Source organism: Motacilla alba, chromosome 1 (genome assembly GCF_015832195.1).
Source record: "Motacilla alba alba isolate MOTALB_02 chromosome 1, Motacilla_alba_V1.0_pri, whole genome shotgun sequence".
NCBI classification, from domain to species: Eukaryota; Metazoa; Chordata; class Aves; order Passeriformes; family Motacillidae; genus Motacilla; species Motacilla alba.
This window is the reverse complement of record NC_052016.1, coordinates 44,568,493-44,640,581: the sequence shown is the minus strand read 5'-3', so window position 1 is coordinate 44,640,581 and position 72,089 is coordinate 44,568,493. Positions and strand designations below refer to the sequence as shown.

The 72,089-nt window shown below is 38.3% G+C and overlaps 2 protein-coding genes across 3 annotated transcripts; one reads left to right on the top strand and one right to left on the bottom strand.

Annotated features, from left to right (window-relative positions):
- Positions 1-14,914: 14,914 nt before the first annotated feature.
- On the top strand, positions 14,915-31,234 carry CHORDC1 (cysteine and histidine rich domain containing 1). The gene is made up of 11 exons (XM_038137447.1): positions 14,915-15,119; positions 18,477-18,526; positions 20,564-20,620; positions 21,101-21,261; positions 21,835-21,935; positions 22,892-22,950; positions 23,939-24,009; positions 24,285-24,390; positions 25,457-25,576; positions 26,201-26,263; positions 26,763-31,234. The coding sequence occupies exons 1-11, from the start codon at positions 15,056-15,058 to the stop codon at positions 26,904-26,906; spliced, it is 996 nt and encodes a 331-aa protein (XP_037993375.1). The 5' UTR covers positions 14,915-15,055; the 3' UTR covers positions 26,907-31,234.
- On the bottom strand, positions 28,728-67,879 carry LOC119701182 (N-acetylated-alpha-linked acidic dipeptidase 2-like). Of its 2 annotated transcripts, XR_005257035.1 has the most exons (20): positions 67,736-67,879; positions 66,108-66,219; positions 62,916-63,102; positions 61,244-61,345; positions 60,319-60,444; positions 59,461-59,647; positions 58,340-58,433; positions 57,886-57,981; positions 56,123-56,208; positions 55,383-55,502; positions 54,891-54,973; positions 52,034-52,097; positions 50,067-50,134; positions 46,975-47,066; positions 45,486-45,576; positions 44,562-44,826; positions 41,252-41,333; positions 40,156-40,248; positions 38,270-38,595; positions 28,728-37,577 (listed from the first exon to the last, which is right to left on the bottom strand). XR_005257035.1 is itself a non-coding variant. In XM_038137429.1 (19 exons), exons 1-19 carry the CDS (start codon positions 67,821-67,823, stop codon positions 38,406-38,408), a joined length of 2,226 nt encoding a protein of 741 aa, XP_037993357.1. In that variant the 5' UTR covers positions 67,824-67,879; the 3' UTR covers positions 28,728-38,405. The 2 variants fall into 2 exon arrangements, 1 of the variants encoding a protein (XP_037993357.1); XM_038137429.1 differs by having other exon boundaries at positions 28,728-38,595.
- Between the last annotated feature and the right edge of the window lie 4,210 nt (positions 67,880-72,089).

The following is a 72,089-nucleotide window of genomic DNA, read 5'->3' as shown; positions in this document are numbered from 1 at the left end:
TTATTCCTTAGAAATAAAAACCCCTGCATTATTCTGAGTCCTGTGCTCCCATGTGAAACAGACCAGGTTTTTCCTTGATCTGCCAATGATTTTATGGTTCATTCCCTTTCCTTCTGTATTATTATAGTAGTAACATACTGGATGTTTAGGAAAATGTCTATAGGCTGTTAGTCTCCAGATGTGTGAGACATGGGGAAAGGAAGAGGAACAGAGAGAAAAAAGCAGGATTGAAGTAAAAGAAAATTGAGGGGCAGAAACAGGCAAGGGAGGGAGGGAGGGAGGAAGGGAGGAAAATGGGCTGCTACCCCATGGCTACAGGAATCAACACATTTGACTGCTTTGGGAAATGCTGAGTGAATTCTTGAGGTCAAAGCACAAGTCATGAGATGTTTTCTTCAGTCAGACCTCTGTGGAAGCACTTGTACAAAACAAGCATGTTTACATCCATTTTTTTTTTCTCTGATAAATCTGCCTTATTTGTATTTATTTAACATGGGGTTTTTTCAGTGGCTTCATACTAAATACACCAATGTCCTTCATCTCTTCCAGCCATGGTGTAATACCCAATGTGGGTAAATACTTGACCTCTCCCTAATTTAAGGCACATTTAGAGTTATGTCACAAACCTGCCCTGTGCTGTCTAGTGCCACGATCTCCTCTGACTTCATATGCCAAGCAACCTTGGACTAAATTTATACTTAGATGTAAAACCTTCTGAAGAATATATCTACAAAAATAATAATAAAACCCCCCATTCTGGTAGTTCAGAACACAAGGTTCTGTGAGCAGCCATTCTGAACCTTTACAGAAAGATGCTATAGAATTTGCTATAAGAATATAAAAGGTTATAAGACTCTAAAGCAGATTGGAAGATTCTTTAATAGAGAGTCTATATACTGTTAAATTTTTAGGTCCTAACCCTTTCACAGTGATAAACCATGATTGATTAAAATGGTCACATAAAAAGGTATTTGCTTCAGGAAACTGCTTATAAAATATACTGTGGTTCCAAAATCAGGCTCTATTGTCAAACACAAACATCTACACATGTTTGTAAACTTGATTCTTCCATCTTGAAGATATGACCAGAAATATTCTATAGTGTGTATTTTGGGAGAAATTGGCTGATCCCAGCTGTTAAAGAAATGAAAATATGTTCTTTCTTGATGTTGTTCAAATCTAATAGAATAAAAACTACGGAAGGAAGATCAGTAAACACTGATTTACTCCGGTGGGTTGTTAACATTTTTTCAAACATCATCCTTTTTCATAGGATCACAGGGAAAGTCAGGTTGGAAGGAACTTTGGGAGGTCTCTATTCCAATCTTCTGCCCAAAGAAGGGCCACATCTGAGATCACCCCCCCATCGTGTCCAGTCTGCTCTTGGAAATCTCCAGACACAGAAGCTGCACAATGCCTCTGTGCAGGTTGTGAATTTGCTGTATTCACGTATTCCCACTGTCCATCATCCTCCAACCATGCATCCCTTCCTTAGCTAAGGCTTTTCTTTTGGTTTGTGTGTTGTCATAGCTATGTTTAAATCCCTAAACTGGATTTATATTGGTGTACCTTACTGCCTGTAGAAAGTCCTGATGATACGAATAAGGTAATGTCAAAGTGCAAAGGCATCCATTCTTGGGGCAGGACTGCAAACTCTGCAGACCTTCTATGGAAGCAAAAGAGAAAAAATATCATGTTAAAAAATATTTCATAGAATTTCAGGTTTTCTTTTAAATAAATACATTTTCTGTAGATCTAATTTGCTAAGCAAAACTAAACCCAAACACCAAAATCAACAACAAAAACAACAAAACAAACAAAAAAGAACACAATAAAAAAACCCACAACAACAACAACAAAGTCAACACAACCCCCTAAAATCCCTTCCATTAGATATAATGTAACATCTCTAATTTATCAAAGCTGGTATATAAAGGAAGCTGGACCAGTAGATATATTTAAAAGTCTAAGTCAAATCCTGAGAAGCTTTATATAATGCAGTAATGATCTAACTAAAATTATAAGAATTTTTCTATTCAGTATGCTAGCTTATTCCACATATTTAAGGACAGAAACAGGCAAATAAATGAAGACAAGATTTAAGACTGTGATGTAAAAATTAGAGAAAACAGGAGTCTAATATATACTGTCAGATAAAAGGAGCCTGAGGGGAGATGATAACACAGTTTAAATATCCTGAAGGAAGCAATATCAAGGAATGAAGAGAGTTATTCACACTGTGTAGTAGAGCTAAACCAATTTGTGTTTAACAGAACTTGCAAATTAAAAAAAAAAAAAAATTAACTACTTCGGCAAGACAATATGAACATTTTAGGGGAACAGTACTGCATAACTAGGACTACAGCAGGGAGACTGCCACATTCTTCAAGCTTCTTAAAACCTTTGCTCCCTTGCTGGTCAGCCAGGTAGGCCCTCTGGCCCAGCCAGCTGTCCCCCCTCAGTGGGGTGCCCATCCTCCATCCACAATAATCACCTTGACCAGCTGGAGCTCCGTGCTCACTGTCACCGACAAGGACAGGGCTACAGGTGAGAGCCAGCCTGTTTCTGAGAAGGCTGCTTGGAAAGCATGAAGTCTGTGAAGCATCTCCATGTGAAGACTGGCTCACAGCCTCCCCACAGTCACTGGTGGAGCCCCACTGCACACCACCCACCCACACTTGCTAAGAGCAGCTTAGCAGTGACCAACATCAGCAGACCAAAAGCCCTGTCATCAAGGGCTTTCATCTGACCATTATCATATGATGCCTGCACTACACAATTTCAGGAGGTTTCTTTCAGAATATTGGACTAGACTACAACCAGTCTATTCCTGCCTCCTGCATACTCATTGCCAACAACTAAAATGGAATAGGTGTGCTCCTGGAGTCCCTCTTCCATCCTGATTTCACCTTGGATGTTTCTAGTTTAGGTGCTCTGAGACCACTCTGAATGAAAGCAGAGAAAAAATGTGGACGGTGGGAGTTCAATTCAAAAGTCCACTCTTGATCCAAATTTAAATGCTAATGGAAATTAATCCAATTACTCAGAGTTTCCAGGCAATTGCCTTCTCAGTCCTCTTCACCTGGGTGTAGAAAAATCTGGGTTTTATTCCCAGCACAAATCTCTTTTGTTTCTGCATTTTTACTTTCGCATTCCCCACCCTCATGTGCCCAGTTTCTGCAGGGACCATCATTTACATTGATGACTTTAAAGTCTCCTACTTTGTCTTTTTCCTACTTTGTCCCTGATATATTTATTTTTCTCATTGGAAATGGCAGTCCCTGTAGATCACATTTAAGAAATATGCTTGTGTTTTTCTGACACCTTCTCCAAGACCAAGGACCTAAATGAAGTGGCCCAAAGATTTCCAGAGATTCAAAGGTCACAAGAGGGAAACCACTGTTTTATAGAGGAAAGGACAGAGACAATAATCAGCCTAAAACAGTAACACAGAACTTATGGAGGATGACCTACTTCTGGAGAGGCAACAATGCCTCTTCAAATGCTCTACTGCATCTGTTCCACTGCATCTCTCCCTTACAGTTCATTATTAAATCAGAGTAATCATACAAGGGAAAGAAAATTCCACATATGTTACAATTAGATTTAAAAAAAATGCCCTCTCAAAGCTCATCGTCACAGATCATCTTTGATTTTAAAGACATTTTATTAGTCATGATGACTCCATATAGGCCTGAATCCATTGCAATAATATTGAAGATGACAGCATAACCAAAAAATAAGAGAAAATGAAGGCAGGCATTGTATTCATTATTCCTTTATATTGCAATATCTTCTGCAGGATAAATCAAGTGGATTTTACAAGCTGGGTGGTAAAGCACAGATTCATTTTTCATAGCTTTCATACACATTTTTCTGCATTAAGCAAACAACTGCCAAATAAAGGCTAAACTGTGCTTCTGGAGTCAAACCATCCCTCAAGCAGTTCTGCATGAATCACACTGTGTTTATTGGTAGCCTCAGACAAACAAGCAGCAGCCCTGACTAATGACAACAAACGTAATAAAATAGCTACGCCTCATTGCTTCTAGAAAAGAGGAGAGAAGTAGCATAACCACATTCCTGCTTGTTCTGATGTTACAGTGACTTTTCTGTCAGTGCCAGACGCGACAGACATCCTTTCTCAAATTATTTCTTAAGGAAGGAGCGGCTGACCAACAGCAAGTAAATTAGGTATGACACAAGTTACCTGGATTTTATTCCTTGTCATGATAAAGACTTCCCACATGACTTAGACAAGTCATTCTTAATCTCTCTCTCTGTTCCCAAGCATTATGTATGAAAATAATTATTTCAGTGTGCATTAAGAAAACATTCGTTGCATATTATTTGACACTATGGTAAGCAGAGCCAGACAGCCCAAGATCTTTCACATGTGGGATGAGTCTAATTGCTTTGAGAGATGTTATATACAAGCACAATAACATGGTTATTACAATACAATAAAAGAGCTTGATTCATTACTGTAATTATCTTCCCAAGAATACACAGAAAAGATTATACCTGAGTAATATTTCATAGTATTTTTCTTCAGAGCCTGAGAAATCACTGGAATGTTGAAATACAAGTGCCAGCATTCCTTTCTCAAAACTGAACAGAGAAGATTTAGAGCGGCAGCACCACCTATCGGTAAATTTGTCACCAAATTACCTAAAAAGCAAACACAAAATCACCAAACAGACCATGAAATGAAATGCAAGATACAACCTACAAACTCTGTCTTCAATTGTATCATCCTACTGCCAAGATCCATGTGAAACTAGGACCCACATCAAGGGGTACCCATAGAACTCTTTTTCCACATGAACTTGTTCTTTTATTATAGGCACTGTTTCCTTGAGCCACAACTTCACATTTTTTTTACCCTGGATAATTTTGCAGGAGCAAAGGCTGCCCAATTTGTGCAGAGGCTTCAAATAAAAATCAGGGTGGTTCTTCAAAGTGAGTATACACAGGAAAGAATGTTCCTGGAAGAGGCAAAGCCATCATAAGTGGCAAACAGTTTATCAAGTTGTTGGCAGTGTCAGCTCTGGCTGTGAAATCTGAAAGAGCAACAAATGCAAGGTTAGTGAGTGATTATTGCTTGAGGAAGGGTGGCATTCACGTAACTGTGAAAACAGGGAAATTTCACAGTTCTTACTGATGAGATTGTTTTTTCCAATATGGAATAGCAATGCAAATACCTAGAAGATCATAAAGAAAATACCCATCTCATCACCTTAAGCTCTGAAACACACTCTAGTGTGCAGATAAATATTTTGCTTCCTAATACAGTTTTCAATGGAGATGTTAAGCAAGGATTATGGCACCCTATAACAAAGGCAAAATGACACAGAAAGGAAACTGCCATCAACTGTAGAGACCTGAGCAACAATCTAGGGGAAAAAAAAAAAAAAACAAACAAAAAAATCAAAACAGACAGTTTCACCAAATAAGCTCAAAATTAGTAAAATTTGTGGTCTGTCTAGTAACACATAATGTCACACTTTTTACATTGAGAGTTTCAGCCTTTTGAGACCAAGAACCCATCCTCTGGCAGGTGCTGTTGTGCTCAAACCACACCATGTAGTTTACACATCCCCATTGCCCAAATGCTTATCTGCCACTAGGTATTACTGCAAGGCACAGTCCCTGTGGAGGCTTTGATCTAAGGCAGACCTGGCCATCACATCACTTGCTCTGCAGCTGAGCATTCTCTCAGAAGAGCTGTTCCAAAGCCTCTGTGTTCTTCCACTGCCAGCACAAGTTCAGCATGCAAAGCACTTGCATCCACTGGGATCTAGTCTACAATCACAGAAGTCTGGATACAAGGACCTCCACTTTCCCTTGCACAACAAATGCGGATTTTTTTTTGTTAAGACCTCTAGTAACTAAGTGCCTGCTCACATATATTTAGAAATAGTTCATTAGTTTTATCATGGATTTAGGCTAAAATAGCTGGTCAAATGACTATTTACATACTACTTTGGAGAGTTCTGACAACAGCCCAGCAGCTGAAATGACAAATACATTTCCTGGTTTTGCTGGTCCTACATCTAATTACTCATTCCTGAGAACATGATCAGTGTCAGAAGTTTCAGCACTTCAGTTTCTCCTAGTGGTTATATATGATTAAATGCATGGTTTTCCTATTTTTAAAATTTCTCACTGACTGACAGGTCCATTTATTTACAGCTTAATAGACACTGCAGGCTGCAGACTTCACTTACATCATTGCATTAGGATAAAGGGAAATACGAGCCGTGTGAAGGACAAGTGGCAGTTGGGTGTCCTCATTCCTCACTTGTCTCAACGGAAAATTTCAAAGGGGTCAACACAGGACACCCTACAGAATATGATCTTTTCCACTTTTTACTGCTATACGGTCTTCATTTCAGTTCTAGGAAAGCAACTCTCCAGTAGAATTCAGGTTCTTTGAAAGAACTGTGGAGGCGATTGCTCTCCAGATGGAAGCACTACCCGCAAATAACTGCACTGACATTTTCTCCTTTGCTCTTTTCCTCCCCTGTCATAGATGCATTAATAAGTCACTAAGAGCAGGAAATGGAGACCAAGTTGTTTCAGATGACTAATAGAGTTCAGATAACCTAATTAATTTAGTGTCCAACCTAAGGCACCTTAAAAGAACCTCATTTTCTCAGCAAATAGTCATTCAGCATTTTATGAAGATAAAATAACATTCAATAATCTCAAAGGAGACGCCAAATACCAATTTAAAGTAAATGGGAACATCTTTGGGTTTCACTAAGACTTCTCAGACTTTGAGATTAAAAAATCATATACTATTTCTAAAAGATTCACTTCTGCCTATCTAGAAATTACACTTTTTCACCCTGCACATTTGAAATTGCAGTCACTGTGCACTTCAGAACTGTGCTGAACTGAACTCCATATCTGCAAATAATTTCTGAATAATGAGGTCCTTTTTCACTCATTTTGCAACAAAACAGGAGGATAATGTATTTTTTAAACAGTACTGACAAAATATCAAAGCTCTCCACTAAAAGCATCTTCTTCTTCATCAGCTCCCTTTGATTTCATGTCATTGTTCTGGTTCCACAAAATAAACATTTTGTCTACTTTTTTTGAGATTAAACAGTCAAATACAGACAAAGAACTGGTAAGCATTATAGCAATAATCTCAATAAATTTTAGGAATTTATTACATAAACAGTTGAATTTTCATTATAAATAAGTTCATTAACCCTCTCCTAGCTTCTGCTAAAGAGAAAACAGGGCTCTTGGCAAAACTTGGGTTTTTTCAAATGCCCAGCTGTTGCAATGTATTCTACGATCTTACCTCTGGCATCTTTACAACACTTACATGTTTGCCTAAAAGATACCTTTCCTATGAATATGCTTTCCCAGCATACATGCAAAATGGATGTTTGAATTTTTTGATTATCTCAATATCTTGGCATGTTTTTCACACAGTATATACCCCCTGTTTTTTTACCATGTTTTCTATATCTGTATTCTAATATTTATATATCTCTATCCATATCTACTTATAATTTGTATTTCCTGCTATCTTTTGCTGTGTTCTAAACCAGGTCATTCATATCTTCATCACTGTCATTGTTGTGGCTCCTCTAGAAATTCTGCACACAGTGCCCCAAACAACTTCATATTTATACTGTAAATAACAGTGAAAGGGGAAAGAAGCACATATGATAAAATAGTCTGTTGTTGTAATCTACTGAGTGAATGTTTTTCTAAGTCAGAACTTCACTAAGAGGAGACTGCTGCAGTCACTGTAAAAAGCCAATTTTAAAAAGACCATCAGGTGCGAAATTGTAAGAGTGACAGAGCTTGCTCTGGGCTTCCTCCTTTTTTTTTTTTTCTTTCCTGCACAGCTCCAGCAGCTCCAGCCTGCTTGCTTATAAGGCAGGCAGCTTATAAGTAAGAGACTGATGCTCTTTTGAACTTCTGTTTCAGTTTACTGGTAGCTAGATCAAGCACAGAATATTTTATTTTTCTAGCTTATTTTATTGCACTGACTCTTCCCAATGTCACAGTAAAGCCTTGCTCCCTCTATTTTCAAACTATCCAGTAAGTTAGAAAAAAAAAAAAAAAAAAGAAAAACCAACCAAAAACCCCAAGAAACCACAAAAATCGTAGTTACCATAGAAACTATCTCTTAGGTACAGAACAATTTCTTAAAGAAGTCTGCAGAGGGGTACTGTGTATCATCAGAGCTGTGACATAATGGTTAAGAAAAAATGAGGGACAGGCTGTGCTCCAGAACCTGAATTTCTCACAAGTTTCTTGCAGTGATAAAGAGTGTCTCTGTTGAAATAGGAATGGCAATGTGCACACAGCCATTGTGATGGACACAAGTCCATCACAAAACAATAAAACAGAGTAATAAAACCTATCCCTTTGCATCTTCAAGTTGTTACACTTGATAAGAGTATGACTGGGGTGTTGCATCAGTCCCAGCCTATGAATATCACTCTTTGCATTCATGTTTACATCTGTGAAAAAATGACAGAGTTCCTCTGGATGGAAATAATGTGTTATCTGGGCTTCTCATGGTACTGACATCTTCCAGTCTTGTGATACTATGAGGAAAATAAATCTCTTGTCATTTCAGCCCATAAATGGCACCCTTTGGCATTAAAAAGTCTGTAAAAACCATAATTACAATTGCAAAAAAAACAGAGACAAAACCCAAGTAACAGATCCTACATGCATTCCCAATGCATGACATCTCAGGCATAAGTGCAGACACTTTTCTACTCAAAGATGCTGCCAAATGAAAAAAATGTCAGTGCTATTTGTTCCTGCTACTAAAAAAAATATGTTTTCTGAACTGCATTTCAAAATCACTTTGTATTGAAAATGCCTTCTGGAACACAATCCAGAGCTGTTACAGGAGAATTCTGCTACCACCTTCTGGCTGACAGAAATTCTTAGCACTTATTTAACCAGCACACACTGAGTTCATAATGCATTTGCTGTTTTTCAGTCTGCACTCTTCACATGTTACTGCCCCATCTTCTTTAATACACAAATAGGGGTTACACACAAAAATTCAAACTGTCATTTTGCAAACCCTTCTGTTTTGGATTTTTCATAACCAAAATTAAACTTCTTGGCATAAAACTAAGTGGGCTTTTTCCATGTCTTATCCCTCTCAAAAAAGTGTTGCGATTCAATCCAATTTATTTCATTTTCAATGAACAGAGAAATTCATTGTTAACACCACTATGAAAAATACTTCACACAAGTCTTGTAAATACTTTTGCCCAGTTCTCCCACTGCATGTGCACTTAGTCCTACTAACTTCACAGCACCAGAAACAAATGCAATCAGTATTACAGATAGCTGTTTTTACTTGAATATACGTGTTTGCTGTAAATTGAATGAAAAAAAAAGAGCATAACCAGATCATAGCCTCCTTAGCTGTTATGACCTTTTCTACTGTTGCCACAATTTATACTTCTGTAGCTGTCAAACAAAATCAGCACTTTTTTACTTTGCTCTTCAGTAAGTAGCCAGACATTAGCTCCAGAAAAGCCTGAAGCTGTTAGATTCAAGTTTCAGAATCCTTATGACAAACAAATTTACACCGTGTATTTAGGCACTTAAAATACCCTCTTTTTGAAAACAACATCAGATGTGGGGAACTGTCCAAGAGAACACCTTGAATGAGTTTGGACCAAGTAATCATGAGGAAAAGTGTGAGAGTAATCATGAGAGTAATCATGAGAGTAATCATGAGGAAAGTGTGAAGGAGCAAAATAAAGATCATTATTTACCAGAACAAATGAATGCCAGGTCACTTCTAATGTAAGCCCTTTCTGCTCCTGAAACTGGTGCTCAGAACTTCAATCAGATTTCAACCACCTCCAAGGGAAAAGAAGAAAAAAGGACAAAAAGCTGGAGATGGAAGCTCAAACACTCCATGAAAATATAATATCCACCAAGTTTAAGTGAACATGCTACTATACTGTAACTTTAAAATATATAATCTAGAGATTCATAGAACCATTAAGTTGGATGAGGGACCCTAAACATCACCCAGTTCCAAGTCCCCTGACACGGGAAGTGATGTTACCCACTAGATAAAGCTGCTCAAAGCCCCATCCAACCTGGCCTCTAACACTTCCATTCTCCAAGCAACCTGTTCCAGCGCCCCACCACCCTCACAGAAAAAAACTCCCTAATATCTAATCTAAACCTAACCTCTTTCCCTTTAAAGCCATTATCCCTTGTCCCATCACTACAGGTCTGTGTAGAAAGTCCCTCTCCAGCTCTCTTGCAGCCATGCTTGTGTACTGGAAGGACACTCTAAGGTCTCCCTGCAGCCTTCTCTTCTGCAAGCTGAACAACCATAGCTCTTTCAGCCTTTCTTCAAAAAAGAAGCATTCCACACCTCTGGCATCTTCATGGCTCTCCTCTGGACTTGCTACAGAAGGCCAACATCGTTCTTGTGCTGGAGGCCCCAGAGTTGAACACAGCAGGTGAGATCTCATCACAGTGGAAGAGAGGGACAGAATCCCCTCCCTCGCCCTGCTGGCCACGCTGCTTTTGATGCAGCCCAGGACATGGCTGGCTTTCTGGGCTGAGTGCTCATTGCCAGGTTGTGTTGAGCTTCTTAACCACCAACACACCCCAGTCCTCAGGTCTGCTCTTATTCCATTCTCTGCCCAGCCTGGACCTGTGCTTGGGATTGCACTGATCCACGTGCAGGACCTTGCACTTGGCCTTGCTGAGTTTCATACGGTTTATGCAGGCCCACGTCTCAAGTCTGCTAAAGTCCCCCTGGATGGCACATTTAGTTTCAGTTTTCCCACCAGTATTCCTGTAATCCATTAACTTTGTGTTCAAATTGCTTTGGGTCATTAGTGTGCTCTATGTAGCTACACAAATTATCTTACTATTTTCTGTCATCTAGGGAGTTGAATTCTTTAAATTTCAACATAGTATATATGTTTAATAATTCACAGATTGTGTAGCATTTCTATATTGTTTCCACTGCAGGAAGGATGAAAAACATCATTATACTACATGCATCTCTACAAGTCATGACAAAGCAGCACTCTGGAGAATGGCTGTACATATTGCATCAAACAGGTTTTACTTTCTGCAGCGAGGTCAAAGGCATAGAAAAATTGAAATGGGGAAGCATCAACATATTATCCCATACCCTACTGAACTCAGTAACGAAATTTTCAGTCTCCCTAGCAGCACCTGAAAGCAGACTTCTGAAAACTGCCTAAAATATTATAGTGTTTTCTAGATATTGCAGGCACCAAGGTTACTTAGAAAATTACCTTTGAAAATTCTGCCTTAAATGAATTCCAACAATCACACAGCAAGCCTGTGCTAAAGTCTGATATCAAAGGAGGTGGTGAGCCTTAATGAAGCATCTACTTAAATTCAGGTCGTGCTTTAGCAGCAAGCACTCTGGCGGATTATTAGAAGCGGATGCTGCTTAATCTCTCTTACCTCCTGGAAAACCTGGCATTTAAAAAATCACAGAAGGGGGAGAAAAATGTTCTCTCCCAAAAAGTCAGTTGTTCTGCTTCTCCATGAGATGTGACATTTTAAGATGTCCTGCCCATCAAATCTGAACATATTTGGATGAACAGGACAGTTTCTTGCAAGCTCTGCAGGCTTTTGGATTTTAGCTTTACAAGGATTTACATTGGTATTTTAAACGTCAGCTAAGCTTCCTAAAGAAAGGATTTGTTTAATTATTTCACATTTTGATATTTTCAGATCTGAAACAGAGCTACCTGCCTTGATTTTAAATGAGTCCTCAGAATCCATTTAAATTTCAAGGACTCCCTCTCTGTTCCAAGGAAGCTGAAGGAGCCCAAAATGCCCTCTTCCTCTGATTAGAAGCAAAAATATTCTGGCGTGATGCAACAGCTTTCACCCGAAGTCTTGAGTATTGAAAACCTTCTCCTCTCCCTCCTTCAGATTTACTGAAAACTGGTTTAGTTTGGGGCTTTTTTGCAATCCCATATTCAGCAGTTCTTCAGAAACAATGTCCTGATTTGAAGACTCCAGGATGAAAGACTCCTCACTCAACAAACTGGGAAGGAAATCTGATTTGCAAAGATTCAGCATTTTGAGAAGTGAACTGAAACATCCTGTGTCTTTACAGATTCCAGTTCTATAGGGAAGCTACACCATTTCCAATGCTTGGAAATACACCTAAGCCCCATTAACCATGGATGAGATGGAATGACTTTTAACTGGTAGAAATTCAAGGTGGCTTTTTTTCAGGGGAACCTTCGCACAGAATCTAGCTCCGTGAAAAAAAAAAAAAAAAGGAAAAAGAAAAGGGGGTGGGGGGATATAAATCCCTCTGCTATCATACATATAGAAAATTCAGAGCATCTATTTTCCTGTGTTATGTCTGTTCACCGCTTCCAAAATTTTTTAACTGTAACATTTCTGACATGAGAAAAATAGAGCAGATGTATTTAAAATAAAAAAGCATGCACACACAAATCTTTCACTATTTCTCAGATAAGATGTCTTGTAACACCTAATACAAGATCCAATCACTAAAGGCACCATAAAAGCTTGTGCAACACTCTGGAATCCAGCACTTTGGGAAACTCTGAAACTGAAAATCAAGGACAAAACACATAAAAATTATCTACATACTTTTCATATTTTAAGTTCTAGGGAACCAAAATCCAGTTATCATCCATTAGACCATTATTCCTTATCACTCTGAATCTCAAATGAAAAGCTTCTACACAAAATATATAGAAATAAATTAAAGTCTGTCATGCCCACAAGATGATTATTTACATCTTATTTGAACAAATTACTTTCTACCTTTCTACCTTTCCAAAACTGGGTTGAAATTCTCTCATGCCTTCCTATCAAGAACAAAAAATGCCTTTTTGAAACTTTGCAGACTTCTGTGAGACAAGGATTATGTACTGTCAATTAGTAGTGTTTTGTGCCAAATACACACAATTTCAAGAGCTGATTACAAACCATTATTTGTTTCTATAGTGCTCTGTGAAACAAAACACCTCATTCTATTTAGCATCACATACAAAGACAACGGATACAGCTCGGTAACTTTCAGAGATCTGACTGCTTGTGTTAAAATTAACAACAAAAAGAGTTTTCAGGTGAAATTTCTTTAATGCCATATGCTGTAGAATTTTGAATTATGAAGCAAATGCATTCTTTTTTGATTTCTGTCTGGAAGATATAAAGGCAGGTCTTCATATCAGTGAGATAGCAATTAGGTTGGTAATATACATATGATACTTTTTGGGAACACATTGATTGTATTTTTCTTTCCACAAGTCTCCTCTGAGTGTTAGAAACAAACTCCATTACTAATATCATAGGAATGCTACTGTTTAATCCAGTAAATATCACACTGCTAAAATAACTCCTCTTGATTTTTTTAAAAAATATTCCTTGAACAGAAATTTTTGCTGCCTCTGCAGAAGCATAACTTTTTTACATTTTTGCAAAATGTTGGCTCCTTCTAAAATGGATGTATGCTTGCATGCTATAGCTGAAATGCAACCACGGTCACAGAAATACCACAAAACTTATTTTACGGATATAAATCACATTTTATTTTCATGTGGCACTTTCACTGATAGAGAAACATGAATTTTATGTTTTAAGAACTATTCTTCACCTTATGAAGAATTGATAACATAATGATGTAATGATGCACGTACACCTATATGCAACATTTCTTATACATCTTATACTTATTTCATAAGACATCTAACAAAAAACCAAATAATTAAATGCTTTTTTATAGAAAGAGAAGCATTCCTATGCATTCCCTTTCTTTTCAAACTCTTATTATCACTTGTATTTATACAATGAAATGCTTCTGGTAAATAGCAAGAGAATAGGTTTTTTTCTTCTTTAAACTGCAAGAAGCCTCAATAGGAACTGCAGATCAGAGGGAAGCACTCAGTATTCGATGGCTCAAACAAATGTGTATCTTTATGTGACACACACATAAAAAGATGCCAGGAGACATCAGGCATCAACTCACTAGTTTTCACAAGATCAGGGCTACATCAGAAGCAGTCTCCTGATGATCCTTTTGCATCCTGAAACTCCCTTTAGGAAGCACTTTTTTTGTTCAATCTGTGTATGCATGCTTCAGAATTTCTCATAGGCTGTACGAACACCTGGGCAATTCTATTTTAAAAGCTGTGCTGTAGGTGTTTAACTAGGAGGAATCGGTTTGTAATTGTGTGCAGTAATGCAGATGTCTGTAGTTATGTATTTAAAACAGCATGTAGTGACAAGAGAAGGAATGGCTTCAAACTGAAAATTTTAGACTCAGTATTAGGAAAACATTTATTTTGAGGGTGGTGAGGCACTGGGACACTGGATGCCCCCTCCCTGGAGGTGTTCCAGGCCAGGTTGGATGGGGCTTGGAGCACCGTGGTATAGTGAAGTGTCCTTCCCTATCGTGCTGGGGTTGGAATTAGATGATCTTGAAGGTCCCTTCCACTGCAAACTATTCCATGATTTTAAATACAACCTCTATAAGGCACACCATAGAGCATATGTGAGTTGCCCACCTGTCAGGAGCAGCCGGGCAAACTTTCAGGCAACTAAGAGAACATAAATTACTGTCTTCCATAGTAAGCTTCTGATACTGGCATCTGTGCTTCAGCGCAGATGAGACAGCCTTTTAATACGTACACACAAGCATTAATTTCAAATCAAACTCACATGCAAGGAAAGGGAAGAAAACAAAAAAAAAAAGCGCTAGAAATTCTCCGGAGGCCGAGCATTAACCCGCAGCCGCGGCCCCACTCCCTACCGGGCCCAGCCGCCCGGCGCTTCCACGGCCCCGCAGCAGCGCCTGCGCGGCCGCCCGCCCGCTGCCGCCGGCCCCCGAAGCTTCGTGAAGATTCCGGAAGGCTCCGGCCGGCTCTTTCCGCCGCGGGAACTGCCCCGCCCCCGGTGCCGCTGCCCGGCTTCCTTCCTTCCTTGCCTCTTCCTTCCGCCGTGTTCCAGCGGGCTCGCTCTCCCGGGCGGCGGGGCAGGAGGTGCCGTGGCCATGTCGCTGCTCTGCTACAACCGGGGCTGCGGGCAGCGCTTCGACCCCGAGAACAACACGGAGGGTGAGAGCGGCGGAGGGACCGCGGCGCCGTGCCTCCCTGGCTGCCGGCTCAGGGAGCGGGGGTGGCCTCCGGGGTTCTGCAGGGCGGTGTGAGCCCGTCCCGCCCGGGGCCGGGCCCCGCGGCGCTGCGGGGCTGTCACCCGGCCCGCGGGGTGCGGCTGGCCCGGGGACACGCGCGTGGGGCCGGGGCAGGCCTGGCGCTGCACAGCGCTGGCATGTGTGCCAAAGGCGCTCAAGGCCAGCGTAGGCTTCTCTGCTGAGGCCCTCTGTGGGTGTTGCATTCATCGCAGTTACCAGCGACTTTTTGGTTTTTAGTTTGGTTGGCCGGTTTGGGTTTTGTTACTGTTTTTTAGTTCAAGTGTGTGGACTTGCAGCAGGTAATTAAATGTGTCTGAATTGCACACGTGTGCCTGCTCTTCCAAGTGCCTTGAGCGCTTGCAGTGCTTCTGTGTTTCCTGGGAATGTTGGTGAAGTGTATTTAAAGCTCTGTCACTTGGGGTTTCATAATTCCGCAGAGGTGCAGAAGGGTGAGTTGAGTTTTCAGACGGCTCGCCCTCACCTGGTTTATAAAGTAACTGTGTTGGTTGAATTTCTAGAGTGCTCTCTTTGTGTTAATTTAATTTTTAGTGACCCTCAGGGCTAGAAGTAGGCTGACATGTTCTAGCTTGCACATTTTTCGTGGTTTAGAACCGTGGCAATAAAGAGTGTTTATTTTTCTGAGCTACATGTTTTTGCGTAGAGAGGGGCAACATATTGAGTAGGACTTGCTAATATTAGTAACAGCAGAAGCGGTCATAGTTGCGGAATGCTTAAATTTAGTGATCTCTTCCACCACTCACCACTGTTCCCTACACCCTTTTGCCCCAAAAGGCAAAGCAGATAACGGTATTTATTGTTTAAAAAAAAAAAAAGGAATCCTATTAGGACTTTGTGACCTGTGCTCCTTATAAAAGTAACACTTCTTTACAGTTTGTGATCAAGCTGTAGTAAACTAGGTCAGGTTGGTTGGCATGGCCATATGCTAGCTCTGAGGTGCTTGGGTTGGGGAAAACAACTTCATGACACGAAATTTGTTTCAGTAAGTTGGCTGTAACATGTAGTGGAATCTCTGTGTCCTAGACTAAGCATTTCAGAAGGTAAATGTAATTATTCACAGATTGCTACAGAGAAACAAGTTTTGCGTATGGGTGGCCCCTACAAATTTCTACTTTGACATTTAATGAAAGGACTGAAGTGCTTTAAGAATGCAGCAGTAAGGTGATAGTAGTGTGTGCACGGTAGGATCAGTTTGAGTATGAAATTGACATCAAAAAGATCCAAACAAACAAAAACCTGAAAAATTATGTTACTTGTGTCTCCAAAAATTATCTGAAGGTTGGAGAAAATGGCTTTGAAATACTTTGGTCTTCCTGGTAAAGGAAAGGTATTGACAGCAGTGGAGAGGTAACTTGTTTTGTTTGTTTTTTGGGTTTTTTTTCAGTGAAAATGTAGAATAGCAACCAAAAGCTGCAGCAATCTGATCTCATATGAATCAGAACTAGAATATGCTTTTATCTGCTTGTATCCTAATTTTCTGTTGCGCTCAGTGTGAGCACAGATGGGCTGGTGTTTTACTGTCCTCTAGCAGCCACAATGGTCAGACTGCTCAGTGGTGAGATGCCGCTGGCTCTGCTGAGGCACTGCAGAGCTCCTTGTCCTGGCATCTTCTCTCCTGGAGCACGCAGGGCCCTCAGGAGGCAGCAGCCAAGTGGGCTGTCATTTGCTCCACCTGGTACCTACTGCAGAGGGGGCTGCAGGGAGTGAGGAAAAAGGATTGCACTTGGCCAGATGGACAACCAGGCGCTTGTCCGTGTCTGCCTTGAGCTGGAGCTCAGCCACCCCTGACTTAGTTGATTTTGTGATGGTTCTGGTCTCTAAAACGGTAGCTGTTATTAACAGCATCTCTCTAGTGAAGAATTAGAAATACTCATTTAAGTCTTCTTACTCAGGAATAATTTTTGCTACAGAACAGCTTATTTTTACTCTAGTGATGCTTCTAATGACATACTTTCATACTTTTGGAAAAAATTAACCTCTTCTTTTATTTGATTAAACAGTGAAGTCCTGGTCACTATGCAAAATAGCTACATTTTTCCTTTTTAATTTTCCTGTGAGGTTTTCCAGCATTAGCTTTTCATCCTGAAACTGAAGGAATTGGTAGAGGTTTATGGATATATTTGTAAGTCTTGCTGAAAGGCTAATGTCCCAAAATATGTGCATTTTGAGTTGATGTCCCTCGGACTGTATTAGTGCGTTAGACATAGGCACTGAATATAAAATCAACAAAAATTATACAAAATGAGGTTTCTTTAAAAATCTACATATTTATAAAAAAAGATAGAAACAACCAAGTTTGGGTTGGGTTTTTTGCCTATTAAATATCTGTAGGCAGATTGCTAATGAAGTTATTTATCACTTTTTTCTTTTGCTTCCTATTATGTGCATTGTTACTATTTGTGTCATTTTAAGTGTTTCTAATTTTGCTTTAATGGCTAAAAGATAGTGCTTAGAGTCAAGTCAGTAAAATACCGTCCATGCAGTAAATGCCAGTGAGAAGTTATATAATCAGAGCAGTTTTATTACATGTTAAAGGAATACAAGTAAAAGAGAACAGCTGTGTAATGTTGATAAACGTTTGTATTCACAAACACTTTCATTAATGGAGGCTGTGTTCTAGTGTAGTGTTTGTACAGAATCTATTAGTAATAAATAGTATTGATACATCAAAATTGCATGCATGTGGAAGAGTAACCTTTGGGTTTATATGCTTAAGTGGCTTAGGATACTACAAACATTGAAAAAAAAACCAGGGTAATTATGGTTCAAATAATGAACTCATGATTTTCATGAAGAGACTTTTTTAACAGAATACCTCTCGACAGAAAGCTCTGATCAGGTTCAGACAGATGTATTTATAGCGATAAATCAGTATTTTCTGTCTGTTAGGTAGCAATAGGGTCACCTTTTTACTTCTGCAAAATTACCAGTAAGGCCTGATTACTGATGGAGGCCAGGGATGGTCCATAGAAGGTTTACTTGCTTCACGTGGAAGTAGTAGTTTGTCTTAAATACCTGCTTTCTAGTTTGTGTTGTATAATACTTAAGAAGAAAGAAGACCTGATTATTTATGTTTAATATATGCACTCATGTAGCTTTTTTGGTGAAATCTGGATTTTTCTGAGTAATGATGTGGACTCGGGGAAGCGGGGCAGCTCATGAGATACATGAATTCTAAATGTGGCTATTTTGCTAGGTTTGTAATCATATGAATAAAGATTCTTGGTATGCCTCAATATTAATAATAATCATTGTCTTCTAGGTTCATGCACATACCATCCAGGAGTGCCTGTTTTTCATGATGCTCTCAAAGTACGTATGCAACTGTCCTTTTAAGTATTATCTATTTGGTTTTTCATCTTTTTAATTCCAGATCTTTCAGTGTTGAGAAACTGTTGTTCAGTCTATCATGAGCAACCCCATGAAATTAGAAAAGCACATTCCTGAAAAAGAAAAATTCCACTCATATGGTCTAAGTTCCATACAAGTCTAGATGACTTGTTTCCTGTTGATTAACTGACTTTAGGTCTCTCAGCAGTTTAATTAGGTCCTCTAAATAGGACTGTGAAGCCATTGAGCAGTTTCATACTCTTTAAGTTAATTAATCTGCTTGGAATTCAGAGCAGCTGCTTGTGGTCTAATGTGGCCAGGGCACTAATGTGTATGTGACATTTGTCTGCTGTAAAAAACAGTCACGTTTATTTAATCAGCCAGATGAGGATGTTGGTTAAATTGGGACTGGTCACCCACACCTCTTACGCAGCTGTCCAGAATTCTTGGGCTCCATCTTCAGTGAAAAATTAAGCATACCTGTGATGGGTCTCTAGTGCTTAGGCCAACTGCATAGCCCATCCTTGGTTTTATGCTAAACTGTTTTCCCTCTTCAGGATCTACTGGATGCATACAAAGTGCTTACAGGGGATCATTTCAGACACAACTGCTGAAACAGTACTGGAAATCATTCTAATAATTTAATTGTGTGTAGTCAAAAATCTGCGGTCCAGAAATGGAGCCTGGCACTTTATTAATGCTGATGTAGCCTGAGTGACTTTTCTTAGAACACTAAACTGCTATTTAGCTGAGCTTTGAATGGAGTGAGTGGAGTGGAGTGAGCTTTGAGTGGAGTGAGTGGTTTGTTGTTTTTTTCTTGGTACTTTAGTACTACTTCTACTGGAAGTACATCTCATCCTAACAATGTGGTGTCTTTTGGCCTTGTGAAAGCTTCTGCATTTGTGCTGGGCAGTGTGTTTGCTGTGAGCTGTTGCTTATATTGCAGTACCTGACTTTGGAATTAGCCATCTTGTACCACTGGCAAATAGGGACAAACACTCTTAGATCAAACACCTTTCCAGTTGCTTAGACAATGGTAAATTCTTTTGTACAAAATTATAGCTGTACTCAGAATACAGTACAAAAATCTTCCACATAATTATGAAGAGAGAAATTATACAGATAGCTCAAAAACTTATATTTACTCCGTCTTTCTCTTACATACTCACTGTTTATAAACAAGTACGAAGTTTCCTCCTTCTCCTTATCCTGCCTCTTGACCTACTTAAAAATTTACCATAATTGCAAATGAGCAGTTTTCTTTGTGCTATGAGTTCTAGGTAATCTAGGTGAGCTGGATGAACCTTTTGTCTCCTCAACTGTGGAAACAGTTTGTATTTTGAGGATATTTTAGAACCACCTACCTAAAACCCATTGTGTTGCACCACTTAAGCTTTCAAAGCGGTGGTGCGTTAGTCCAAACTGTTGCCTCTAATAAGGTTCTTTGTGTTCTAAGATACATTATTCACAGTGGCAAGGCAATTTGCTCTAAAATTGAATTTCTGGTTTATATAATAAAAGTGCTCTTGATTGATGTCGTTGGATAGCTGTGCAATGCACATATCCAACTCTGTTGGTAGGAAATAAGAAATTGAAAGATATGAGTGGTGCTCAGGAAAAGAAAAAATAAATCCCTATCATTTTTGGAAGAGAGCCTGTGCATTGAGCCGCAGGTGAGCCTGGTCTCAGGTGTAGTATTTCTTTGTTTTGCTTGCATGTTACTTAATGAGATGAAGTAACATTTCTGTTTTCTGTTGCACAGAGTTGACACCTAACTTGTCATGGAAGTATTGCCTCACATTTACTGAACTTTCTGATTAAGGCAGCACCAGCAAACTAGAAGACTTCTCTGGCTTTTAAAACTGCAGATGATAATATTGTCTGCAGTAGGGAGGAAAACAATTGCTTATCTTGATATGCCACATCTTTTAAAGAAATATAATAAATACTTTGCTTTTTTAAAGCGTTGTCAAGTTTGGTAGTGATGGCTATGTTGTTTCTCTTCCAAAATGTTTATAGGGTTGGTCGTGTTGTAAGAGGAGAACAACAGACTTTTCTGACTTCTTAAGCATTGTGGTATGTACTCATGATTATTTACAATTTCTATACTTGTCAAGTGACAGTGATTAATATTAAATGGTGCATGTGCTTACATGTTTTAAATTAGCCTACTTCTGTTAAAACAGTCTTAATTCTTATATGCTCTATTTTTCTTCATATAATGCTGAAGTCAAGGCTCATTTTCAAGCTTTGTTAACATTATCAGAATAGGTTTTGAAAGAACTGCTTGCTAATAAAGAAAGATGGTCAACATTTATTGCTGCTTTGCTTGACTACAGAAAGTACGCATTTTTCTTTTGACTTTTATCCAAAATGAGAACATTTTCCATTTTAGTGGTAGGGTTTCCTTTGCAGCCAGTGTTAAGAGTGGGCTAAAGGAAAAGATGGAGCTGAAGAAATGAGTCAAGAAGATTTGTTGCAATTTTTGTTAATTTTTAATACATATGAACTATGCTGCATTTATATATAAATAAAAACATATGCTTTCCACAATAGGGCTGTACAAAGGGTTTCCATAACAGCGAGAAACCTCCTGAGCCTGTTAAACCAGAAGTCAAAACTACCTCTGAACGAAAGGAGCTAGCTGAACTGAAACCCAGGTTTCAAGAACACATAATTCAGGCACCAAAACCATTGGAAACAATTAAGAGACCAAGGTACGGTATATGAAACTTAAGGTTTTCCAAATTTGTAGTCACTTGGCCAAGTTAAAGCTTGCTTGGTTATTCAGTGTTGTACATTTCATAAAGTGTAGAAATTCTGAAATTAACCTTAGAAGACCTTGGTTTTGGTTAAAGTGATGATGTTATCTGAAGCTTCAAAGTATGAGAAAAGAATTCTGATTATGACAAAGAAGTATGTAATATTTCAGCACAAGAAGCAAAAATTGAAGTCTATAACCTCTCAACTTAAACTACCACTACAAACTGCGTTAAGTGCTTTAAACAGTAATAAAAATAATTTTGAGGTGTTTGAATTTAGGTTCCTTAGTATCTCTGATTTATTTTTATTTTTGTAGAATATTGAGGATTTCCAGTTGAAAGCTGAGACTGCCTTCTAAGTTTCTAGTCTGTTTTTTCATAAACAGTGCAGATTGGCATTTACAAATGTAGTTTGTTGAAGGGAGGTTGGAAAGGAAGAGTCTTGTAGGAAGATTAAAAGTTACTACTTCGTCTTCTATAAATTCTTTCTCATGAAGTAAGCTGACACTAATACATGGATGTTTTTAGCCCAGATGAGCCAATGACAAATTTGCAGCTGAAAGTGTCAGCTTCCTTGAAACAAGCTCTCGATAAACTGAAACTGTCATCAGAAAACGAAGGGAGAAAAGGTAAGGAGACAGGGAGATTAAGTAGGTATGTGATGCTAAGTGTCACACAAATAAATGAAATGCTGATCTTGTCATTTCTGCAGTGATAGTTTCCTGTAATTATGTTATTTTTCTTAATAATCTGGGAAATACCTTCCAATCCACGAAATGATGATTGAAGTTCAAATGTGGGGAACATGGAGACTTGGTTGTCAGGAGCAGTTCATTGTCATTAGCATTATTTGAACTGTGTCTTTTCTAAGATTTCATTGTTAGAATGGACATATGGGATGTCCATTCTAATGGACAGAATGGGAATATCCATTTCTGAATATGTGACTGACAGAGTTACCAAGAAATTAATTTACTCCCTATTGTTGTAGAGACAGTATCATATAAAGCCTTCGTAAATTGGTGAAATTCCTCAGAAGACTAGTTGGTTCTCCCTTGTCTGTTTTTCCTCTTCCTTCTTCCCACATTTTATTTGGAATTTGGTTCCAGAAGTACACTGCTCCTTAAGTAACTTTATAATTTCAACCTACGCATGTGGCTATTTTATGCTCTTTTGTTCTTGTGCCAAGCTAATTTAGCTCTTCTTTCTCCATGGTATCCAGATTATTTCCTTGTGTGTATTTATAGACAGCAATTGAAGCCTTATACATTCTTAGTGTTACAAAACCGAACAAGATGAATGATTGTTCGCTTCCCCTGTGATTATAATGATCATCTTCATCTTTTTTTATTTACCCCACTTAAAATGTGTAAAGATATAGAGCCTAGAATTTGATGCATAGGTAATACAGCTTTTGGAATGTTTCTCTGTACCTTTCTGGCAGATTTCACTGTCAGACAGATAATAGAAGCTTGAAGAGGAAGGTTTTTCTAATCTCCTCCTCAGCTCATTTTAGTCCTTAATAAAAGCAAAATGTTCGGTCAATTATACAATTCATTTGCTGTTTTCTGTAATCTATTTACAGAGGAAGATAGTGATGAAATCAAGATTGGGACGGCATGTAAAAATGCAGGCTGTTCAAAAGTAAGTGGTTCAGTTGTACTCTAAATGCAGCTGCTCAGCTATTAAGTGAGCAGTTTTGGGTTTTTGTGTGCTACAAGTTAATTTGGAAAAGGCACAAAGTCCATTTGGTTTAACAAATGCATATTTGATAATGTACGTCATTATGGACAAATGTGAGTTGTTTGCAGAAAGTTGAAGATTTTTTTCCTAAACCTGTCACGAACTTCTAATTAGTAAGCTTGTCAAATACATGGTACTGAGGTGTTTGAACTTAACGTTAAATATAGTGTTGGTGAGAGGTGGCTTACTGATAACACTTGAGTTGCTCTTGATAATGTGTACAGATCAGAAGCATCTACAGATCTTAAGAGTTAATGCTTCCTGCAGGAATTAAAAAGTCAGTGTTTTAACACTTCTAGTATCAAAATTAGTCATTATATTATGTAGTCATTTTAAGTGACGGGCTTGTTTTGTGCAAAATGGGACAGTAAAATTTAAATAGGTTTTTTTACCTGGCAGATTTTGCATTATTTACCGAAGCTCTGCTGGGAGGAGAACTTTGACAGTCTTTGTGTTGGGAAGAACTGATCTGATATGCAGTGGCTAAGTTGTATATTGTTTGTTTTACTTTCTCTAGAGAATCCATGTGTTTTATGAATGTCAGATTTAATTTATTTTCAAGTTAAATTCTTGTTTTCTCTGAATGCTCAGAGTATTTTAGAGACAAAAATCTCTATGAAGACCTGCGGTAACCTTTATGAGCATAGGTGGTGTCATATGTGCCACTGAACTAATATAAAGTACAGCTTCTTAGCAGTGCCAGAGACCCTTCTGTGAAGGAAGGTTGTCCAGTTACTTTGAAGACCTAGAACAAGCCATTAAATCTAGAATATTTACCCAAAAGCTTTGTTGTACTTTGGTCATTATTTCTGGGTTTTTTTGTGTTTTATTTTTTTCCTTGCTGCAAATCCTGTAGCAGTAATACACTTTAAATGCTTTGTCCCACCAGACATACGAAGGACCACACAGCACAGAAGAAGTATGTATATACCATTCTGGTGTACCTATTTTCCACGAAGGGTTAGTATTCTGCTAACTTCCGTTTTTGTACCTGTGTTCTGTGAAGGGTTAGTATTCAGTTAACTTCAGGGGTTTTTAACTAGTCTGTTGTGTATTCCTGCTTTCTTTGTAGATGTTGCCTTGATTTATTCTCTATTCCCTCTTCTGTCAAAAATGGCAATGCTTGAAAAGAGTATATGGAAGTAACAGTAATACTGCATAAAGGAAAGATCTTAAATGTTCACAGTAAATAGTGTCCTAAATATTGTTTGTTAATTACTTTGCAAACTTTCAAGGATGAAGTATTGGAGCTGTTGTAAAAGAAAAACTTCTGACTTCAATACATTTTTAGCTCAAGAAGGCTGCACAAGAGGAACACACGTGTGGACTAAAAAGGATGCAGTAAGTAGCATTAAGATTTCATTCTGTAACTGGCCATTCTGAATTTTGAATACTGAAATGTAGTTTGTAGCTTGATTGAGTTATACTGTAGCTGAGATATTACAGGTTATTATATATTACCTCTGACATAATGTGGAGGATACATAATGTGCACAGCAGGAAAACTGAGAAATGGAGTATGAAGTAGTCTGTGGTACAGGAGTACTTGATTCTTTAAGAATATTATAATTGGTCACATGATGGATACAGGTGAGCAAAAAGTTCTTGGTATGAATGTATTTTCTGTTGCTGAGGCAAAAAGGGTTTGACGCTGCAAACATCAGGAATGTTTAACAAAAGAAAATGAAGATATATTATAAGAAATGTAGTTTCATTACCTTATTCCAGAGCAATTACTTCACAAATCCTTTGCTTACTTTAAATCTTATAATTGCTGCTTGCTTTGAATATTTATATTTTTGTTCAAGAATTATTTGCAAGTGCAGAAGGGAAGGATTAAAAAAAAGTTGAAGTGGTGAGTCTAAAGCAGGAGAGTGTAGAAAAAGAGTAAAGAATTTTATCCACATTTAAAGAAACCATTAGTATATTAATTGTATGTGTATTGAGATAATGGGCTTCTATCCAACAAGGGATTTTTTTATCTTAGCTTTTTGTTTTTATTTTGAGAGTTTTTTCACAGTTTACTTACTTTTTCTGCATCAGAGAACAGAGAGTAGTAAATTTTTTTTGCAGGACTATGAAGCATTCTTGGAGTCATGGCATTCTTTCTCTTTGTTCAGTTCCTTTTTATAACCTGCTGGCTAACTGGAGTCTTGGAAAGGAAGTTGATCCACCAAGTAACATTTTTTTGTTGTAGTTTGTTTGAGAGGGAGATACTGAAATTCTTAGTAAAAAGAATTGCAAGTGGAGTCTTGAGTCTCCTGTGAAGATGAAATACAGTCCTTTATTAGCTATGCTAATTGGCTATTAAAATAGTCCTCTGTGTTTATGCTGTTAACCTTGTAAAAAAAAAATTCAACTGTAATTCTAAGTCTTTTTTTTTTCCTGTACCTTTTTCCTTATATAGGGTACGAAAGTAGTTCCATGCAGGCATGATTGGCACCAGACTGGAGGAGAAGTGACTGTTTCTGTATATGCTAAAAACTCTGTCCCTGATCTGAGCTACGTTGAAGCTAATAGCACAATGGTGAGCCTCTACCTTAAGATCAGCAACTTGAACCTAGGAAAATCTCTTCAGCTTTATTTACAAGGCAGAGATAACATAAGACTCTTTTCTGAGTAACTGCTTTTTCTTGGCATTTGTGTTTGTTCAAGTATGTATAGCTTTTTTCTGCCTTCTGTTTGGACATCTGCTCTTGAATGTGTCAGGTTTTTTTAAAGCTGCAATAAAGTATGCAAAAAAAAATCTTTGATTTGACTTCCATAATTAAAACTCAAGCATGATGGGTTCACATGACCATATGTATAAATAATTATAGAGTCATCATTTACTTGTATTTGACTTAATATAATTTGATACCATTCTTCATTGTATGCTGTTTCACAGCTACTAATATTAAACAGGTGTTAAAATGCCTTTCTGATTTCTTTATCTAAAATTATAAGATACCAGTGGTCACTGTTGATTGCGACTGTATCATAATCTATTAAAATAGATACTCCTCTCTATTTCTGGGGCACAATTTTATCACTTTGGTCATTGTAGGATCCAAGTCCTAAAATGCTGTATTCTTTTCAAACATGCTTGGGGTGTCAGATGTTTTATTAACATGATAAACTTTTCTTTTTTGTTGTTGTTTTTCCTGTTAAGGTAAATATGCATATTGTATTTGAAGGAGAAAAGGAGTTTCATCGTAGTGTGAAGTTATGGGGAGTAAGTATAAAGATATTTTTTTCTGTTAAAAAGAAACAAACAAAAAATCCCAGAAGGAATTAGCTTCTTCTAATTCAAAGCCATTAGCTTCTTCTATTTCAAAATGGTTTGGTTTTCCTTATTACTCTGTTTTTTGAAAGAATTTTTGTTGCATGACATTGAGTAATTACCTTTAAATCTGAATAAAATTACATGGGAGATACAGTGTGACATCATAATGGGCACTGCTTTGTACAGAAGGTCGTTTCTGATCCCAACACCATCGTAGTGGTATTGTGGAAAACCTTTGGTGATGTATGTTAGATATGCATAGGCATATGTTTGTCATAAACATTCCATAGCTTGAGAATGGGAAACAGTCTTGATTTTTCAAGATACTAGAGGGATCTTCATCTACCTAAACATCCACTGAAATTTAGTGATGAGGTACTCCCCAGCTTAAATCCCCAACGTCTGTCAGTCTGTTAAATTAAAGTGTGAAATACCTTTACTGTTCTAGGTGATCGATGTAAAGAGGAGTTATGTGAACATGACCGCTACAAAGATTGAGCTCACTATGAGAAAAGCAGAGCCCCTGCTATGGGCAAGTCTGGAGTTACCAGTATCCAACACACAACCAAAACAGGAGACTTCGGATCAATAACGATTCCAAGAGACAAGTTATTTCCCATGATGAAGTGGTGACTTGCTACTGTAATCAAATATTTATCTTTTATATAGATTTCTTTTTTTTTTAATGCTAGTTGATCTGTTCCCTTCTAGAAAGAAATTTGACGCACAGTAAATGGGGGTGTAAACTTGAAAGGGTAACAGTTATTTCTGCTCTTGCTCCCATCGGTATGTTTATGCTAGATGCAATGTCTCCATGGGAATTTAGAGTAAAACAGCTATTGCCCTTTGCTTGCGACCTTCCCTACCATACACTGACTATCCCAGTAGATATGCTCTCTGTTCACAGTGGGTGTCTTTGTTTTCCAGCTGTTCTGTTTAGACTGGATGCGTTTGGTAGCCTGTGTTAAATTCAACACTGTTATGAAGCATGCAGTAATGCAGATAGAAAAATCTGAGGTTGAACTGATTAGCATATAACTCTACATCTAGACTAAAAGGTTACATAAAGAGAAATAGGAAGTTGTATACTTGTAGACTTTCATGTTCTGAAACAAAGGTTTCTTTCAATACCTCTTGGCTTAGGGAGGAATGAAATATGAAATGAATGGTGTTATTCCAAGGATTTCAGTACTTGCTGACTCCTGCTGTCTTTCATGTATCAAAGCAGATCAGGTTAAAATTTTAAAAAAGGTGGCAAGAAGGGATTTTTTTTTTACTCTTTTACATTTGCTATTTGAATAGTTAAATATAAAAGCAAATGGACAGTGAAATGGCTGTATAACTTAACATTTCAGCTGTGAATAGTATGCAAACAGCAAACTATTGTAAAATTACCAAAGTGCTGTATATATGTGGCAGCCTTTAGAATGTATAGTCTGTCATATTTTACAACATTGAAAATCTCAAGGCTCTTCTCATAGTAGATGGATATGTGTAGTAGGAGGAACCAAGACACACTGTAGGTGTCTTGGTAAAACAATTTCCACATAGATGTGTGTGGAAATCTTGACTCTGAGGATGGTCATCTAAAAACTGCAGTTATGTACAGGGTAAATCTTAGGAGAAACAACATGCTTTGAAATCTCTGTCTCATTGTAATTGTACCTTTGAATCAAAATACTTTGAAAGAATACTGTATCTTTTGAGCAGACTGTAACTAGAAATCAAGACCTTAGTTTTATTTTCAGTTCATCAGTAAAGGTGTGTGGCTGAAAACAGGATAGCTGTAAAAATGAGATTTTTTTTTATCCAGGCAGCAACACACAGTAACATTACTTTCTATTTCAGGTTGGAATAGTTTCTTAATTTTGGCTTGCAGCTGAAATAAAAATGTTTTCCTATTAAAGTAATAAAAAATGCACACCATTATTTATCGTGCCTAATCCTATATACATAAACAAGAGGGCTTGTGGACTGTTAAAAGTGTGTGGATGCTCATCTTCCAGCCTTGGCAGACTAGGAATAGCGTCAGGAGAAACACAGGGTGTAGTAAAGGCATTCTGAAATGAAATACAGATTTCTGAGAATCTTGCTGTTTTCCAGTAGGTATGATTTGACTCAGACTTCTTTCTCTAATAGTACTTGAAGTCCTACTTCATGCTTAAAGTAGTAGGAAATACATTACCAAAGAAACCATCCCTGAAAACCAAGAAGGTTACACTGGTGATACAAATATATATACACACACATATATAAAATTGTTTTGGTGCTTCTCTACCTTAATTTCAAGATCCTTTGTCCTCATTACTTAGTTTGAGCATGCTTGTATGCTCCCTTGGGCCCTTTTAAAAATTTCAGCTCTAAATTCTGCTGGATAGATTCTGTTAACCTCTAATAATGCCTTTTTTTTTCTCTTTTTTTTTTTTAAATCAGAAAATGTCAGGTACTGCAAAGTGATAGGGTACAAGCCTATAAATGAAATATGGTAAAATATGTGCCTGCCAGGTGGTCCTCTGAATATTGAACAGATGTTCCTTGATGTGTTCTGAACCAACAAGTGGAGTACTTATTAGTGTGACACTGAGAACATCAGTGGATGAAAAATTCTAGATAGCTGTAGCTACTAGCATGCCATCTGTGTTTGTGGGTGCAGAACTCTGAACTTGGACAGCAAAATTAGTAGTGCTTAAATGCCAGGATAAAGTTCTTGTTTAACAAGCAAGTTCAAGCGTGTCTATCCATATGGATATATAGATATCCTAAATATGTTTAAAAAGTATGGAAAACATATTTTCTCCTCATGTGCATTAGGTTTACGTAATGTAAAACCTGTTCTAAAGAACTACATGGAAAATGGAATTCCTTGGGAAAACAATTTCTGTTTTTAAGTAAATTGTATTCTGCCTTAGCGCACTAAACCCTAAAGGGAGAGAAATGTGGATGAATGGGCTGTCTCATGTGAATGCTGCTGCAGGCTTTGGGATCCTGTTACTTGTTTCACTCTTTCAAACTATGTTCTGCTGGTAGCTTAGTCACCTTGGCCATAGGTGGAAGAAAGCTCCCAGTTTTGCTTTTGCTTTTTTTATTCCTCCTGCTCTTCTCCTGTTTTTCATACTTTCAGAACAAAGCTAAAGATACTTCAAGTGTTCTATAATGACTCCCCCATCAGTGGCAATACAACCACTTTTAAAGCTTACGTGTTTAAAAAAGCAAGGAAACAAGCTAAAGAATAGATGAAAACCCCACCAGCTTTGGTCAGGCAAGAAGGTATAGATTGTACAATAACAGCATAGTTTCTGTGGCCTGGGATGCTTTTCAGAATAAAAGTATAAACCTTCAGATGGCCTTGACTGCCATAAACTGTCTGTTTAACTGCAGCAATTCTTAGCAGTTTTTTATAACCATATGTCTGCATCTATCCTGAAGCTGCAAGAGCTGTATCACTCACTGAATTTGTGTGTTTTGAGCAGTTGCTCACAACAGGCTTCAACACACCAAGGGTTGTTCCTGGTGTTTCAGGCAATGACTTCTTGAAATGCGTAGTGGTAGCAGACACTTTGATGGAATATTGGCTTGGCTGTAACTTTTATTAGTAAGTGTGGAGAGAAGGTAAGACCAACTGTAGTGTACTAAACCAATCATGATGGATACTTTCCTAAAAGCAAGATTTGTCAAATAAGCAAAGTGATACTTGATCACAGGCATTCACCTGTCTAATAATATGACACTGTATTGCAAAGCAGTATGAACAAGAATACTCGGTGTCAAATTCATCCTTTTTTCATGCTCTGAGATCTTGTGCTGTATTTATCAAATTCAGTTGATACCGTCTAACTATATTTTTATAAATAAGTGTTTAAGAGCTGTAGTGTGTCAGTATGGGTTTATGTGTTACACATGTAGACAAGCATGTTACATGAGTCAGAGCTGACTGTCCAGGTAGGTGCACATAAAACTTCACTGTCATGATCCGGTTATAATATGAAAAATTGCATGGGTATACAAGTTTACAACAGAAATCTTAATCTTTTCCCTCATGTATAAGCTCATTTTCCTATCTAACATTTCATACCTAACATTGCATCCCAGGTAAAAAGTGATAGAGGATGAGAGGAAATGGCCTCAAGTTGCACCAGAAAAGGTTTAGATTGGATGTTAGGAAAAACAATTTTAATGAAAGGGGAACAAGCTGCCCAGGGAAGCAGTCCAGTCACCATGTCTGGAAGTGTTTAAAAAAACCATGGGAATGGCACTTAAGGACATGGGTTAATGGTGAACATGGTATGGTGCTACCTTGGTGGTTGGTGATCTTAGACATTTTTCCAATCTTAACAGTTCTATGATCTTGTATCTGTAACAACATTTATTGGAGGAATTAGAATTTATGTGAAATGTTAATACACTGCTAAGCACAGGACTGATCAGCTACTTCGACTCTTAGATGCTGATACAATTTGACAGAAAAATCTTCCATTGGATGGTATTCTGGATTGTGTACATTATCAAGTCACCATTTCAGTAGTTTAGGAATTAGTTTTAATAGGAATTTTGCCTTGGAAAAAAATATACCTATTCAACATAATGATGCATTTTTGGCTTGCATTCTTTAAACATGGCATGAGTATTGATTAAATACTGTATCTGTTAATGATTGGTCTTTCCCAATTTGCTACTAAATTTTTTTTACTTCTGTTCAGGAAGGAGATGTTTTTAAAGTAGTGAATTATGTGTCTGGAACTGTTTAAGGGGTGGTAATAATTTTGCCATTATAAGAGTCTTGAATTACAGTTGAAGAGGAGATGACTTCGCATGGCTGTTTGATTCTGCACATTCACAAACTTACATGCAGAAATTAATCTCGTGTCTTCATGCTCTAGCTTTTTTTTCTAAATGTATCCAATAAAATTCTTATTACATGCTGGTTGCATTTGGGGTTTGTGTTTGACTCCTTTTATTATGGGTGCAAACTTCCCTGTTAGTTTGCAGCATGGTTGTTAAAGTAAAATATAAGTGGACATTGTCCACATGTAAGTGTATATAGGAGGGAAACTGCATTGCCAAGGGGTTTTTCCCACCTGTAGTTTTTTTCTTTGCTTGTTGCTTTCTAAAGCTACTGCCCAGTCAAGATATGAGTTTTGCAGAAATCTCAGTGTGGTTACTGAGATGGGGCCTGTCTCATTTCACAGAAGGTGTTCATTCCAATAATTTTGAGCTGTCACAAGCTTAACAGAAGTGGAATAATTCCAGATACAGTGGCTGTTTCTAAAGTTGCTGAAGGTAATGTTGCTTTGAATTTTTTTTTCTGGTTTCTAAGAGAAAGAAGATAACTTTCCAAAACCTCTGGCATTCACTCAATGTAGAAAAGGGTTCACCTCTTGAAGCCTGATATCTTCTATGGTAATAAAAACTTGGGCTTTCGCCAAAGTTTGTGTAGATGTTTTGACCAGAGGGTAACCAAAGTATTGTCACAGACATTACAAACAGTAATCCACAGTCAAATGAGTGTTAAGCAAAAAATGAAGCATCCTTTTGAATAAAATATTTTTGTTACTTACTAGAAACAAATATTTGAAGAATTAGTTCCTTGTTAAGTTTTAAAGCTGCATTGCAACAAAATTCATTTAAAGCTACCTAGAGGCAGATCTTTCACCTTACAATGGTCTATGAAATATTTTTAGTCCAGAAACCTTGTTCTCTGAAATGTGATTTAAACCTATGATAAATATTGATACTGCAATATTATTGCTGAATTCCATGCTTGGGAGAAAACTTAACCTAATATACTTCTAGCCTAATGTGCTTAACCTAATTTGTTTCTCCTAAATTGGAAATCAGGCTTGTGTATAACAAGGCAGAGCTGATGCAGTGTGCGTCTTTACCCCAAGGGACTTCATTTAGAGGTTTTTTAAGGGAATGCCTTGTAATCAGGTAATATCGTGTACATAAACAACCCAAATTTTAAATGTTCTGCCCATAGTGAAAGCAGTTAACATTTGGAATGTTAACTCATGTTCAAAACCTACAATAAAGAGGTAGTTTAAATTCTTTTAACTGCAGCTTTGTGAACTGGAAGCTTGTTGGCTCTTCTGTTACCAGAGTTTTAGTTTACTGGCTAACTTAAGTGGGATGCTTAAGCTTTCCAAGAGCAATTAACAGCTGTAAAGAAGAGAAGGTTGGTAAAATGAATGGAGAATATTGAAATGTAGTTGAAAATAAGCTTTTAAGAAAAAGATTGTCACATGTTTGTTGTTGAAAACTAATTCAGAGAAGATGCTAATGATGATGCAAATGAACAACTCCCAACAGCTGAACTTGACAGTGTTTTATAATTTTCTGACATACCTTTGTAAGGGTTCACATCCTTGCTGTGTGAACACAGTAGCATTGATCAGCACTTGTTTTGCTGTTATTTTCCCTCAACAACATTTTACTTTCCAAAACAGCCAATTTAAATTTATTGCACTTATAATTAAACAGTTGTATTGGCACACATTGCCTGAAGACTTGGGTATGGTTAGGACTTGTACAGTGAAAAGTGGTCAGAAATTCAGTGTGGTTTAGTGGTAATACCCAAATGCTGAGTGCATAATTCTTAAGCTAAACCATGTGTAATTTTAATGAGAGTTTGTATTTCACAATTGTATTATATAATGCACATATGTTTTACCTTAGACTGCCCCATAAGGGTACTTCAATAAGCATAACTATTCAGGAGTGTATTGCAACCTGTGGTGTTGTACATCCTCCTTTTTCCTCCATGCATTGCAGGTGTTCTTCACTGAAGTCTGAAGTACAGTTTTGTGCAGACTGAGCAGTAGCTGTTAGGGAGCTGATAGATTTTGCCAGAGGTTCTCCATATTCTGGTAATTGTGTTTTAGTACAAAACAGAGTGTAATGCTGCTTGAGGGGCAAGTGCCAAGTCCTGTAGTCGCACTCTGAATCCTATTCAAATACCTGGTCCTCAGGCAGGTTGTTTTTTATCAGACTGCAGATGACAAGAATGATGTTTGCAAAACCAAAATCCCATCAGGCCAGATTGGGTGAGCAGAGGTGGTTTGAAAATACAGAAAGAAAAGCTGGGTTAATTTCATCCATTTCTCAGGTTTACCAGGACTGGACACTGAAGTATGCATATGACTATTGATAAATAACTGTCCTTAATGATCTTTCTTTAAAAAATTTGGGACCTCCTCCATGTAGTCCCCAGATGTCAATCTCTGCTGACAGTCCAATGAACACAGGATTCCTGTGGCTGGTAGCATGGCAGAAGCTTCATTCCAGCTCTGCAGGGTCCTAGAACCTGCCAGGCTTGCTTTGTCTGAACTTCTTTTAACCTGCCTGTAGCTTTGTTCTGGCTTGTTTGGCTGTTAAAACTTTTCTTATGTCCAGGTGGCTCTTGTCTTACTTGGTGTACCTTGTTTCTCATTCTGTAGTTTCTTCTTGTAGACATATTTTTTAATGAAACTATTAAAACTAAAGTAGGTTTATTGTGTAGAGCAACATACTGCTGACTAGTGCCACGTCACAGAGGGATAGATGCAGGGGGCTTGAAAACTGAGGCATGGGATGTGGTGTAGAGGACTACTGATACGGGATGATTGGAGAAGGGGCAATGCTGGGTAACAGAGATCCCAGGAAGAGAAACAGCTCATAAATATTACAACTGCTTTTCCATTGAAGGGGTTGTTCTGTAATTTCTTCTTTTTTTTTTTTTCTTTAATAATAGAGCCTAATCATTCTTCAATCGCACAATTAAGATTTCGAGCATACCAACAATCAACCTGTCTTTAGTTACAAAGTGTGTTTCCCTCTGCCTGTAATAAGACTGGCAGGATGCTTATGTGTGAGCCCTCTGCCATGGCAGTGGACAACACTATCACTGCTGTCAGTACCCACACTACTGTAAGGGTAGTGCCAGGATAATATGATGTGTGCTGCAGACTGAAGAGAGCTTTAGTGCAGGCTGGTGGTGTCCAGGCACGCAGGCTCTGGTGGGAACTATGGAAATACAGCTTAGGAGGCAGAGCTGAAAAAACAAAAGCAATGCTTCAGTAGGGGGGTTCCAGATATAAATCTTTGAGTGCTCAGTGTTCACAGCTGGCCATGTTTGCCTGAACTCCTGCTTCTGACGGGTTACGTAAGGGTGTGTTGTCACAACAGTTGCTGTGTCCAGCAACTGTGACTTGGGTTTCCTTCTAAAAGTACAGCCAAGTTTGGAAGTAGTGTGGATGGCAGCATCAGGAACACGTCAGCTGCACTGTCAGCAGACTAGCAAAGCACATCTGGGGAAGGTGCCATGTAAACTTAGCAAGTCTATTCTTATCCAATACCCTGCTGTGAAATGCTTTTCTATTACTGCCTCTCCCATTCTTTCCCTCAATGAAAGGTTGGAACATGTTTGGAGTTTAACTGAACCAGGTCCAGCCCCTCTGGCATGAGGTGCCTAACAAAGCACTCTTACTCCTCCTAGATTCCTTGAGCTCCCTGAGCTGAAGAGGATGTTTAAGGGTGCAGCATCCATCAGGAGAAGCACTGTTGATGCTGACAGAAGCATCCTTGACCTTATAGATTCTAACTGGCACAAGTCTCAGTGGTGTAATGGGAACAATCTTTTACCTTAACAAAGACTGCTTGCTAAATTCAGCTCCTGCTGGTTTCTCTAAGGACACTTTATATGAGCAGGTGCTGTTCTTTGAGGAACAGCACTTAGGTTCTGCTCCGAACAGCAGAAGCAAGATTTCGGTATTTCATTTAATTACTGTTCTCTGCTCTGCCATAGGGAAGTTCATTATGTTCACCATCATTCAGCTTTTTCAATAGCACTGTTAACTGTACACTGAAATCCTATGAATAAAACTAGGGGAATTTAGAGAGGAAAAAAACAAGTCATGCATGTCCAATTTCTACCAGCTGCAGAGAGGGGTCTCCAGATGAGTCTGACAGAGTGTCACCTGGAAATTCCAGCACCTAGGGTTACAGATTTCTTTCCAAAGGCAAGCCAAAGGTATTTCAACCATAAGAGAATCTCAGTCATAGGATAAAACAAAGGCTTGGGTTGAAAGGGATCTTTAAAGGCTTTCCAGTCCTGAGTAACTGATCTTTTCAATACCAAGAATAAGGGATTTTGTGGAATTTAGTATAAGCCATTTATAAGTGGTTTGATTTCCTTATTTATAAGGGTTTGGATATCACTCTCCCTCAGTAGAACTTTATAGACAAGAATGGAAATAGATTTAATATATTTTGAGTACTTCTCAGGATGTAGCTGGTCATGATGAATCTCACATTCACCCAGTTATCAATTAAGTTGACAAGAGGAACAAAGCGATCAATGCCAGCTGTGCATTCAGCCTGCTGTGAGCTGTAATTTATTCTTACAGCTTCAAACTGCACAGGGAAGCAAGGAGAGATTGTCTGTTCTTTTGCAGCAGCAAGGTAATAGTACAGAACCTCAAAGGCTAGCTACTACTGAGAGTTATGTTTACTGGTGAAACATTTGTTCACTGGTTTATACATTTCTGTAAATTAAGGAAGAAGAAAGTTCCATCAAATATTTCCTTACAATGTGGAAACTCCTTGTTTGCCTTCTACTCTGATGATCCTACAGCAGCAACCACTGGCAGATCCGAAGTTGGCTGCTGCTCATGAGGAAGAGGCACTAATGGCTTTTTTCCACCATCTAGATAGCCTAACCCTCCCTTGGAGGCACATTCAGTACTGCCCATTGCAGTTAATGTGAAGTTATGATGGAGCATGAAGGGCACACCATTCAGAGAAAGGGAGAAAAACCACAGTGCAGTTATGTACCAGTCACATCATTGCAAGATATTCTTAAGCAGTAAGTTCAGCTACAGATGTAGAGATGAAAACTGTGAGCATCCCCAGTTAGGTAAAAGTAAAGAGAACAACAAAAATGTAGTTGCTGTTCTTAGGCTCATAGAATGGTTTAGGTTGGGAGGGACCCTAAAGATCCTCTAGTTCCAGCACCCCTGCCATGGGCAGGGATGCCTTCCACTAGACCTCAAGTTGCTCAGAGCTTCATCCAGCCTGGTCTCAAACACCTCCAGGGATGGGGCATTCACACCTTCTTTGGGCAACCTCTGCCAGTGCCTCATCACCCTCACAGTAAAGAATTTCTTCTACTCTAAACCCACCTTCTTCCAGTTTGAAGCCATTCCCCCGTGTCCTATCACTACACACCCCTGTAAACTCCCTCTTCAGCCTTCTTTAGCTACTGGAAGGCTGTAAATAAGGTCTTTCCAGAGCCTGCCCTTTCCTAGGCTGAACAACCCTAGGCCATCTCAGTCTTGTGCTCATGAGAGAGATACTCCAGCCCTTTGATCATCTTCATAGCCTCCTCTGGACTTGCTCCAACAGGCCCACATGGCTGTCATGTTGGGGCCTTGGCTGGAAGCAGCATTCCAGGTGGAGCCTTGACTGAGTAGAGGGAGAGAATTACCTCTGTGCCCCAGCATCAACTACTCCTGTCTCTTATGTGTGTGCTGGCAAGGTCAGTTTTGCACTCCATTTCCCAACAGAAGAGGTAAAGCATGGACTCTAGAAGTGTAATTTCCTCCTCACATGCCTAAGGCTTGATCTGTGAAAAGCAATTGAACAGTAAATTATGAGAATAACATCCACAAGCACACAATCCTTCATCTTCCATAGAGGCGTACTGGAGGTGATGCCAGGGAAAGCCTCTCTTCTTGGTGGCATATATCCCCCAAAACAACTTCCCACAAGTTATTTCTGGTTCCCTTGTTTGAATTCAAGGCATTTGAGATGAGAACAGCAACTCTGTCCAGCTTTTCTAATTCTCTCCTTTTTAGGGCCACATCTGTTCTATTCCCCATAAAGCAAAGAAGATTTTATTCCCACAACATGGTGCAATTTATGGTAGTGAGAAAAACTGTAGTATATTTTACATAAGAAATTAAATTGGTTAATGTCAGTTTCCACAAGCTGGAATGGGATTCAGTAAAATTCTAGCAATTTTATTAGTTTTAAAGCATGTAGATGAGAATTACACCCAAAGGGTAAATGAAGCAAGAAATTTTTAAGTTTTTTTTTCTTCTTATACAAACTAAACAGTTTTGTACAACTGGCTTTCTCAAGCATTTCAGTTCCTCTTTGAATGTAAAATCAGCTCCTGATGGGTAATGTTCTTCAGGTCTTACTTGAAGACAGAATTATCTCAAGCTCCATGCTAATAGTATCAATGTCCTCCAGGTCCTTCAGATGGAAAAAATATGAAAGAGATTGCCTGGGAAAAAACAGGAACAAAAGCTGCCATGGGTTCAGAACTAGAGAAAGTGCCAAAAAGAGCCGGGAGAGAGATCTGCACTTTTCCAAAGTGCAAATAAAGGAGGGAGATGCATAGAGACTTTCAGAGGGATGGATATGCATTCCACTGAGACCGTGCTTTTGGATTTCTGCATATAAGCAGCTGTTTTCCCTCATTGTCAGGAATGGCCAGTACTGCTTTGGCAATCAGTGGGAGAGTCACTTATTTATTTTTTCAAGGAAAAGAAAGCAAATCTGTGTAAAGAGCATTCACTGGTCCTGCAGAATAGATTCTGAAATGCAGAGATGCCTTTGGTGTCTTCTATTATAAAAGTAATTTTCAGAACAAGAAAAATGTACAGGCTGAGTATTACATTTTTTCCATCAAAATGTGTGCTGCTGATCACTGCCTTGGACAAAATTTGCGGGTAGCTTGGCAAATAATTGTTTTCATAACTATACATTCAAAACATTGGGTCCTCAAAGCTGGCAGATCTCTCAGAAAATTCTAATCAGAAACTGATTGTTCCTGCTTCCCCCCTTCCCACTTTTCTCTACTCCCAAATTTGCTTCCATCCAGGGCTGTTCATGAAGCTACAGTTCTGTCAGTACCAGAGATGCAGCAATTCCTAGCTCAGGAGTTCTCTGACACACAGAGCTCTGCTCACCTACCATGTGGTTTGGGAGGCTGCAGACTCAGGCAGGGCAGGCAGTCGGGGACACTGGGGAGAGTCAGGGACACTGCAGCAGCCTGACAGCTCTGTGTGCCACACTCTGCTCTGCTCTGGGAGTTTTCAAAGCCTTCATCTTACGCTACTTCCTTCAGTGTGTCTGCTGCTGCCTGAACAGTGAAGGCTGCAATGGAAATCTGCCTCTTCACTTCTTCCCAGGCTTCATGTTGATCAGCTTTGCTTTCAATATCAAACATGGCATCATAGATTCCTGGGAAGGATTCACCTGCATATTTGTTGTGGCTGCTCGGAGCAAAGATGATATGTCTGTGGGAAAAGAAGAAAAAGGCAATCATCCTAAATAAAAGAAACTATTAATGGGGTGTGTGTTTGTTGTATGTGTACTATATAAAACAGCTATGAATCCCAGAAACATCAGAACTCATTAAATACTCAGGAAATCGGTCTTTAAAAGGACAGGAACAATACCAAGATCAAAATCTGTTGGAAAGGGCACAGATTTAGGTTAGGTGGCCTTCTCCTTGGGAAGAGATGATGCATTTGTCTAATTAGGAACAAAACCACGTTACACTTTTTGAAAATGGGAGCTCAACAAACCTAAGTAATTTGCCTGTCGAGAACAGGGAATAAAACTAGTTATAGGTGTGTTGTGAGAAATGGAGTAGAAACCTCAAAAACAGCTAAGTAGCTGCATGATGGTCAGCAGATTACTTACCTAGGAAAGGAATTTAAAAAGAAGGAGAAAAAAAAAATCTGTGGATGAAATCTTGAGAAAAGCATGAATTAATAAGAAGAAAAGGGATCATATTGGATCAGAAGTGCACAAAATAGCAATCTTATTTTTTGGTGTAGTTTTTTTTTTTTTTCCTAAATAATGAATAGCTGCAGATCTGCAATTAAATTTGTTTTAGCTATGAAGTATCAAAGCACATTTACAACATGTGAAAGAGTCCTCCCAAATGAAAAGAAACATTAAAATTACATTAATAAATGCAAGCAAGTAAGAACTAATAATAAGAAAAAAAAAATCCATACAGCTTCAAATGATACCAAACAGCCAACAAGAAAATTTCTAAAAAGAAATTACTTCATTCTCAATGTGTGAATGACAGTTTATCCTAGGAAGATGGAAGTGTGATTCTCAGTTCTACCTGCCTGAAAGATTTCTGTCATGGCATGAAAGCCATCCATCAGTGAGTCAGACATACCCAGTTGTTAGAAAAAGGGGGATACTGAAAGCAAAGTGAGGTACTTACACCCCTGACACTGAAAGCTGGCATCTTGTCAGGTATTCCTAATAAAGCACTGGCTTTCTAGAAAGGATGTTGTAGTCAGTGGTTTAAGCTTTTTGGAGAACCTATAGAAGCAGCCAAAACTGGGGGAGATGGGGCTCTGCAGCACAGCTCACAGGCCTTTATCCTGTACTGAAAGGTCCCTCCCTCTCCAAACTCTGTCCAAGCTCTCCTTTCTTGGCTTCTCTCTTCAGCTGACCCTCATTACAAATCCGTTCTCATTTACTCTACCCTCTTTTCACTTTTTTTTCAATACAGTTCATTCATTCATCACTCAATCCTCACTTTGCAGACGATCACAAGAGCAATTTGTAACAGCAGTAGTACTGCACATCTACAAGTAAAAGTCAGAGTATAATGCTGTTGTGGTTTAACCACAGCTGACAAAAAGACCCAAAAGAGAGGAATTTGGCTCCACAAGACTGGTGTAGCCAAGGAGTTCTCCTTAAGTGTTATAAACAAAGTCCACTAAGTCCACTGTAATTGCTGTGAAACCCATAGAGCAGTTCAACTGACCAGTCAGCTGCAAAAATAGGGTGCCTTAGACAGCAGGTCAAGAAACTTTTAGCCTCACCTGTAAAACTTCCTTCCTGGCAAGCCCAGAGGATCAGTGAAAGCTCTTTCTATCAACATCAGCTGATCGTTCATGATGCGCACTGCAACTGAACTGCAGGAGATGGAGACAGAGAAATGTCACACAGCAGGGAAACATGACCTCCCAGTCTCATTTAAAACACTTTTCTTCTCTTTTTTTTTTTTTTTTTTTGACAGAAAAAGAAAAAAAGACAAGTGTGGTCTACAGTTTGCAAAAAAAGGTGAGGTTTTGCAAATGGAGATTCTGAATCCATGTTATATTAATGAATTGATATTTCTGTGTTAGAAAACAACATTTCACACCATGCAAAATAAAATGGGAAACTCTCTGAGAGTGTCAGATACCTGCTTAGTATTAAATGGCACTGGAAAGATAGCACTTAAGAAAATGAAGAAGAGATTTACACAGATGAAGATAGCTAAATTTTGGTGTCCACCCATAAGCCAAATGGCCATAGTCCTGTTCCAATCTATGCTGTAACATAGTAAGGATGGTATTCAGCTGTTTAAACACAACTGGTACCACATGTGGCCTGCATTCACTGCACTCAGAGGGCACAGGAGTCCAGCAGTAGCCTTAGGTTATGGATATCTGGATATCTCAGATATATGTATATGGATATAATACATAATATAACATATGGATATCTCAGATATTCTGAAGCATCCTCCTCTGTCTTTGAAGTGTGCTGAAAGTAAAAATTCTGGCATCACCTACAACACTCAAGTGTAGGTGTCTAAATAGAGATCTCAGTCCAACTCTAATTTCCATTGCTGCCTGCCTTTCCATGTATTACAGTAATTTTTTATGACAACCTGATACTAGTAATAAGCTCTACAGCTCATACTATCAATCACAGGAAACATTTCTATATCTGCTAATTCATCATAAAAGATACTGCGTGTCTCAGGGTTCAGAGCTCTCTTCTACACTCATCAGAGAGAATCCTTGTGATCCTTGTGTAGTAGAAGAAATAAAGAACTGCCACTCTGGGTACCTCAGGCAAACCAGGACATAAATAAATAAATAAATAAATAAATAAATATGTATAATAACTCTTTTTTTTCTGACTTACTCTTTCTTGTCAACTTGTTCAAGTCTCCTGTGAAATTCAGCAGCAGCGTTTGAGAAGTTCACCACAGCAGAAAAAAGAGGATCTAGGAATGGAAGAGCATTAACTTTGAAGTATTCACTAAGCCAAATATACCTTTCAGTTGCCCAGTGGGAGAAGAACTACATTTGTCTTGCTGATATAATAGCATTATTTTGCCATTTTTACACAATTGATTGGTTTCCCCAGTGCAGACTTTAAAGAGCTGCACTACTAGCAAACACTTTTTGCAACGAGACCAGCAGTAAAGCAGAGTGCTTGGGAAAGCTTTCACAACCATACATCTTCCCTCTGCCTTGCAAGCAAAAAACTGGCTGTTGTTGCAAACTGAGAGCTCTGCAGTTTCCTGTTAAACAAATGCACTGCAGTGTTCAGGTATAAAAGGCCTGACTTCCATCAGAAATACCAGCTGCTCCAGAAGGCTGTGGAAGAACAGCAGGATGTTGCTCGAGGAGAAAGATGTGCCATTCACAGCACAACAGGAGAGTGTGATACATGCATTGAGCAGTGTGAGGTGAGGCACAAAAGGCACAGCTGTCGTGGCACACAGGGACAGACACAGCAGGTTAAAGCAGCCAAGTCCTGCACTTGCTGCATCCTGGAATTGCAGCACAGGAGGTGCCTGTGCCATGTTCCCCCTAGCTGTCCTCCAGCACTGCCACTCAGACCCCAGGGGATTGCCTGACTGTGTGCAGGCAGGTGGGCAGGAATGGCTGCTGCTTTTCCCAACCCAGTACATCCGAGACATGTGGAATAACTTAGTTAGAGAAGCAGCAGGCCTTCCTTTTAATGGCAGTAGCAGCTGTGATGATTTTCTTGTGGAAGGCCCTATTTAATACAGACCTGGGAAAAGTATTGATTTATGCAAGTTATTTTTGCAGAATAAAGCACAGGTGGATGATATGACACCAACACCTGGCCCCACTAACACTCAACTCAATTAAAAAGAAAGACAGTTTAAAACTTGTAAATTTTGCCCACAAGTTTCAGAAAACTTTGGCTAAACCAGAGTATCCTCTCTTCAATTGTGCAGGAAGATGGGACATATGATTAGATCATCCCCTAAATCCAGCCCTCTGTTGGCAACTATTATCCCTTCCCCTTTATAGATTTATCATCCAATTTCACGTGACAGGCTTTCTGTTCCCAGGACTGCTATTGAAAGCTGTTCCTTAGACTCATTTGCTCTCCTATTTCTAGAAAACTTATTTATTCATCACAAGCCTACACTTGCTTCAATTTTGTCTTATTGCTGTTTCTTAGTTGGTGCAATTTGAGGCACAGATTTTATGTATGCCAACTGTTTACAGACTGCAGCTCAGAGGGACACATCACCTTGTGAGGGTGAGAATTCACACTTGTCCACAACCCTGTGGCAAGAGCTCTAAGTTTGCCAGGGGCAGAGTCCTGCCCTGCTGACATCATGGACATATCACAGCAACAGATTATATTTCAGAAGCAGTAGGAGGGGATTTAACAGAGAAAAAAGAAAAAAAAAAAGACCATCTGAAAAATAATGTAAGAAACTATCTTTTCAGTGTTGTCAATGTTGGTTATTTTAGAAAACATCAGATTTCTTTTTCCCCACTTGAAAACATTATCTCCTGATAGCATATCACTACAAGCACAAATTATATGAAAAAAAGGTTCCAGCCTTCATTGTTGCAGATGAACAGCTAAAATGTGAATCCAAATGCAAATAAGAACCTTAATCTATTATTTTAGAGGACAATGATATGATTTAGTCAGGCTTAATCAATAATTTTCTGACATTCAGTGTTGACAATAAGCAATTCTATGAAAATGCTGAGTGAAATAAACTTTAATTTTCACAATATTGTAAAACCTACCTATGCTATTTAATGTAATCTGGTGCAATACAATAAATTAAAAATTGCAAACTTTAGCTTCATTCAAGAAATAATTTAAAATTCATCAGGCATCAGAGAAGAGCCATGAAAATAATAGTGACACTGAAAAACATGCCTTGTAAAAAAATAGTCAAAATTATGCATAAAGTTATTAAGGAGAGGTCTCAGTGTTATTTGGGTGAAAAAAAAAGCTAAAAACAGAAGATTGCTTCTGGATTCTAGGAATGAGAATAGATGCATTGGTCAGGAGGTAGTTTGTGCAACTTTTAATCTGAAAATAGATAGAAACTCAAACAATGAAAATAAATGATTTCACAGATATTTTGATAGATGTTCTGCTACTGAAAAAAAATAGATTTGTTCTTACAAGACATGCTGCAGCAAACACTAGAACATACTGGGGTAACTCTTGGTGTTTTACAGAATCTAAAACCAGACGATCCATCACACAAGACACTTCCTCTGTCTCAAGAGGCCTTTTTACAAAAAGGGTGTCTTTTCAAAATAGTCAACAATTTTTCACCTAAACCATTACATGATCTTTCAAAGGTAATTTTTAATTTTCCCCCAAATGTGGGTTCAATTTGAGTTTCTTACAATGTTTCATATATCCCAAACGAGGACTGCATCTCCAAAAGGGGATTTATATCTCTAAATCATGGGTTCATCATATAGCAAGTGAATTAGGACTGACTGAAAAATCTCCTTGGTGCAGGAACACAAGGAGTGATCAAGGCAAGAAGGAAAAAAAGAAGGAAAAAAAGAAGAAAAAAAGAGGAGACTGAAAATGGCTGTAGAAGCTATCCCAGCCTGGGATCCTGAGCACTCTGCTGCTTTTGACCTGTTATATGGGCTCCAGAACAATGGGCTCGCAAATAGATGTATTCATACAGGAGAGCTGGAAAAGTGCTCCTGTGGCTTGAAAATGGCAAAACCAGGCACTGAGGGAGTTAGTGGAGCTCCCAGGGTCAGCTTAAGTTTTGGATGAAGAGGAATAGACACCTATGTCCCTCAATTTCAAAGCAGTTGCCATAAGCATTTGACTTGTCTTCTTTTTTAAGCAAGGAAGCAAGGACCAGGCTGAGATACCTCTTTGTCCTACATTTGAGGTCCTTGACTGCCTGTGGGCACTGTAATAATGCCTGTAACTAATAATATGCATGAAAATTCTTATAACCCTTAGTAATTGGCCAGCACTGGACCCACCACACCCTCTTATCAAGACAATAATGTGTTAAACCCGTGTTGTATTTAGGAAAAAAAAAAATAGAGGCTCTTTACTGTGATGGCAAAATTCAAACAAGAAAGAAAGGAATTAATTTGCAGAGCTATGACAGATGTAACATGTCCCTGCACGATTCTAATTAATGCACATAATGCACAGTCCTGTGGCTGTTACTCACCAAATGATACTTTGTAAAGTTTCAGCTGTTCCTCATGCTTCTCGGCTAATTTATAAATTCTGTTGCTGTATCCTTTTAAGGCTTCTCCGTAGTCTCTAGAGTCGAATGGAATGACCTGGGAATCTGCCAGTTCATAAACCAGTTTGCCTCGTAACTGGGCAATTGTTAGCTGTTTCTTGAAGGTGGGGTCATAAAATTTTTCCACTAGCTCAAATGTCTCATACACGGTGTGATAAACAGGATAATTGCTGAATTTGTCTGCTTTCTGGAAAAGAGCACCCAAATTTGTCAATGCCCTGTATTCTGACTGAAGTTAAAAGATATATTGATCCCTTTACTACTCTGATGTCTTGTTTGGTTTCCAAATCAAAAAAGCTATTTGCTACAAAACACAATTTAATATCCTTCATTTGTGTGTGGTTGTATTAAAAGATTGAACCAATCTGAATCCATGGACTGTTGCACAGGATTAAGTGAGCAGGCTTCCTTCTCTCTACCCACACAGACCTGCCTACAGTTCCATTGCACAGAGGTGGCCTTCTCCAAGAGTGATAACAGTTTGGAATTTGTATAGCAAAAGTTCTCAATCACAGCCCCTTTTTACCTTGTGTAGGTGTTTCTGAACACAGCTATGGAAGATTTGTATATTAAGGGAACTATTAATAACATGGTGGAACAAACTATACACTTTCAATCAGACTCTATAAATACCTCTCTGTGAACCTGACGTCCTATGGAATATACACATTGCTGTAACATGCTTTACTCTCCAAACATTTAGGTTTCTTGCTAAATTAATAAACATAACTGTATACAAACCAGTCAAAGATGCTTTGAAGCTTTTTTATTAATTATGAATAAATGCTTTTAACAGGATGACTGCTCAGCACTATCAAACTTCTTCAAGCAGTCTGTCAGACTTACCCTGTTCTTGGTGTAACGAGCTCTGCCTGATGCAATTCCTAGTCGCTGGAAGTAAGCTTCAAAATCACTGCCTGACCCCAGTTTATTTATTCTGCAAGCAGAAAAGACAACATCTTAGTGAGGGCACTTACTGAACAGTGTGGTAGTAATTTATGCAAAATGCAGATTTTTCAGAGAAATTGAGGTCAGTTCTTCTGAAGGGCACATCAGGGACCCTAGCAAGATCAAAGGCTAGATGAATGCCAAGCTTAATTACTTAACTGATTTTATTCCAACACTCTGATTCAGTATCCAATATTGCTAGGAAGATCTTTTAATTGCAGCAATCCTAATTATGGCAGTGCTGACATTAAAAATACAAACAATTTATGCACAGGAGCCATAAAATTGTATCAGCCGTGTCTCTGCCGTCTTAAAACATCAATCATCTATTTCCAAACTAATACGAATTGAGCAGCAGTATGTGTAAAGACAGATGTGTTTGTGTACTTGGCACATTCCGCAGCAGAATCCAAGACAGATAAATAATTCCCACTGCGAAAGGCACAGGCAGCATTCAGCACCCACGGGCCACCGCTGCCATCTGATGGGGAGCTGCGGCGTGGCAGGGGCAAGGAGACGGCAGAAGACACACACAGCATCCGAAGAATTTTCAAATATTTGCGTTTGAAGTTAAGTTTTAGGTTTATATATCTGGTCTGGTGAATAATTAGTGTTTCTCAAAAAAAAAAAAAAAAGTTTCTTTTGTTTCCAGCTGCAGCTGGGGTACATTTCTGCAAGGAATGATGTGCATCTTTTGCATCTTTTTCAAAAGGAGGTAATCTCAGTGGGTCTAATGAATCCAGAAACTCAGCAAAACCAGAAACATGCAGAAGATTTTTGTGAAATCACAAAAAGGAGCAGTTCTGTCAGTAACACCACACTGTGAATAAGATTTAGCCTTTCTGAGTCACAGGTGGAGAGAGTGTTTTTGAGTTGTAATACCTTCAAATATGAAGTGTTAATGCACTCATAGATAGATTTTTAATGTAATACATTTAGATTAATTGTAAAAATATTGTATAAAAGAAATAATTATCTCAAGCTTTTAATTACTGCTTTTTAATTACTGCTCTAGGCAGCTCCTTTCAACTGTTTGCTTATCCTAACAATTTTGATTTTATCTTATCTAGTAGGTGACTAAACTATGTTTTGAACTCTTTCCCCACCCTGCTTTTTTTGAATGCTTTTAAAATTGCTTTTCTACTAATAAAAAGGTCTTTAGAAAATGTGAGGTTTCATTTCACCACAGGAATAATGTCACCATCATTAAATAAAAATAATACAATTTTATTTTATTTTACTATTAATAATATTGCTATAGGGTCACTTTGTGCTAAAAGGTTTTTTATTGCTACCATGAATAGCACATCTCAAAAAATTACGGTGAGTAGCCATGATATGATTAAAATATTGGGGTAAAAAACCCCAAAACATATTAACAACTTACCTGGGATAGTTACTATCTTCAGATGCGGGATCTTTCTCAAGCCAGCTCTCATAAAGAGATTTATTTTCATAACCTTCATCAGGGCTTAAAATCTGGAGAGGGAAATATTATAATCTCATTGGAAGTACTTCTAACTCGACTCATCATCAAAGGGGATCTTTGCAGCTCCCTACTTTGTTCTTAACCAGCAGTGCTGCTGCATGCAGGGAAGTGAATACTGACATTTGTTACACACATTTATGCATTCCCAAACAAGGAAAGCATCTCACAGGCACTTGGAACCAACCACAGACAGTAGGAATGAACAGGTTAAAAGGATGCTACCTGGAGCTCATCTACTACAGGGGGAATGTGCATGTACACACACAACAGCATATACAATACTATTGGACTCCTCCAGAAACTAGAACCTGCTTTCCTTTCAGCAGGCATGGGGACATTACAACCACAAGCATGTTTGTCCTGAGGTTTGCCCTGCACAGCAGCAATATTCTCTCAACAAGGCTAAACCTAAAATTTGACTGCTTGTTCTGTAGGAAAGGTATAAAAGATTTATAGCAGTTCCAAGGGGACACAACCAAGCCTGGAGAATCATTGTGCAAGACCCTGTATGTACAAATGTAGGTCTCACTCTTAACCCAAAAAAAAAACCCCAAAAGCTCTGTAACTAGGATGGAAATGGTAAGTATTAGTGCTGTCATCATGCTGCCAGCAAAACTATGAAAGAGTATAAAAATAAGTTGACAAAAGCTCTTAGAAAATCTGTGGCAGAGTAGAAATGAGTCAAGACTCCAACCCTGCTCTCCACCTACAATTAAACAACCTTTAATAGACACAGTCCTTTAAGTATAAGATTGGTTATTATGTGCAGAGGACTGGATTTTTTTTTTCCAAAATACAAAGCATAAATGTTCATGGACACTTACATGGTCCCACCATGTTGTTGAGACTTAAATTCGACCTTGAAAAACATACAGACTTCAAATTGAAATTGCAAAGAGTTCTGACCTCTGAGATTCTGTCAGCAGCTAGCAGGAAAATAACAACTTTGTGAAATAACTGCTTGGCTGCTGTCATTTTCAGGGTACTCTGGTCAAGTCCTAGGGCTAAAGTGAAAACTGCACATTAATAAACAGCAAGCTGAACTCTGACATCTGGGAGCAAAAGCACTCTATGCTCTGGCAAAGATGTTATTCTGACAGCTCTGGTCATGTGAAAAACATTGGTCATCTTTTTCGTACAACACTGAGCGCATAGTAAAACATATTTGCCTCTGACTTAGATCCAAATCTAGGATAAGCATAAGCTTCTTGCTAACTCAAGAGAAGATGAAGAATTCTCTAAGTATAAATGTAAAGAAGCAGTGATAGTCACAGGGGAATTGGAGTTGAACTATTGCAGACACCATTTGGTGGTGACCAAATGTCTAAACCCTGGCAGTAAAGCAGGGCCAAGAAGACAACAACTCAATATCTCATCTGTAGCTGGCCCACACTTAAATGCAGAACTCCCTGAAAGAAAACATTTCATGTGCACACTACACTTCTTTCTGGTGAGAACTGGCCCACTAAAAAACAAGAAGAGCAAAGAGATCTTGGGATGTGAATATGAACAGAATAATAATATGAACAGAAATAACTTTCCTTTGGACAGACATAATCAGGCTGCCAGGTTTTCTATTGTTACCATCATGCTTCTACAGTTAAAAGTGAAAATAACAGTGAATATGACATTTATTTTTACAAGTCAGTCTCAAGTACTTTGCATGGTACTTTAATGGAAGTCTTCTACTCACACCAGCAATAGCTGAGTAGTTGACTTAAGATCAGAGGTAGGTACTATTTTTAGCCCAGAGCACTTTTTTGTAACTTTGTTTATCTTTTACAGGGGAAATGTCTTCCTGAGTTAGTGGCTTACTGCAGACAGAAAGTAAATTATTTCATCAAGGGCCCTGAAGCACTAAGGACATGAAATTTTTTATAAACAAAAGAGAATGCTATTCAGTGTGCCAAGTGTCACAGCTAATATTTGAGCAGCACAGCTTATTCCCTCAGCAAGGATGAAAGATTAAGATAGAATTGATAGGAAAATAAAATGTAGAAAAGAAAAATAAATAATGGGAATAGCACAGATACTCTTCCCCAGATCTAAACCATGGCATTTCAGGTGGTAGAAGTGTACCGTGTTTGAAAATAACTTGGAATGAATGCATCTAGCAGAATGGGAGATTGGTACCTGGAGTCATCCTACAAAGTGCCATTGCAGGGCAGATTTTTACACTGGACCAAGTGACCTGAGTTCCCTTAAGATTAGCGGTGGGGGGATAGTTTGAGTTCAGTATATACAAAGGTAGACAACCACATTTGGTCAAACAAATATCATCCTAAAGGCACCAATTTCTACCCAATGCTTTTCAGAGAGCCTGTGTTGCTGAAGTCAGACAGAGCTGTCTTCTGTTAGTTGAGATGAATCCTCATCTGAGGATGGTGGCAATGGCTCATGACAGGAGCCTAATCTGGTTTACTGGTATGCAAAATAAAGTTCCATGCTTTAGTGGATCACAACCTTTCAGCCTTATGATAATGTATCCTGAGAGGTGAAAATAAAGGAGCCATGGTTAGACCACTGGAAATAAAGCAAATCCACACATCAGACCTGTTAAAAAGCCTTCTTAATCCTTCAATATTTATCACATATTTCAGGGGCTCAGTGAGATATGGAGGAGATTCAGGGGAACAGACAGAGAAAATGGTGGCCAGCCAATGTCAAAAATATTTCCCTTCAATGTTTATGACTTTAGAGAATTGATCTTGCTTAAGCATTTTGCTTTTATTATTATTTTTACTGTATATTGCAAATAAGATTTCACTCATGTCAGTGACACAGTTCAATCCTTTTAAGAATGCTGAGGAACTGTGAGAATGGACTGTGTACTGCTGATGGGATCTTTTGCTATTGATTTTGGTGAGATCAAGATTCTTCTAGCACAGCAATAAAAAAAAGTCTGGTATTATTCAATAGCCCAATTTTATCAAATAAACTTGGAGCCTTACTTATACTTTGAAAGGCAGAAAAATAGATGGATTTGGTACCTCTTTAGTCAGGTTATACACCAGTTTGTAGAGAAGAGGGGTACAGTCAACTCTTAATGTGTAGTTACCTGAAAATAAAACAAAAACATGGAAATTTTCCCTTGATGTACTAGTGGCATTACCTTCTTAATGGATTAAACCCTGCAGTCCTTTCTTAGATAAACTTTTTGACTAAGGCAAGAATTTAGATCTTGCCTTAGCAACAGACTGCATGGTCCCACTGTAAGCGACTGCCACTACAAGGCAATAAAGTATTGGTTATAGTACATCCACAGTAATGTAATTAAGCCTTCCCATAGCTCTAAAGTATGCCTAATTATCCCTCATTAGCTACAAGCCCTTGTCACTCATACACTTCCCAGAGCTTTTGTTGAACAGAAGGCAGAAAGTAAGATGATGGAAAAAATACCAGATAACGTTAATGATGTTTCCAAGGACAGTCTGTATGTGAAAACTGGAAATTCAAGCCACAAAAGTGCTCAAAACAATTACTTGCTTTGCTTCCTTTAATTGCTATAGGATAACAAATAGAAATAATTTGCTGCCCAAAAAGTGGTGTAAGAACTGTTGTGGAGAACATGTTATGATAAACAAAATAATTTTCAGAGTACATGATTGCTATGATTCTACAGGGGATTTTACTGCTCAGGTGAGAGATGTCCAAGATACTTAAGCCAGTGCACTGAACATGGTGTTCTTTTCCTTATTATACACTTCTTTTCCAGTTGTTTTTTTTTTTTTTCACATTTTCTTTAATGCATAAAGCAAGAGACATGTTTGAATAATCAAGATTTAGGAGAAAATTGCTAAGGCAGCAGCATGTTGGCTGCAAACCAGCTAAAAAATGTGTGTTACAATCCATGGTGAGAATATGAAGCAGTTGTAAACTATTATTTCATTTGTGAGATTTTCTAGGTGTGAAATTCTGCTCTACTTTTTACCCAGCATGTAGGCAACATAAATGAAGGAACAGCTCTAACCCTCATTCCCCAGCTCCAACTGTGCATTTAGAAACTGGGTTTGGCTTTTCTTTCTTTCCAATCCTTTTGTGGCAGACAAAATTTTTAGCTGACAGGAATTAAAAGAGTTCCTAAATATGCCTGTAGATATCAATTTTATTCACACACAAGAAGCCCAAATAAGTAAGATTTGGCATGGGAAGAGTATGCCCTGAGTAACTGAGGTTATGATGCAGAACAGCTTCACAGGACTCTTCTGACTATTATTTCAGCACAGAAAACAGTAAAAAAGGTCTTTCTGTAATAAAATGCAGCACAATTTCAGAAGGATTTCGTGATACAGATCATAGTGTTGGCTCCTCTCAAAAAAAAAAAAAAAGGCCAGTTTCTAAGCAGCATTCTAAGCAGGACACAGTAAATTGGATAATGGTGGATAAGGTTTCTTTGTGAAACACTTTTCAGTGTCTATTTTGTTTAAAAGTCCCGCTGTAATAAATATATAACCCCCTGCTCCTGGCAATCAACAAAGGTGAGCTCACTGGCTCAAAACACCAAAGCATCTCCCACTCCCACAAAGTGTTAGCCTGAGGTCTTACCATCATAATAATTTATTGTCTCAAAATATTATAATTCCACAGGGACAGGAGCTGGAGCTGTGACCAGAACAAGGAGCAGACTGTCATATATTAAAACTACAATTATAAATTAAAATTAATGCAGCTAAGGGACAGTTTAACATACAGAATGCTCAGTTCATTAGCACAGAATAATAAACTTCTCCAGAGGAGATATTCTGGACTCAGACACATGGACTGCAGCTCATGGATGGCACTACTTGCAAAAGAAAGCAATGTGAAAACTTAAATTGTTCTCTCTCTCCTCTTAATTCCATATTTGCTACACTTATTCTGTACATCACAATACCTATCTCATGCAATAAATAATTCACAGAGAACTAATAAAAATTACACCTGTAAAGTCAGATAAAGTTTAAAATAAAAGACCCACCTTCTATAGAAGAATCTGCATTGATGTAAGCGACTGCCCGTTCCTGAAGGACTTTGGCATTTTCCTAGGGTTGTAAATATATAATTTCTTACTTCCAATTAGCTGCATTTAGTCAAGAGCATGTCAAGTGCACTGTTTTTTAAAGCATTACTGTTAAGATCTCAGTTAGGATAATTACTACTGTGTACCTTACTAATTATATTGTTTGAGGATGGGTAAATGATCTTGGCATATGAAATTCACTACTCCTTCCTGGGACTTAATTTGTTGTGGAAAACATCCACAAAGTGTAGGTGCTGCCTGCTGCATCACAAAAGAGCAAGACGGAGCAGGAAAATTATTGACTAGAATTGTAACACAGTAAAATTAGGTTATTACATGCATTTTAGCTCTGCACTTCAGGACTTTCTGAAAATGCAACATGTGAGGTCAGCCAGAATTCCTCCATGCTTTTAATCCCTACTTTTCCATATGTGCTCCCAGCACTGAACTCAATTTTAACACTGATAAACCAAGCACTCCTGACATATCTACAATCTTCCATTTCAAAAGGGATAAGTCAAAGCACTGAAATTCTCTACTAAAATGCAGTTAACTGACTATTTTGAGTTCACTAAGCATTAATATATGCAGACATCTTGTTTATTTTTTCCAAACTGGTAATTATATTTGAAATTGATATTCTAATTAGTAAGTGGTATTTCACAAGATTTTGGCTTTGTGACAGATATTTTAATTAGGTTAGCAATTGTTACTTGATTCATTCAATTTATAACCCAACTAATAATTTTTAAGTCATGTGAACTAAAAATTTAATCAGTAATTGATAACTACATAAAGAAATTAATATCTTTAAAAAAAAAAAAAAAAACAGAAGAGGAGAGCCTGCAAAAGAATATGATGGGAGGGAGCAAGAGTGTACTTGCTTATATGGGGCCTTGCATATATGCAAAATCATATTTGCAGTATAACTAAATTCCTTTGTTTATTGTGTGGCAAAAGGACCTTGCCACAGCTGAATTCTTTCTGTTACACAGAAGATGGTGAATATCATGGGTTAATTTTCCTCGAGATTTAATACATGACAGATCTGGCAGCTGCAGAGAAGAGGAATGTAAGCTGTGAGGAATGTCTCTAGAGAAACTGAATCTAATTTAGGTCTAAAAGAGTAGTAATGCACACCACTAAGATGAAGCAAGGAAAAGGTAATATTAATAGACATGTTCAAATATGAACTGTGCTTACAGTTTTCTAGACTTATACAGCTGCCATTTCATGAAATAATGAATGATAGATTATCAGATACCATATTATTACAGAACAATAGTAGCAATATTTAACAAATAGAACATAGGAAAACTCCCTAATTTATTAATGACTTGTGCAAGAGAAATTAATTTCTTAAGTATCATTGTTTTATATTCCTCATAATGAAAACAATTGTGTGGTTTTTTTCTTGACAGCACCTATATGTATCCAGAGATACACAAACAAAGAAATCACAAATAAAGTTTTACATACAGCATATTTTTGCCACCAGTGGAGTACAGGAGTTCAGGTGAGATGAAGATTTAATGCCAACTATTTATAATTTCTCAGTAAATGATTTAAAATAATTTAAATTACGTTTTCTTCATCTTTCATAAACCAGCAGTAAGATGAAGACATTGTTACAGCTGGAAGCCAAACAGTTTATGGGTGAAAAAATAGTACAAATCTGCAGGAATAGAAATCTCAGCTTTGTTAACAGAAGAGTGATGGAATCCCTTTGGTGTTTGGAAGCATTTTGCTGGGTTTGTTACCTCCTCTGACATGTGCCATTTTGCTACGTAATTTTGGGATTTGCTGAAATACATGCCAATAAACTGAAAAGATTTTTTTATTTTATAGGTTCTGAAAGCTCTATCCACACAGCTAAATATTACCTTGTAAATAAAATTCTAATAGAAGAATAAGCAACACATTTCTGTTAAACTATTCAGTACTAATAAATTGACATAGTTCAGCAAAAATGTGTTTCATCAGGCAATTTTCTTCCTGCTTTATTGCTAATTTGGATTTTACAGACAAAGCAATGAAAACTTTGGTAAGACCTATATTTCTTATTGGGGTTGAACAAATCCACTAAGAACTGAGCATGCCCAACAGCAAAAGGAAGAGATAAGTATTCAGAACCTCACTTCTGAATTTCCCAAAATTCCTCCCTCAGGCAGGAAAAGGAAGATAAAAATAACATGCCCAACAGGAAAAGGAAGATAAAAATTCCCAGAACCTCACTTCTGAATTTGCCAACATTCTTTTTCCAGGCAGGTATATAGTCAGGGATCCTCCTACAGAATTGACTGTCCTGCCCCTGAGACTCTACAATGCTGGAATTCACAGGAATTTTGATCTATTCACTCATAGATTATCTATTCTTTCATTTGCCCAGTAGGACTGATTTTCATACAAAGGCTTGGCATGCTTACAGATCAGAGGTTCAGGATCGGGACTTGAATTTATAGAAACTAAGGAATTTCTCAAATAGAAAGTTAGGCCAACCTGGGTCAAATAAAATTATGTCATTCTGTTAAATGATGAGATAGATTTCCACACAGAGACCACTGTGGGATATTAGCTTCGAATCAAAGTAGATTTTTAAATCTTCGAAGAGTTAATGCACTTCTGTTGTAAGAAGCTAGCTAGGTAGGTAATTTATATAAATACATGAGTGCCTCACAACACCTGAAGAAGTCTGTTGTACTCCAGTTTTACCACAGAGATTTTGATTGCAAGTTAGCAATAGATCCTGGGTACTGCAGTCACCTGCAACACACTTTCAAGTTTTGCTTTGCTTTACACAGTTTTTTTTATTTACCTCAGCCCACTCTGTGGAACCCAATAATCCAAATTCTTCTGCATCCCAGCTAGCAAAAATAATAGTTCGCCTAGGTCTCCAACCTGCAATTACATAGTTAAACTTGAAAATTCAACTTATACTTTTTTAAAGTCTACTGACCACAGTTAATTGAAATGGCTTTAAAACAGCACTTAACCGGTATAACAATAAAAAAAACCTCTCTAAAATCCTTAGAGGAACACAATATTGCAGAGGCATTTATTCTTAATGCAATATTTTCAATCTGCACAGCTAAGAGGATACCATTACACTCACAAGGGAATAAATTCAGCCAACTAGCACACAATGCCACATATGCATCTCTTCCATGAATCTACAACTTTCATAATGAGAAGTAGAACCTTCTGTAGAGGTGAAAAGTTAAATCAATACAACAGCTTATGGAAGCACTGATCCTCAAAGCCTCTGTTTTCCATATCTGTAATTTTACATCTGTAGTAGGTAAGTTACCTTCCATTTTCATTTTACCGAAACTCCGTACGATTTCTTGCAGAACAGCGGCACCGGTGGTTGGATCAATACCTCCGAACACCCAAGAGTCTCTATGACCACCTAAAATAATATATCTGTCTGCAAACAAACATACAGTATCAATTAATAATTTAAAATGCACTTGGATTTCCATTGACTGCATCTTTACGTATGAAATCAAATATAAAGTTCAATACCAGTGCTACAAGTTTAGTTTTAAGGGAATCTGCAATCATTCACTTACTCTACTAAGGTCTGCAATTAAAGACAATAAATAATAAATATTTTTCCATCTAAAAGTCTTTGTTGTGTATGACCTTCTACAATAGTATAATATATCAATAATATAAATATATCAATATTATCAATAGTATAATGTTAACATCCCAAATCATCACTAGCTTTCTGTAATTTGATTTATGTTAATTTTTGCAAAGGCAAAATGTATGACTGATGTAAGTGGAAGCCTTACTGTAAAGTGACAGGCCTTAAAAAAAGAACCATCTCCAATGTCTGTCACTGTATTTTAAAGGGAATGCTATTCCTGGGAATGCCAGTGACACATAGTGTGATGGGAAGGACAGAAAAACTACTAAGAATTTCTCAAGACTCTGTATTGTATGGTTATCTAAAACACTTTAAGTTTCTTACAACACAAGTAAATTCCAACAAGTACAAAAGAAAGAAGGAATTAAAATCACCAAGCACCTGATGCTCACCTGGTTCCAGAGCTCCTCTGAGGATGCCAATGACGTTGTAAATTCGTGTTACTTTATTGCTTGTATGAACATGCATTCTGACTTTTCTGAAATGAAAGGGAGTGTGGAGTACCATTTCTGATTAATAAGCCAATAAAAAGCCAATGCTAATAACACATAAACCAGAGAGTTTGTGCTTCTGTCCTGCTTTGTGTTTTCAGCACTGATCCAATGTGTGTTCAGCACTGTCATGCTGTCACACAGATCCACTTATTTCAGTTTAGCCTGCTGCCAATGCCTTAGAAAAAAAAGCCTATAAGTTGGACCAGTCTATAAATTTGCAAAGATTTACAGAATTTATTGAATTTTTATTTATGGGAACCAATCGGATAATTGTGTACTAGAGGGATAAACAGAAAAACATGCACAGTAAATAAAAACACATCTACATTTTGACTAAAATTATAATTGTGGTTATGCAGATGTTTATAAAGGGTACACTTTGGTTTCCTAGCACAGGCCCATGCAATAATATAAAACTTGGAGAAAAGGTCATTAGGAATATTCATCCAGGAATAAACTGAAATCTCTGTTTAGGACAGCAGATCTAAGTGATTAAGATTTTTCAGTCACAGAATCACAGAATGGTTTCGGTTGCAGGGATCTTAAAGGTCATCTAGTTCCAACCTCCTGTCATGGGCAGGGAATCTTCCATTAGAGGCAGAAAACCTTCTATTAGAAGCACAGTTTTTTCTTCCCTGTGCCTTACCAGTAAAATCCACTTGTGAAATTTTTTAAAAACAAAGGGAATCCAGGTATTTGGAGAGATAAAACTAACACAGTGTTCAGCCCCCTTAAGCTGTGGAAGAAACAAAGCATCAAACAATGGGCGCTTTATGTGTCTGGCAAAACCTCAGGAGATCCACATTTGAAGTTATCTTTTCAGCAGCAAATCTGCATAGCTGTCAAAACCAAAACCTACTTCAGGACAGCCACTGGATCTTTGCCCAGAAAGCAACAGACACCAGTGCCTTGAATGTGCATTATATGTGCACACTTCCCATGTATGTGCAAGTGACTTTCTACCTAGAATCAAAAGGTTCATTTTGATACGGAACTACTCTGAGAAAGAAGTATGTGTAGAATTAATCCATTTTTAGAAAAAAAATGTATTCTATCAAGCAGGAAGATGTTAAAAAGTCTACTCAAAAATACAAGTTTTGTGGATTAGTCATATTGTTTTCTCACTGTTCCCCTTCAAGATACTCCAAACAGCACTGTAATTATGTCAAATATGCTTTCTTATTTAGTTATTCCTACTTTATACATGTTCAGCTAGTGTTAAAGCAGAGCAGAAAAGAATTATGATGAATGAGGTCTTTATAAAATAATATATATATTCAGCCATACTCTTGTTATCCAGGAGATGGAGTAGTGATAATGATACACCATTTTTACACATTGTTCATTGGGGTCCACTAACAGTCCTCATTGAACAGTCCTCATGTAAACTGCAACTATATTTATGTGAAAAAGTCACAGAAAAGTGATCTTTAGCTTTATTGCAATTTATTTCCAAATGTCACTGTCATGTGGCTTGATCTGCTAATTTATGATCTTTTTCCAATACAATTTGTTTTCAAATTCTAATAATTATCTTCAAAGGTATCCCTAGCAGAAGGAATGTCCAGAGTATGTCTAGATGTATTACTTCAGAGTCTTTTCCTCGGAGGGATTTTTTTTTTTTTTCAATATTGTATAAACAGGCAAGTATTAAAACAGACCTTGTAGAAGAGCTGTTTGTGAATCCTGGTCCTATATTATAAGACACATTGAGACTTCCCTTCCAGCTGCCTGGAGCTGCAGGTCCTCCCATTGCACTGTTAAGTGAAAACCAAGACAAATGCAATTGACCATTAGGCTGAAACCTTAATTTCTCTTAATAATTACTAGGTTTTACAAAAATTCTTAAAAGAATTATTGTAAAAAGAGAATGCTTTGAATTTTCCACATTTTCTGGAATAACTACATTACTACTACATTAATTACTACTATTAAGAATTGTAATTAATAATGTAATTATTATTAATTACTACATTATTACTTCTGAATTGCTTTCATTACTACAAAAGAGTAGCAAATGCAAGTAACAGCATCAATTTGGCCGTCTTAATATGAAAAATTTGTCTGCACATTTGTCAACTCTGACTTCTGGAGAGGAGGATAGTGTATACTCACCGCAGTAACACTTCTGCATCGTGATATCCAATGGGATGGACTGGGATTTTGGGAATCCCTACACCTTCATTGACCTTGTACCTGAAAGTGTACTCTGAGAAACCAGCAAAAAATGTCAAGTTTATGGCGTTCTTAGCAACTTTAACCAAACTGGAAACACTTTTGAGCAAGGCAGCCACCAGCATGCATGATTCTTTTTAATTCTTACATCATTTCTCACACACTGCTTCTAGAAAACCAAACTGCAATGACAGAACCAATAATGCATCTGCACAGCAGTGCAAAAGATGTCCCCATGCTTGATGCAAGGCTAGATTTGCTGTCCAACCATGTTATAACATTTCCTCCAAGCTGGCTCTGGGGAAACCGAACTGGTATGTGAGGTGAAGATGGCAGCTGTGCAGCTGCTTGACAAGCTGCAGAGGACATCCACAGATGCATTCATCTGGACTGAAGACAGCCAGTGTCTCTCTGAGTCTCCTGGGCCTGGCACACACAACATCTCCTAGGTTTAGGTTGTCTTATGTCTCCAGCAGTGGCCACACAAGCCCATGAGCTTTCCAGAAGCATCCCCGTATAGCCATCCCATCAGCACCTAACACTGCAGGTGTCTTAGTTTTGAAAGATACCAGGCTGCTCTTATTTTTGCTACAGGAATTTTATTCCCCTTAAAAAGTATTTTAAGTGGGTTTTTTCTGCCTGGAACCTATGATCAGCAAGGAAACATACCTCCAAGTACAGCTATTAGTCCTCTTTGATGGCAAAGTATAACCTAGTTTAAAGTGGTCCTCTCGAGAAACATGGATATTTTTAAATGGCTATAAATTCTCAGTCATTTTCTGCTGCTTCACAGTCTGTAAACATCCTGGTTTTTTTAGGTGTCACAAGGGTGGGACCATACAAAGAGTTTCCTAGAAACTTTATTCCGCTGCCTAACAGAAAGCAGTTAGAATGACACAGACAGAACTTACTGTGCAATAGAAAATTAACTGTTGTCAACAAGGATTTCAAGCAGCTTTTTTCTTTCCATCTGTACTGAAAATAAATTAACTTCTAGTGCCACACTTTCAGCAGCAGTTTATGAAGTACTTGATGGCCCAGGCTACAGAACTTGCACTCACCTTTTGCAGGATAACCTGGTGTTAGAGGGTCCCCAGCTCCATTCAGATTTAAAACATTCCCACGCTGGACTCCTCCACCTGGAAGGTTCCAGCCACTGGGATAAGGATCTACTCCAGGTGCACAGTAGTCAGCAGGGTCTGAGTAAAGTATGAGCCCTTGGGCTCCTGCTAATATGGCATTTTTAACCTGTGAAATTATTTGGTTTTAAGATGTGGCTTTTTTTATTTTTTTAATGCAGCAATAAATATGAACGTTGAGATTTGCTTCCATGCAGGCATGTTTTTAGAAGGCAAGTATGTGAAAGAGTTGAAAATTGCCCCAGATTCAGAAGAACCAAGCATAGTGAAACACAGTATGTTCATTATTTGTGTCAAACCTTTAGTCATAGCTCAAGGCTACGAAACAAAGAACAGAACATAAAAACGAGGCTAAAAACCTGACCACCATCTCCCCACTGCCCCACTATTGCCAATTTTGCCAGATTTGTTGACTAAAATCAGAGAGATAGTTACTCAGTTTGTGTGCCTCAGACTCCTTGTCAAAGTGCTACTATTTCAAAGTACTGCAGTTCTATGGATGGCATGTATCAAAAGACTTGGCTCTACAAACTACTCAGTTCCCTGAACTATTATCTTGCAAGAACTGCCTACAGAGTTTGCAGTCATCTCTGTCTCAGGAGTTTAGTACATTCATCTGGTTTTATTGTTTTGGAAGTTATTCTTAGACTGCAGTCACAATGGATACATTGCAGGCTTCCTTCTGCTCATATGTTCCAATGAACAGCCCTTATTAATTCCCTCAAACTCTACCATCAACAGTGTCTGACCCACAGAAGAAAAATTAAACACAACCCTTACTTTGTTTCCTCTGAAGATCTTCCCATATCTGGCAATGACAATCTTTCCTGTACAGCTAATTCCCATTTCACGCTCCAGCTTAAAAAAGTCTTCTGTACGGCCATAATTCACATACACCAGATCTGCCTGGGCAGAAAAGCAGTGTTGTGGCAACTGGTCAGTCAACCAACAAAATACCCAATATCAGAAATAAAGTTTCATTCACTATGTATGACAGAGGATTTTAAACTCTTTTTTCATTTCTGCAAATGAGATCCAGTGCCTATAAAAACAATAGCAAAAGATATCCACAATATTCTATAGGAAGCTTTGGCTCCAAATTCTGATTGGCTATTATCCTGCACTTAACAGTCCTAAAAACAGGCTGGAAAATAAACCAAAGTACTTTGGTAAACGGGCGAACATCTCTGGCTGTGACAAAGCAGTGGTATGCTTTACATACACAAACACTCATTACTATAAAATTTCACTCATTTATGCACTGCAATGTTGACCCTGACCTGTCCCACAGTGAATTAGCAGATTAGGTGAGGAACTTTTGTGGCCTTTGAAGGCATTAATTTAATCTAAAATGTCTTCCAACTTGATATAAATATTCCAGTGTTATTCTACTAAATGCTACTTCTACCCATGCCTTAAGCAAGTCCTCTACATATGACTGAATAACATGGAGATATCTGAGATGAATCCAAAATTTTCCATCAAGATAAAAAATTTTCACTTATTATGTGATTCAGAGTTCTAGCAATTTGAGAAAGCTCAACCTTTGCATAATATTAGGTCTATCTGTGCCTAAGTGTTCTTTAATTAAGACAAATGGTAATTAAAACTATTGCAACAAATATTTTGAGAAGTGGAAGCAATTTGTCCCAGAAAGTGTTTCAAAAAATAGTTAATAGTACCATCACATAATTTCTTTTCTTACCTCTGGCACTCCTTGTGCTGAAAAAGCATTGTATGGTGGAAGTATATCAGTAACATTTTCATATCCCTGTGGAGGTGGTTCAAACAATGATGTATTGAAAACCTATCAAAAAAAATAACAGTAGTTTTTGGTCAAACACTCTAGGCACAAATTGGCACACTAAGAAAACGTTAATTATAGTTTAAACTAAAGTCAGGAGACAGTTATTCAGTTTCTGTGCATCAGACCCCTTGTCAAATAATTACTATTTCAAAATACTGCAGTCCTATAGATGAAAAGTGTCAAAAGCCTTGGCTTTTGCCAAGTTAGTTAGCTTTGTCAGCAGTTTAAATTATAGTTTCCAGAATTGATAGCAAAAATACAGTTCTAAACAGCACACATAAGTTCAAACAAAAACAGAGGTAGGGATCCAGACCTGAAATTTTGCAATAGAATGCAGATATGAATAAAAAGAGACAGATCACATGTGAGAAGATGCTCATCAGTTACTGCCCGAACCTAAGGAAAAAAAGAGCTGAAAATTGCCAAGAGGTGTTGACAGGAAAACACACCTGGTTCATCCATGCCATACCAGGTGTCTTTTGTGGTTTCTCCCACCTGCATTATTATTCTCTTTATCTCTTATCTAGTAATACTCCAGTTAAACATGCTGCCTTTTATCACTATGCATTGTAGCACTCGTATTGCTTTAAGGTACAATGTCCACCTTTTGTCACCTTGTGAGACTGTGGTTGAGACACTGTCACAGGGTTTCTGGAAGAACTCCTTCATTCTTTCACCTCTAAGCTCGTGCCTTCCCTGAGGACACATTCCTTACTTTCTACCCTGGCTCTTCATCCTTCCCTATGTGCTCTGATGCTGCTCTAGCAGTCCCATCTCCTCTCCTTGCTCAGGATCCTTGTCAGAACTTACATCTACTTCTTTATTTCCCCAGGTATTCAAAAGGGAGAAGATGTCTCTAGACTGACTAGTTCATTAGTACTTCCAACACTAACTTAGGAGACACCATAGGAAGCCAATGGGATCAAGTTCAGAGCAAGGGAAACAAGGCAATACTACATAAAATTGATAGTATTTTTGCAATTCCTTACCTCAGCATGTAGTGGAAACAAATATTGTACAGATGTTCAAGCAGGGTTTGGATAAGTACTTGGAAGAGAGATGTAATGAGGGTCACTGACTGGATAAATACCTGAAAAAGGTCTAATGAGGATTTTTCAAGAGACTAATTGCAGCACATTTGGAGAAGCCCTGAGCTGAAAACAGCTAGACACTGGAAGAACTGCATGCCTGAAATACATTTCTTTGTTCTTAAACGTCCCTGTGCATCCACTTAAAGCTGTTTATGGAAACAGGATATTAGCCTAGATGTATCCTTAAGCTGAACCCTTCTAACACCTTATGGTCTAGTGGTGTTAACTGCAGCCTCTCCACACATCCTCACTCTTCCATTTGAGGCACTGAGATCTCAGTCACTTTGCTGTGTTTTCTGCATAGCCTGGAAAACCATTTCTAAATATGAATTCCCTTTGCACTGGATTATTTTTTAATAATATAAAGCACATGCTGAGCTGAGTAGGTGAGAATACAGAGGATGACACTTTTTTAACAGGAAATCACTGGAGGTTTTTTAGCTTTTACATTAACATAGTTTTATCATTGAAAAGATCACCTCGTTCCCTTGATCATCAATTAGTGAAATGTAGTTTGGCTGCTCTTCATTTGGGTATGAAAGAAGCACATCATAATTAACAAGTTCTGCTGAATCCAATCCAAATTCCTTCCACTGGCCTTGAATTTTTTTGGCAAGAAGAAGATTCTGTTCAGTTCCTGCGAGGTGAGGCAACTTGGTAAATGAACTGGAACAGAACAGAAAACCGCCGGTAAGCAGCAAATATAGAGATATACAACAGTGAATTAGGATCAGTTTTATAAAGCTAATCTTCAAGACACATTGCATGGAGAGTAAGGTCTTAAAGTGTGAGCTGTAAAACATAATTGCTTATCAGAGTCTGCATCAGGACATGTACAAAATATACTCAGAGCAGAGGATCTTTCCTGAGGCCTTAAGATAAGTCAACTGAACTTTTTTCTTTGCATAACAGGAATAGCCACATCTACACATAAGCAATGAAAATCAATGTCAAAGATTCAGCAAAAGAATATTAGCAGTATGCAAAAAGCAGGAATAAATATAGGAAAGCTACATATTCAGAAAGGAGCCTTCCAGATAATTCTGGTATCTGATCACGGATTTGTACTGTTGTCACAGTACGTCCTAATGCCCTGGTAAGTTTAACTTGAAAATCATTACATTAAATTATCTGCATAGGTTTGCTCTTTTTCCTTAATCAAAAGCCTGAATAATAAAACCTTCCTTACAAGATTTACTTCCATATCAGATATACCACACAATCTTGATAAATAGTCACAAACAGAATCCAGTCCCTCTGGACTACCCTACAGAAATCTGTGTACAATTTGTTTGGCCCAGTGAACAAATAAGGAATGGTGAGAGCTCATCAGTCAGCCAGGTATTCTGCATCAGCTTCCAATTCCCAACAGGCTACTTGTCAATGGCTGCCCCAGATGTCAGATACCAGCAATTACCATTAATTAGTGGTATCAATTACCACGGTTAATATCACTTCAGCCTGTCATTTCTGACTGTTTTCAACCCTTCTTCTGCAGTGTGCACTCCCTCAGCCTCCAAAGGAGAATGATGTCCAAAGCCTTGTTAAAGTCAAGGTTGTTAGAGCCACTATAATGTCTCCCTTCATGCATGTAGCCAGTCATTTCCTTAAAGAGGGCAATATGCTGACCATACAAACAAATTGTAAGTAAATGCTGACTCTTCCAAACTATATTTCTGTCCTTCGTGTGTTTGAAAACAGATTCCAGAAGGATGTTTTGTCACCCTTCCAGACCTGAAGCCGAGCAGCTCAGAGTCCCTCCAGGTTGTCCTTATTAAAAGAGGGGCACAGTATCAGCCTTTTTCAGCCACCTGGGGCCTCTTGCAATCATCAGAGTTTCTCATCTACAGCAACATTGCAATCATAACATAAAGGTCTTTCACATGAGTCCCACCTGGCCCCAGGATTTGAATGCATCCAGATTCTCCAAGAAGACCACAAACTTTTGCTCTCTGCTGTTGTTGGTCCCTCTCTTTAAACGGTGAGGTTATGCACCAAAGTCTGGAAGCAACCTTTGCCAAATTCTGTTGCTTGTTTGCCTCTTGCATGCACTTTAATTCCCACTAGTATTTTAAGTACCTTTTAATTCTTTAAGTATACTAAATACTACATATGCCATCAGGAAAAACACATGTGATTTTTATTTTTCAGATTTTCCCTTGCAAGCAGTTTAATCCTTTCCAGAGCTATGATACAATGCTAAGACCAATCATCTGCACTTACTGAGACACATAATTTTTCCCCATGTGATAAAATCAGATGTAGTAGTCTGAAAAATAAAGAATATGGATCAAAATACTCAAGTTCACTTTTTTATGCTTTTGACAAACTTTTTGGATAGTGTGTTAATACAGTCTCTCTGCATTTCCTGATTTTTATTTGAATTTAGGCAAAAAAAACCAAAACCAAAAAAAAACCAAAACCAAACAACCCAACCAGCATGAAGCATTTGGCCCATCATCAAAGCAAGAAGACAAATGAGAAACCATTAATGCTGAAACCATAATCTCCCATGGCCAAGAGACTTTGGCATAATTACAGAGCTATGCCATGCTATGCTGCCTAGATCCTCACTCAAACATAATTTTCAGGAACTCTCCAATCTAGTGAAAGCAATGAATACAAAATAAGATTAGGCCTGTAGACTTGAAAAGCTTATTGATGTTAGGTAAGAAAACTTTCGGGTTTAGAATAAATGTATAGAAATCAAATTTGCCAGTAATTCTTTGATGTTCTTGATGCAGCTGCTGACTTACATGCTGAATACAAACATTTCAGTCATCAGAGTGAGTATTTATTTACTTTTCATGTGAATGCATTTGTTCTTCTATAGAAATATAAATATACCAAAAAAATGTGGGGTTTTTTCATTTTCATGGAATGGAAAGAAAAAAAGGGTATTTTTATATCCCTGGTATTTTAGATGTTTTTAAAGAACTGCATGGATGCACTACTATGCAAAAAAGTAAATTTACTAACATCATGCAAGCCTTATACGCATCATGCAACCCACCATATACGCACACTGAGCATGGACAGAGCCTTTTATCTCTGAAACAGAAGACAGGGTATAATGGGATGTCAGAACTCCCAGTTAACAGCTCTTTATCCAGGATGGCCACACTAAAGGAATTATAAGTTGTAAGTATACATGCAACTCAGTGCCATGCAATTTGTAGCATTAGTTTTTAATAGATTAATTTTCTACTTAGACTAGCAACTCAAACTGAAAATTTAAAGAGACACTGAACAGATGATCATTTAGATGTAATTCATGTCAATCATTGTATCCCAAACAGCATAAAATCATCTCAGTCTGAAAAAAACCAGTTATCTGAGTTTAGAGCTTCAGATACTTGTGAAGGAAAAAAAAAGGCACACTTCATTAAATCATGAAGATGGGAAGTCATGAAGACTGGTAAGCACTGGCAGTAATGCAGCTGAGGGAAGCACACTTGACAGCACAACCACTTCAAAAAGCTAACTTCAAAAATGGGAAGGGGGGAACAGAAGATTTCTAAGCCTTTCCCTTCTTCCCTCAGACATTTTGTATAAACTAAACAATTCTAAAGCATCTTAAAAGCTCTGCTTTCAGAGGCCCTTCCTTGGAGCTGATGTTATCACTTTCTGGCTTTTTTGACTGATAAAATTGTTCAAAAAACAAGGCTTACCGAAGAAATTTCCTGATGTTCTCTGCTTTCATTTCAGCTACAAGTTTCTGTCTCACATTTTGATGGGCATCTGAAGAGTTGGGGGTTTTCTCAGTCAGTTTTGTAAACCATCCTGAAACACATTTGAAAAGTTTCACACTTAGCAAGAATGTCCTTGAGCACAGGTGCAACCTGTGGTTGAGCAACGTGTTTGAGCACAGGTGCAACCTGTGGTACTAAACAGCCAAAAACACAAGGATGAACAGGGCTTAGAGAACCCTCTGCCAATATCTGAGGGCCCAAATAGAAAAGTAAAATATATTTCATTGACTAAAATGCCTAAAAGTGATATAATGAAAAGAGTAAACCCTAAACCCCTGGTAAATCCCCTTTTTAAGGTAGACTCTTCTCCCATTAATTTTAGAATATAGTTTAAATTCTCAACTGTTTGTAGTGTGAGGTTCGAACTCCTGATATTCATGATGAAATTACTTTATTTATTTTATGCATATATTTTAAAATAGTAGTGTAAGCATATTTAAAGTAAAGGTCTAGGACTCAAAAGTCACCCTACCAGCATTGTAATAGTTACGGACTTGGGGTAGGGTGGGGTTAGTCTATTTAATAATTAAAAGAATAAAGTTAACTGTCACCCAAGCCAGTTTTAAAATGTTTATTCAGTAGCCATAAATAGTAGTGGGAGAGGTATACAAACTGTATGAGTTTGTCTTAAGAAAAAAAAAAAAAAAACAACAACAAAAAAATCCTTTTATTATTATAGCTAGACAATCCCAAACTGGGAAAATTTTCATAAGATAAATACATGTGCTGTCACATGCACAGTTTATATATAACCTGTTATACTTAAATACAATTGTAGTGACTCACTGAACTCAACAGTGATGCTTGATCAGACCAAAAGTCCATCTTGCCCAGTATCCTCTTTGGAGCTGGGCCAAAAGATGATGTTCAGGGAAATGTATAAGCATAGCACAAGCTCCAGAAATTAGCAGCTCAGGGATCTCTAAAATTAAACTAATATTTTATATATTTAATAGCCTTCATGGATTTTTCTTTCATGCTTTAGTGTTAGGTTTGTGTTACAAGTTCAAAAAGGACATGCAATTTTAATTTGAAATCAAATGCTGCAAATGACTTCAGAAAAGAATCTCTAGTAAAGTTCATTGTGCATAATGAAAACTTCAGTAACTTGGCTGTCAGTCAAACTCCTCCCCTACATTCTACTATCAATTTATAAAATAACAACAGAATAGGAGCATTTAAAAATATCTTCAGTAAAAACAGGAAATAAAAATTAAAAAAAAAAATCTGTGAGATTTTGCAATCGCTGAAGTCTCAAACTCTTGTATTCATCTTTTCTCTTTGAATGCCTGGCTGCCTCTTTTGGGAAGCTGTCAGTTCACCAGGCCTTTTCCTGAGCTGAAGCACAGAGCCATTCTGTTCCTCACTCCCTGAAGACTGAAACTGCTAGACAGAAAAGCTTAGAAAAGCAGTGGGACAAATACTTTATCATGCCTCTGAAGAGCGGCATAATCTCTTTGCTGGTGAGTTAATCACAACAGGGGTTGCACACAAGTGTGTGCAGGGGAAAGAAGCTGGGGGCTGAGCCCCTGGGTCTCCGTACTCACCTGTAAGAAAGCCAAGCAAGAAACAGCCGAGCAGCCCCGGGCACACGAGCCACACACGGAGGCTGGCCTTGCTCCTGCTCCCGGCCATACGGTCGGTCAGCACTGGCCGGCAGCTTGGCAGGCTGTGGGGGCTGGCAAGCAGCTGCCTTCCTCCTCCTCCTTCTTCTCCTCCTCCTCCTTCCACCCACAGCCCCAGGGCTGTCCCTGCCTTCTTTGCTTCTCAGCTCTCATGCTGCCTAAGCAGCCTTAATCCCTGGGTGATGGTGATGAAATGGTTTTCTAAATGCAATTAAACTCTTCCATTTCTTAGTATCACCCCACCAGACAGCCCCCGTGTAGCTGGGAGTGTATCTCTGTAACAAATACGTATCCAGGCTGTGCGCCAAGACATGTACATGTAGTATTTAAGATCCTAATTTCTACTAATTATCAGGACTTTCTGTTTTGAAAGCTCCTGATTTAGACTTGTTCACAAGTGGAAGAGGCCAAGAGATGAAATTAAGGGAAAACTTATTTCCTCTTTACCAACGAAACGCTGTATTGCTTCCCCTTTTAATCCCTGTTAACATTAATCCTTAGCAAGGAATGTATACTTAGAGCAGCTGAGAATATAATTTAGATTGGCCAGACATCATGCAATTTGCAACTAGAAAAAAGTCACAAATTTATTTCCTATATTCTCTAGCTACTTGCACTTAAGATTACAAGGTTCTTAAGATCAAGTTTTCCTCATCTAATTTAGTCAAATCCATCAGTATCTCATGGGGAAAGAAACAACTGCAGCCCTGGGAATAGTCAAAAGATATGTTCACAGAATCATCACATTTTGCATAAACTTACTCTGACCTTGCACATCACTCTCTGCTGCCGAGTTTCTTAATGGCTACATGGAAGCCAAGACTGGTCTTTCTGAAGGGGAGGACCTGCCCATTTGAGACCAGTCATATGGCTGAAGGCAGGAAAGCTTTTCTGGGAGCCTGGGCACGCTCCACATTCCTACCACTCACTCCCAAAGCCCAAAGTAAATACTGTTTGTGAAAGAAATGTCAGTACTCTGAGTATCAAAACTTTCTTAAATACATTATGATGAGCTGAAAATATTCAGAAAAAGCAGGAAAGATTGGTTAATGTCCTAATTACTTAAACTAGGGCTTTTCAGAGAAAAATTACACCACTTGGGTATTCCACACCAGTCACAGCCACTGTCTTAAGCACAGGGCTGGATGTCTTTTTTCAAATGATAAGCAGGTCCAGTCCTGTGATATTTTTCCTGTCATTTTCCAACTGCTCATAAACCATCACAAATTCTGAACAGCAATGACATTTCACACCAGCATCTGAATTGACATATACAAACCAGATGGAATTCCACCTACAGAACTCACAAAGAATGAGCATATTGATGTATTATTAGCATTTATGTAGCACCACAGGTGTAGGACTGGCACATAATAGACAGTAAAGTGACAAGGGCTTTTGGAGATTGCTATCAAAATTAGACCTCACATGATAATAACATCAGTGGAGGAAGAGGGTAAGAATAGCAACAGTGAGAATGTATGAAATGCATTTATTTCTATGTAAACATCTTTTTAAAGTGACAAGGGCATTAGCAATGCTGAGGTTCAACAACAAGCAGCAGCCGAATGGCTTCTACCACTTAAAATACAGCCCTATTACTATTAGTTATTAGTTGTGACATGTTCTTACATGCCATGGACTAGCCACAGGTGGAGCATATTATGTAACAATTAAATGTGAGTGTAACATACAGTGTAAATCTGTCTTCAATCACATGTCTTCCTCAACAAGACTGGGGCAGGAAATAAGATGAGAAAGTTCATGGGCTGAAATGAACACAGGGTATCACTTGCTGATTACCATCATTAGCAAAACAGATTCCACTCAGGGAAAAGTAATATATTACAAATTAAAAGTAATATATTACAAATTAAAACAGACTTGGATAGTGAGAAACACAGCCAAAAATTAAGACATCTTCTCCCACATTACAACCATTTTTTTCAGGGTAACCTTCTTTACTCCCAACTCCTTTGTGCCATAGAGTTTCCCCATGCTACACAAGGGCCATCCTGGGATCAGGCCAGACATCCTAGGGTATCTAAAGTGTGATAAGCACCTAACTTTAGGCACTTGAATTATTCTGCACTGAGTGTTCACTTCCTAACAGAAAAACAGCCAGTGTTGTCTAGGAGCTCACAGAGTGTCCTAAACTTCTAGACAAAGCAAACCTATGCAGGGCAGCATTTGTGTCCTGCTCTGGGGTAATAGCTACGGACCAGGTGAGACTTCTGAATACTGCTCTGTGCGGCCAGGGTGCTCACCATGGCCTGCACCATGGGCTCTGGGAGAATCTCTGCTCTGACACTTGGAGCACCTCCTTCTGCACTAACCTTGGGGTCTGCAGGGCTGTTCCTCTCACACATTTTTCACTCCTCTCTAGTCTGGCTCTAATTACTTCTGTACAGTAACTTTTCTCTCCTTCTAAAATCCGTTATCCCAGAGGTGCTGCCAACGCCACTGATGGGCTCAGCCTTGCCCAGCAGCCATCTCGGAACTGGTTTGCATTGGCTCTGTCAGACACAGGGGAAGCTTCCAGGGCTCCTCACAGAAGTCACTACTGTAGCCCCTCATTATGAAAACATTGCCACACAAACCCAATACAGATGAGAACAAACTTTTTAGTAGGGCCTGTTGCAATAGGTCAAGTCATGGTTTTAAACTAAAAGAGGGTAGGTTAAGACTAGATATAAAGAAAATTTTTTTTTTACAGTGAGGGTGGTGAGTAACTAGCACAAGTTTCGCAGAGAGGGGATGGATGTCCCATCCCTGGAAACATTCACAGACATGTTGGACAAGGCTCTGAGCCACCTGGTGGAGTTGAAAATGTCCCTGCTCACTGCAGCGGGGAGAGGACTAGATGGTATTTGGAGGACCCTTCCAATCCAAACTGTTGTACTGTATTTCATGCATCAGCTTGCTGTGCTGTGGAGTCCAGTGAAAAGAGTGACATTACTACACAAGAAGTTTTGTTGTTCCCCTGGGATCATACCTGTTTTATATACAAACATTTTGTACTGGCTTGCTGACAGGTTGCAAAAGTATCCCTGAGTTATCTCACCTACAATGTCCTTGGAAGAAAATCAGCATGTGAAGCTGAGTAACCACCATTCACCCAGGTGAAACAGAAGGGAGATGAGGTTTCGTTGCATGCATACATACACACACATACACACACACACACACATTACTCAATCACAATGCAAAGGTGTAGTACAAAGTCTTACAAATGCTCGTCAGAATAACTGGAGTCAGAGAAAAATGATCCTGACATGTGAGGTCCAAAATGAAGCATGTCAGGAATGCAAAGTCACATATGTGAGAAAGTGGAAGAAGATGCTACAAGGCAAACCTCATCTCACTCTTACCTGTTACTGATCATCTCATTTCGTACCCAAGGAGAGACCTCAGAGCTCTTGAGATGATCAGCAGCCCAAAAGACTCATCTTCCTTTGAGTTCTTTCCTGGCAATATCAAGGCCACATTCATCACCCTATTATTTTACATGGGGCTTTTCCAACTAGAACTAAGATATTACCAGTGTGAGATACCTCTACAAGTGTATTGCTGATAATAGCTGAGCATTTTACTCAATTTTGAAAACACCCACTTCAGTCTAAGTTTGATTAAAGGTTCAAGGCTAAAAGGAGACAAGAAGAACCCAAAGTAGTCAGAGAAATTATGCAAAACAAACTGTGAAAAGATTACTCCTTTTCTTAGTGCAGGAGAGAAAAAGGCTCCAAACCATAAACTCCTGAACACACAGTACTTCTTTAAATTTGTGTCACTTTTAGAATTATCATGAAAATTATTAGTTACTGGGCCCTAAAGGTTAATATCTGCAGCAAGAAAGATACACTACTGTTGTGCTGTTTGATGTACTGCCTGGCTAAAGGTTGAACTTGTGGCTTGAGAGATCAAGGGACCCTGATCTGTGGGAAAGACAGCTCTGGCAGGAAAAATGGCAACAGGGGAATGCTCAACTGTAACTTCAAATCAGTAGTTTCCTTCTGACTCTGCCAGTTGCACAGTCCCCTGAACTCTCTCACGGCCTCTGCAGTCTTTCTGTCAGATTACAATGGTAGTAGATGTTGATTCTTTGAGTCTGAGTCTTTCTTATCTTAAGCTTCAGGAGACCATTATCAGATTCCAAATCAAAGTTTACATTGCTGGCAGCTGCCAAGTGCAGCTTGCAAACTTTGACCCTTTCTTCCACAAGAGAATGTACGCAGTGAGGCTGAGAGAATACAGGACTGTGCCCTGAACACAGGGA

Coding starts and splice junctions, on each gene's coding strand:
- CHORDC1 (XM_038137447.1), top strand. CDS start 15,056: ATGTCGCTGCTCTGCTACAACCGGGGCTGCGGGCAGCGCTTCGACCCC. Junction 22,951..23,938: donor AAAATGCAGGCTGTTCAAAA/GTAAGTGGTTCA, acceptor TTGTCCCACCAG/ACATACGAAGGACCACACAG. Junction 24,391..25,456: donor TGTGGACTAAAAAGGATGCA/GTAAGTAGCATT, acceptor TTCCTTATATAG/GGTACGAAAGTAGTTCCATG.
- LOC119701182 (XM_038137429.1), bottom strand. CDS start 67,823: ATGGCCGGGAGCAGGAGCAAGGCCAGCCTCCGTGTGTGGCTCGTGTGC. Junction 63,103..66,107: donor AACATCAGGAAATTTCTTCG/GTAAGCCTTGTT, acceptor GTTCTGTTCCAG/TTCATTTACCAAGTTGCCTC. Junction 60,445..61,243: donor CAGCACAAGGAGTGCCAGAG/GTAAGAAAAGAA, acceptor TTTTCTGCCCAG/GCAGATCTGGTGTATGTGAA.